Genomic DNA, 72,089 nt, shown 5'->3' with positions numbered 1-72,089 from the left:
GCTTGTTCATGCAAGCTTCTCAACTTATACTGGATTTGAATAATTAACAGTGTATTCATTAAATACCATAAACATTCAAGTTATTTGAGAGCTGTAACTATTATCTTTAAGAGATGGCCAACCAATATCTACAAAGTTTAAACCGATTGAAGAAGAGGTTTGGAGGGGAAAATAAAACAATCTCTAAATGAAAACTCCATTTTGACCACATTATACATCAAGAATTTTGGGGAAAGTAAGTCATACCCCTTGCCATCGGTTATGAGAAAATGCAACACTGGTTTTGAATGGAAGTAAGGGAAGCCATCTTTCTATAATTCATTCATTCTGCAATCCTTTGTTGAATGTCTACCAAATATTTTGCATTATGCTACCTAGTAGAGATTCAAATAAATTAATGAGAGGTCTTCAGGTTGAAAGAGATGTTCCCATTGCTGCTACGAATGGCTCTCCCATTATCAGATGACCCATTGAGAACTATAAAAGGGAAAACAGCCTATGGATGTGGTAGAAGAGAAGAGTGCTCAGGCTAAATCCATAAGCAGAGGACCTGAAGGAGCCTTTTACTCCATGCGTAGATGACATGCATTCTGGGATTTATTGAAGGTTCTAAATTGTGCGGTAATATAGTCTTATCTTTGTTTTAGAGTATTTGGAGAGAGGATTGGGGTCGTGGTCAAACTTGGAAATAAGTGGGTTCATAATGATATGCTGCTGTGATCAAGAGAGAAATGCAAGACAGTTTTGTCTATAACAGGGGTGGTGGAAATATCCAAACATGAAAAGATTTAAGTGATATTTAAGAGCCTCCACTGGACTAAGCGATTGAGTCACCTGGGGACGAAGAGAGGGAGGAGGCAAGGATGATGTTTCACTTCATCTCCCTGAACCCCAATTTTTATCTATACAATGGATTTATTATCATAACAATATTTGTGATGTAGGTTGTTGTAGGCATCAAATGAAAGCAATAAAGTTAGAACCACTCTGTAAACTTTGAAAGGTTTTACATAAATGTTTGTTAAAAACAACAACAACAACAACAAAAGGTGTTGAGGGAAGAAATTCTCTTCTTTGGATCTCAACTTCTTTATCTACAAAAATGGAACAATGAGCTTACCTTCTGGCTCTAACATTCCTTGACTCTATGACATTTGCCTTGACAATGTGGAGTAATTCATCCAATTCCTTGAGATGAGAGGGAAAGACAAGCCAGTACCACCACTACAATCACAAAGATGAGCCTTTAATTCTGTTCTATGCCCAAATAGGTGGCAAGCATCTGTCAATGAAAAGCATCTGTACTGTGCACTTTCTCTTTATGCCAAGTCTGGACATAAGAATATGATTAAGATGTGATTTTTAGGATGAGCTACTTACAGTCTGAGATGACTTTACATTACTTTGATATTCTGCATATCCTAAATAAACTTTCCTTCCTCCACCTTGAAGACCAGCCAGCCTTCCTTACCAGCTTTCAGATAAATGCCCTATTGCTTTCCAGAGAAGTTCCATCCTCTCTCTTTCTAGGCCCCTTCATACCTGCCTTAGTTCCCAATGATGGCACCAGGATCTATTCCTAAATAAACTTCAACAAAATGTATGAAAAACAAAATTCATTTGCTGCGTCCTTAAATAGTCATAGCCATTATAGTTGTATTTCAAGTTTTTCCAATTTATTCTTCATTAATTTATCCAGGAAGGATAAAGAGAAAAAAACAAGTTCACCACGCAAGGACTGTGGCCTTAACTGTTAAATATAAATTGTTCCACAGTAAATCAGGAACCATGAATATTCCAGTTGTTTCCCCACTTCCCTTTTCAACTTTAGGCCAGTCTTGAATCTTGTAGGATCCCTCAAGTTTCCCTGGACTTGCTTTCTTCTCAAGTTTTTATTTAATGAAAACAAAAAAATTATATTTGTTAAGCTTTTCTCTGCAGGGTGTACTACTTGATGCCACTCTGATTAGCAAGAAATACAAGTCTCTACATTTTTTTCTGGCTGAAAATTGTAATTGTCTGCATTCAAATCACTCTTGAAAGCATTAGTTTTACACTTGATTTCACTTAAGTTTAAAAGCCACCAATTATTCTTTCCATTGCAACTATTTCTTCGTTACTAGCTATAGTGAAAAAGTACAGTCTATAGGGGATAAGAAAAAAAAATTCTTATTTCTACTTGGAAAAGCATGAGAAGAGAGAGACTAAAAGATGTCTAATTGTTAATCCAGCCAACCACCGGGATGATTCAGAGATAAATGTTTAAAGATATATATATATATATATATAAAAATCAGAATTCAGGGAAATAACTATTCTAATCTTGTCCTAGTTGTTGTTTTGTTGTTTTTTTTAAAGGATAACATCCGTTCCAATTTTTTCCAAGTGTAGAGTTCCTTATTGTTTCTAGCTCATTAACTTTCCTCCATCTCTCCCAGAACAACACATTTCACCACTGCTTTACATATTCGAGGCATAAACAAAAGCAGGACATTTTAAGGCATGATCCCATGGGGCCTTCAAGAAGTTTATATTTCACTGGAAACTCTGAGCATCTTTTGCCCAGCAAAGAAGAACATCTGCTTCCTCTTAGCAACTTTAAGTACACTTTGATCCTGGCGTCTTTCAATATCACCCACACAGTGTATTTGAGGTTTTCCTGAGTAAAATAGGAGAGTGGAGAGACATTTGAGTTGGGGGCAAACTGCCACTTTTCCAAGAGACATTTAACTAAAGGTTTTGCTCAGGAATCAAAAAGCACAGTTTTAGCACTACTTATTCTTGGTTCTTCCTTAGAAATCTCTTTCTGCAATAACACTTAGCATCTATGTAGCATTTTTAAAACATTAAACAAATTACTCCTCTACTAACTCTTTGTCAGGAAGTCAATTAGGTAGAATATAATTTGTAGATGGAAAACCAAGAAATGAACTGACTTAATTAGAATTCAGATGTATACTCCATCCTTCCCATTATTATTCTCCCCCAACCACCAAGAGTTTTCATGTGTCAGCATGACTTTAGCCAAGATTTTTGTGATCATTATTTATTTCAAATTTAAAATGTTCCACCAACTACTTTTCTTCAGGTTCCTTAATTTACTAGTTCATTCCAAAAGTACCTACTGAGCACATAGTAAGCTTTTAGACACTGTATAATTCATTTTTACCAGATTAAATAATAATCATATTCAAGGGTCAGAAAACTATAGCCCCTGGATCCTATTTCTATAAATAATGCTTTATTGGAACAAAACCATGCCTGTTTGTTTAGATACTCTCTATGGCTGCCTTTGTAATTAAAGCTTGATTCAATGGTTGTGAGAGAGACCATACAACTCCCCCAGACCAAAATGTTTACCATGTGGCTCTTTACAGAATGAGTTTGCCAACCGTGGTCTAGCTCAGTGATTTCTAAACACCTCATGTAGCTGCACAAGGACCTCCTGAGAACCCAGTTAAAGGCAAGATCCCACACCCAAAAGATTCTGATTCAGTAGGTCAATGGAAATGGCACACAGAAGTCTATATTTTTTAAAGCCTCTTTTAGGTGATTGGGTTGAATAATACCATTTGAGGGATGCTGTCCAGGTGATACAATTTAAGAGTATTCAAGAGACAGGTTTGTTTTTCTTTATTTTTTTTGGTGTTTGTTTTTCTGTAGGAGGCATTTCCATGGGATGACATTAAGGAAAGGCTTCAAAGAGATGGTAAGTATCTTCAAGTTTTGATAGATTTGGATTGTTAGAAAATCCAAAGCTTACTTCAGGCAGTAGGGAAAACAGTTATGAGCCAAGACATGGATATGGGAAGGAACAAGAATGAGTGAATGAGTACAGCAGGGAAACAAATCTAACCAAAGATAGAATGTCACTCAGGATTCATGAAAGAAAATACCTCATGTATATGGAGTTGGTGATCAGAGCAATTGATGCCTCTGAAGGCTTATTGAAAACACTTTCAGTTTAAATTAATTGCTCAAGACCTGTGAGTTGCAGTAGAGCTGATCCAGCAAAGCAGTATATCCCAAACTGTCTGATGAACAGTGGAGGTCATTTGTAATATTATAGGTTAAGGTCAGGAAACAGAATTAAATCAGTAGCTACTTCAGAGTTTGAACCGGCAACTCTAACCTCATAAGCAATGTCCCCCAAACTTTAACGTGCAGCAGCAACACAGACAGGGATTGCTAAAACTCAGAAAGTCGGGTTTCCTGTCCAGAGTTTCTGATTCAGTAGGCGGGGGTCATACCTGAGAATCTGCATTTCTAAGAAGCCCCCTGATGATGCTGATGGTGCTGGTCCAGGGACCTCCTCTGAGAACCACCATTCTAATCAAATGATAAAAATGTCTGGAAAAAAGGGTCACATAGTGTGCCTGTAAATAGGCTTGGTCACGCTGAAGCTCATTCAATTTCTATCACTGACAAACTGAGGCAAATGCACTATTGTCCTTTAGGTTTGAACTTTTAGAGGTTCTCACCAGTCTGGAAGGAAAACAAACTGAGATCACTGAATCACAAATAATAATAGAACTAACAATAGAATAAGCCTCGGAGATCCTTTAGTTCAACCTTTTATTTGATAGGCTAGATATAGAAACAAAAATCAAAGAGGTTACATGGTTCAATGGTATCCAGTTCCTACTAGACACCTAAGACTTTAGTTCTTCAGAAGGAACCTGCATAATAAAAAATGGGTGATATTAAACATTAAGAAAATAAACTAGGACTGAGTCCATGCCCCCTTGGTTTACTAAACAGCTGACAGATGGCAACAATATGTGATCTCATTTTAGTAATTATACTAAAAATGAAATCCTCGTTGAAGGAAGGCCCACACTAGCAGAAACAACCACCAGAAAAATTAATCAAGATTAGAAGTCAACTTTGACCCTTGAGTAACTGGGCCAAAATTTATTCATTTATTACCTCATGACTTTAAAAGGCAAACCATCATGTTACTAATATTCACTCTATTTTATTTAGTTCTTGGCTGTTTTGCTAAATTTTGAATGTAAGGAAATTGAAGCTTGATTCAGGTTCAAGTCCTATTTCCTAATTATGGGTAAATGGAAACTCAGGTAACAGCTGCAATTGATTGAGAGTGACATCTAAGCAGAGAAGCTTTAGCTACTCCTGGGCTCCCAGGACATTTAGAAGTAATTCAGATATGGTTTCTTATCAGCTGGGTATTAGCAGCCTATAAATACATGTCCACATTCACATAATGAGTTCTGACAGAGTAAAAGCCACCTGGAAACATTTAAGCATCCTTCTTCAAGAGGTGGTTTAGCTACTTTTTCCTCAAGGGATAACGAATCGACAATACATTGTTTTAGTTTGTTGACATGTGGGATGGGTCAGGCTTTTGTTTTGTCTTGTTTTGTTTTTCATTTGCTTTCATTTGTTTGCTTTTTATGCTCTTTGTTTGTCTTTAATGTAGAACAAAAAGGATCGGTTTCCTTGTCCAGCCACATGTCATATGTAGATAAGAATGAGCTAATCTTTAATGAAGCAGAAAGTGAGCTATATAAAGTCAATTTCTTTCCAGGCTTTATATGATGGCTCTTGTTCATTTTATTGGGTTCATCAACCAAGTGGTTATTTATTCATATACCTATCCATCATATATCAAACACTACTATGTGGAAGCCATTTTGACAGATTTGGGTTCCCCCACAACATTGCTAATTATTTGAAAAGAAGAAGGAACAAAGGAATACTGCTCCCAAATTAGGTGCTTTTTGAGTTCTGATTTCCCTTCTGTTCCCTCATGGTATAATTCCTGCACTCCGGGTTGGTTAATTATTTTACAAACAAGATTACTCTTCCATCATTTTCAAAGTGGTGAAATATAGGATTTGGTGATTTCTTTGCTTGAAAAGTCTAGGTATTATGAAATATTCTATTCTTTACAAGTTAAACACAATTTTCTCAGCCTGGTAATTTGAGATGTTCTTTCCAAACTTAGCCTAATCTTGAGTAAAGCCAGCATCCAAGTCAGACCTGTTTATGCATGAACTCCTACAGAGGAATCAAGGTTTGCCTGCTTTCCTTCAATCTGAATAAACTCCACTTCCACAAAGGCTATGAATTCCTTGAAGACCAACGTGAAGTTCACCTCCTCTGCTGGGCTCCTTTGGGAACCATGACACCACAACAAGATCTTTCTCTGGACTTTCAGGAGGCTGATGTGTCTGTATCACTCATTTGACAGATCCAATTCTGCCTTATATTAGTGATTATTGTTTGAAATTGGTGTACTATAAGCTCTTTGAGGACAAATAATAGGGCACATATTTCTTTGTATACCTCATAGAACTAGTTTTTTCATATACATATTTTCTTTATTAAAAGAAATCAGTATAATAAAAATGAATGTTTGAAGAATATATAATTTAAGGAAATATATGTTAATAGTAGTTGGCTATGTAAGAGTAATTTTTTATATATTTTTTCTTTTTTGTATTCTTTATTTTTATATTGTTGTTAACTGAGGAAATATCTGTTGTTAGTTGCATTTAATAACTTCAGAATTTAAAAGTACATTATATAATATCCTTGAGCAGAACTAGGTTTTTTCTTCACATTCTGTATGTCATATTAGAATCACAATATGTGAAACTAATACAAAATAGTGTTGAATGCAAACTATAATTAAAAATAAAAAATAGAATTACAAAATCGTTGATAGCTTGCAAAGAAATGTAGAATAATGGGAAAATACAGAAAAATAAGAAAATAGTTGTAAAACTTACACAGGAAGAAAGCTCTTGTTTAACATATAAAATATATAAATATATATTCATTAGTGGAAAGACAATATGTAGTACACATTGTATGTGCATATTGCACATATATAGTATAAACATATATGATAAATGTGGATATAACCAGTTAAGCACATAAAACTTTTCTAATAAAATACTGTAAATGCTGTTTTGTGATCTCCTTTTCCACTCTGTATACTGCAATAGTTTTCATGTCCTTAAATAATATTTTAAAGTATGATATATAATGGCCGCCTATTAATCCATCTCCTAACTTAAGTATAATTGAATTACAATACAATACAGGGCTTTTCCAAAGAATTACTTAAAAATGTAGTACTTCAATGAACCTAATAGATAAAATTTATATACAACCATATTCATTTTTTAGAGTAAATTACTAGAAGTAGAATTTCTGTGTTAAAACATAAGCATGGCCCTGGCCAGTGTGGCTCAGTTGGTTGTAGTGTTGTCCCATAACCGAAGAGTTGTGGGTTCAACTCCAGGCCAGGGAACATGTCTGGGTTGCAGGTTCATTCCCTCGTCCAGGTGCATACAATCCCTGGTTCAGGTGCATGCAGGGGATGATCAATCAGTGCTTCTCTCTACAGTTGATGTTTCTCACTCACCTTTCTTCTCTTCCTTCCTCTCTTTCTAAAAGCAATTTTTTAAAAAATGTCCTGGGGTTAGAATAATTTTTTTAAAAAGATAAGCATGCAATGCTTATTACTAACTTGACCTCTAGAAGGCCAGAGTCTTTAATTTCATATTTCTTTTTTTATTTGTTTTTTAATGTATTTTTAATTAAGAGTATTGGGGTGACATTGGTTAGTAACATTACATAGTTGAAAGTGTACAATTCTATAATAATATATCATATGTATATTGCATCCTGTGATCACTACCCAAAGTCTCATATCCCTCCTTCACCATATATTTTGCCCCCTTTACCCTTTGTACCTTCCCCTCTCCTCCTCTGGTAACCATTCTTCTTTTGCCTGTGTCTGAGTTTGTTTGTCACTATCTATTTTATATCCTACATATGAGTGAAGTCACCTGGTTCTTGTTCTTTTCCATCTTGTTTTGCTTAGCATGATACTCTAAAAAATCTATCAATGTTGTTGCAAAGGGCAGTATTTCATCCTTTATTATAGCTGAGTAGTATTCTATTGTGTATATGTACCACATCTTCTTTATCCAGTCATCAAAAAATACCTAGGTTCTTTCTATATGTCTTGGCTACCATGTATAATGCTGCATAGGGGTACAGATGAGGTCTGTCCAGAAAATTTCCAGCCATTGTTAATATAATGAGAATAATTTGAGCAACATTGATGTAAATTGTCAGCCAAGGAGAGTGTACTGGAATGCACATGTGTGAACAATGACAGCTTCCCTGTACTTGTCAGTGGGAATGGTAGATGCCATTGAGTGAGCATGTGTATTGTGTGGCCATTACATTCAAAATGACTGAGAGGGTAGAGCAAAGAATCTGAATCAAATTTTGCATTAAGCTTGAACATTCCTCTGCAGAAACTATTCGGATGATTCAGAAGGCTTTCAGGGACAATACAATGAGTTCAGTGCAAATAAAAGTGTGGCTCAAATACTTCAAAGATCATCAAGAATCTGTTGCAAGTGATCCACCTACTGGAAGGCCTGCAAAAACAGAACACCTGAGAATGTTCAACATGTCGCATGGGCTGCAATCAACAAAGATCAGCAACTGACAGTGCAAGAAGTAGAGGCTGATCCGGGAATTCTAAAATTATTGCATCCGAGATTTTGACACAGGATCTTGGCAGGAAATGTGTCATGACAAAATTCATTCTGCAGCTTCTGCAACCAGAGCTGAAGGAAGACCGTGCTTCAGTTTCTAATGACTTGATTCACACCACTACCAATGAACCAGATTTGGTGCCATGTGACTTCTAGCTTTTCTCAAAACTAAAATCACATTTGAAAGGAAAGAGATTTTAGATTGTTGATGAGATTCAGGAAAATACAGTGGGGCAGCTGAGGGTCATTCCAATGAAGGATTTTGCAGAGCGTTTTGAACAGTAAAAGAGATACTGGGAAAACTGTGTGAGGTCCCAAGGAGCCTACTTTAGAGGCGACTGAGGCATCATTGTCCTGTGTTCAATGCTTCTTGTATCTTGTATCTTCTTCAATGAATGATTTTATTTTTCATAGTACATGGCTGGATACATTTTGGACAGACCTCATATATCCTTCTGAATAAACATTTTCAAAATTTTCAGTAGACAACAAGAAGGGGGTTCCTGGGTCATGTGGTAGCTCTATTCTTTTTTTTCTGTTCTGCTTGTTTATTTTGGTTTTTATATTCAATTGTTAATAAATAGGTATTTATTGCCATTTTATTGGTCATATTTTTTACCTTTTTTCTTCTTCTTCAAGAAAATCCTTTAAAATTTCATATAATACTGTTTTGGTGGTGGTGAACTCCTTTAGCTTTTTCTTGTCTGGGAAGCTCTTTATCTGTCCTTCAATTCTAAATGATAGCCTTACTGGGTAAAGTAATCTTGGTTGTATCCTTTAAATATTTCTTGGCACTCCCTTCTGGCATGCAAAGTTTCTGTTAAGAAATCAGTTCCCTTGTAGGTAACTGCTTTTCTCTTGCTGCTTTTAAGATTCTCTTCATCTTTAACTTTTTGCATTGTAATTATGATGTGTCTTACTGTGGGCCTCTTTGGGCTCCCCTTGTTTGGGACCCTCTGAGCTTTCTGGACTTCTATATCTATTTCTTTCACCAAGTAGGGAAGCTTTCTGTCATTACTTTTTCAAATAGATTTTCAATTTCTTGCTCTCTCTCTTCTCCTTCTGGCACCCCCATGATGCAAATGTTGGTATACTTGATGTTGTCCCAGAGGCTTCTTACACTATCTTCATTTTGGGGGATCCTTTTTGGTGGTGGTGGTGGTGGTGGTGGTGGTGTTCTGATTAGGTGTTCTCTGCTTCCTTATATACCAAATCCCTGCTTGGATTCTCAGCTTCATCTGCTCTCCTGTTGATTCCCTGTAAATTATTCTTCATTTCAGTTAGTCTATCTGTTTTCGACTGGTTCTTTATTATGTTTTCCATGTCCCTTTCTTATACTTACTATCTCTTTGTTGAAGTTCTCACTAAGCTCATTGAGCATCCTTGTAACCAGAGGTTTGAACTCTGCATCAAATAGATTGCTTATCTCCATTTTATTTTTGTCCTTTTTCTGGAGTTTTGTTTTGTTCTTTCATTTAGAACATATTTCTTTGCTCCTTATTTTGGCAGCCTCCCTGTGTCTGCTTCTATGTATTAAGTACAGCTGCTCCATCTCCCGGGCTTGGTAGAGCGGCCTTATGTAGTAGATTTTCTATAGCATCCAGTGGCACAAACTCCCCAGTCACGCAAGCTCGGCACTCCAGCTTCTTCCCCCAATATGGGCTGTGTACACCCTCCTATTGTAGCTGACACTTGATTGCTATTGGCACTTCAATGGGAAGGATTTACCACCAGGTCAATAGACTTCAAGGACTGGCTGAAACCACCAACTACCATGGAGAATAAGCTGTGCAGGGGCCCGCCCCACAGTGCAGGACTTACTGTGGCAGGGCTTAGGTGCCTGCTGAGTCTACCCTTTGAGTGTGTCACCTGTGGCGGTGGCGGGATGATGTTTGGATGTGGTCTGAAGCTGTCTCCTGGGTGTTCTGGCTCTGGGGCTTTCCATGAGGTGCAGGCTCAGGTTAGCCACTATGTGTGTTCTGGCCATGGCAACCTGGCATGAGCTACAAAGTGATCTGCAGATGGCTGCTACTTATAGTGGGCTTGGAGGTGCCCAGAAGAGGACAAGCCGAGAACCAAGGCTGGTTGCTGCTAGTGCCAGGTCTGGGGCCACTCAGTGAGAGCTATGGGACATGCTGAGGCCAGATGCTCCTTGTACGAGAAATTTTAGGAAAGCCTAAGGTATGAGCCAAGACAGCCCATTTTTATTGAAAAACAGCTTGGGTGGACCCACAAGGTGGGGGGTGGGCAGTATCAGGGAATCACCAGGGAGAAGCAAACAGAGTGAGACAGGTTGAGGGAGACTTAGACATGGTGCCTGCTGGCTCAGTCTCAATGTGTCTTCTTCTTTAAATCCCTAATTGTAGGACTTCCATTCAGCTAGATTCTGAATGGTGGTTGTTCTGCACTTTAGTTGTAATTTCTGTGTGGTTGTACTTTAATTATTAAATGGTCAGATCTGTTTGAATGCGATGAGGGCAGTCCCAGGGATGCTCATAGTAATGATCTCTGGTAGAGAAGATGAGGGATTTTCTCCAATAGAAACGTGACCATGGAATCAACTAAAAAGAAAAAAAAAATCAAAACTTTAAAGTGCTAAAAGTGGTTACTAAAAAGGTTAACATTTCTGAAGCCACTACAGTTGAACTTAAAAAGGTTGTTGTTGTTGTTGTCGTTGTTGCTGCTTTGTGTGAAGCTTGGAGAATTAACTAATCTTCCTAATGTTGCATAAGGCTGCCTTGCAGTAAGTAGTATGTTTATTCTAAAGAACTTTAGAAATCTTTCCTGATTAACTCATTAATCACTAGTTAAACCAGCAAACTGAAACAAATCCTGCCAAAAAAAAAAAAAAGTGGTTGTGAAAGTGGCAATCTAAGGACTCAACCACATTTTAGAGAGCTGAGAGAGGGGCTGTTGTTCATTGGGCAATCCGTGGTGGGGGTGGGAGTCATTGTTCGTGTGGGGTATGGAAGGAGTTTATCTGGCTTTAATATTAGACCGTGTCTAGCTGAATACTGCCTGTTCTTACAAAGGGCTCACAATGCCATCATTTACATACTGGATGCTAGGGTTTTTCATTCCATATAGCAGGATGAGAAATATAGTGCCCTTTATGTTGAAGCACAAAAATGTACTTGATGAAACATGTAGGAGGGAGATGGGAGAGGGAGGGGCAGAAGAGATGATGCAAAAGAGCAATTCCCAGTTTTAGTAAATGAATCAAATCCTAGAATTAGAAAGAACATTCTCAAAATGGAAGCTAAAAATGTCTGACAACTTTAAATCTAGGATAATGGCAATTTATAAAATTTAGGCTTTAAAAAAAAATCAACATTCCCCAATTCCTCAGCCTATATTTTGAAGGGCACGTATTCAGGTGGCTTCTAACACTTCTGGTGCTGAGATAAATGAAAAGGGATGTGTGAGTGGGTGTAGAGCAGCCTGGAGGTGATGCACAGTCCCGATTTATTTGACTTCAAAGCAATTTTAAAATCAATTCAGTATTTCCTGGATAGGTTGACGTCACCCCACTCATAATCAGAGTAAGGGACAAAACTGCTTGCTTTGTGCTCATTAAAATTCTGTATACTACACTATGTAGGAGCCAATGTCTATTTTCAGGACAACCGTAAAACAAAGCCATGAATGGTCTTGCCTCTGGGGCCAAGGGGGGGCGAGCAGAGGGGAGTCATGTGGGATGAGGCCCACAGATGGGAGAGGGGAAAGGCAAGTAAGGGATCTGTTCATGTTTATCAAACTCTACTAATAGAATTAAGTGTCTACCGTATATAGTTACTAAAGCATCCAAAATACAGACCAGAATTCCAGGGTACTCCAAGAATTCTAATCCCAGAGTGACCCTGCAGGAAGGTAGTAACAGTCAGTGTCATCTGGGAAAAATGACTTTACATAAGGAAATTGAAAACACCATTCTCAGTCCTTCTTTTATTACTGTCATTATGTACAATCGGTTTTATTCTCACTATTGATTTATAATGGAAAATATCTACAACTCATCTTGGTACTATTTGCAGAAACATGGAACCTAGTTCTTTAATATATTTGTATAAGATATTGTGGATATGCATAGGTTTATCTACATAAGCCTTTGTATGACTGCATATCTGCCAACAGGATGAACCCTGGGCGGTGACTGCCACGGAGAGGGTCTCTCTGAGGCATGGCTTTGCCCTGACCCTGACTTTGAGGGTTGCCTTCAGCACTTCTCTGATGGAGCAGGGCACGGTGGCTACAGAGAGCGTTAGAGTTTTTTAGAACGAAGGCAGCGGTTCATGTCTTTCCTCCAATGTAAGATGCACATTTTGAGCAATTGTGTCTTTTACCGAGGCCTGTAGATACCCTGTGGCCCATCCGCCAGGTAAGGGAGCAAACCTTGCAGAAGGGAGGCGGTCCTGTGGACTGGGAACCCGCCCTCAGGACACGCAGAGAAATGCACATGCTACGCTTGCTCCAGTCCCACCTGATGAGTAGAAGCGGCTGCCCATCGGCTAAGCAGAGGTGACCTTGAATTCAGAACAGGGTATCACTTTGATTTGGAGCAGTCCACGTCAAGTAGCCTTTCCCCCTAGAAAACAGACAGACCCCACTTCAAATACTCTTTTAATGTTTTCTGTGAGGTGCCTGTTTTTTTCTTTTTCTTCCAGCCGCTCTTCACACACACACAAATACACATGCATCCACACAAACACATGCACACACATGCAGATATGTGCACACATACACGTGTGTGTGCATACTCGCACCCCCACACACAAACATGCATGGGCAGACACAGACACAAACACATGCATGCATACATATACACATGCACATACACACACATACAGGTTCACACACACTCGCGTGCTCACACAGCCAACGGGGCTGCGCATAACGTAGGCAACAAGACTTTTATTCTAGGAAAGGCAGGCTGACCTTTCTGAGTTCATTAGAATCACGCCCCAGCATAAATGCTCAGGCTCTCGTCCCTTTAGAATGGGACTCCCTGTTCAAAGGCAATAAAAAACTGCCTGCGGCCCCAGCTTCCCACTCCCTCTGGGTCAAGAAGAAAGGAAGATGGGCAGAGTTCTTTCGAGAGAGTTGGCACTGTGCCTGCTTGGCATGGAAAGGAACCAGCCGCCTCTCTGCCCACGTCCTCTATTTTCAGAGACAGCCCCGTTCCAGTTCTCCTCTGGAAGCTGTCGCCTGGCCCGGAGCAGCCAGGAGGAGGGGGCCCTGCACCATTGGACTGTTTGGGAGTGGAAAGGGCAGCGCTAGACTTCGTGCCACAGAGCGACCTAAATGGGATATGCTCAGTCTTTCGTCTTCCCAGCCGAGGTCACATAGCCCTTTGGAATGGCATGGTGGTGCCACTGCGCAGTGGAAGGACACAGAATAGTTTCCTAAGACTCGGGGAACAAGGGATGGGGCATTATACCTTCTCTCTTTTAGACCAACTAGGTTCAATTCTCAGCTGTGCTGTCACTTCCCAGCTTTGTGACCTGGGGCAAGCCACTGAATCTCTCTCTGCTTCAATTTCCTCATCTACAAATTGGATAGTAACAGTCCCTACCTCACTGGGTACTTATGGAGGTTACATGAAGGCACACTTCCCAAGGGCTAAGAAAAAGTGCCTGGAACACAGTAAACACCTATCCCACCTGACTGCCCATGGACCTGCCCTTGAACTTTGAAAGGAAGAACAAAGGAGAACCAGGCTACTGCGCTCAGGCTCCCGCCTGGGGGCCCTGGTGGTCCGGACTGGCACTGCCTTCAGATTCCCACCCCCCGCTGCCCCTGCATTTCTCTGGGCTGAGTGGAAGCAGAGTTATTGGCTGACTCTGCTGAAAGGCACGGACGGCCTCATTTCCCTAAAATAACCTAATTAAGAGGGTCTATATAAGGAGGCGCTGGCACGGAGGAAGAGCCTGGTCCACTTACTACGTACAGAAGTGTAGGTTCTGGAGAGCTGTTTGAATGGAATGCCGGGATGTATTTATTATTAACAACATGAGGGAGAAAATGGAACCATTGAGACTTTGTTCTTCATTCTATTTTGAGTTTCTATTGCCTACAAATAAAGCACTCACTCCCTAGAGGGATTCACCAATCATCTGCAAACTGCTTGCCATGCACCATGATTGCCAGGCAACTGACCAGGGGACCAGAGGTGTTTGGATCCGAAATTGCAATAAAGTGTGTGTTTTTATAACTAAGACTAAAAACTTCAGTCTAGGGGAGCATGTGTGAAGGCCATTTCTCTACCTTGTGTAGATACAGGGTCCAGCACAAATAACGCCCCTTTTTTATTACAAAATCTCTTATTACAATATCATAAGCATGTAATTCTGTAACATAGCAATATCACCCTCAAGCACACCATGTGACATTTTAGGTGAAATGTTCAAATTAGAACCGTAAGTCATTACACTCACATTATTACCCTACCAACCACACTCAAGCAGGCATTATTTCTGCTGGACCCTGCGCTTTCCAAACCACAAATCAAAACCTAGTATGTCACAGAGGATTTTTGCATGGCTTCTGCAATGGCCCTTAGGCAATCTTAAAGGTAACAGTTTGAATGCCAAAATTTGGCATTCTGGGATGAGGGAAACAGGACAGAACTAACTTGAAAACTTCAGGCACTTACCATATTCATTGATTTGTCAGGAAGTAAAAGGCAGCAAATAGGGAAATACTTTAAAACTGGACACCCATGGTACCATTTATAAGGGGCACCCTGTTGTCCTTACCTTGACCCGAACAGCAAAGAGAAATTAGAACCTGACCCTGGGACTCCAGGTGACTGCCGGGTTGTGAGTAGAATGGCCAACGTCACCACTCCCTGATCCTATCCCTCTTCTGTCCCGCAAAAGAGGCAACCATTCATGTATTGACTATATTCTCTTTCTCATCCCAGGTCACTCAAGGGGACAACATATCCCCTTGAGCACTGTGATCTATTCAGTGTGCTCCTGGGTTAGAAACAAGAGCTAGGAGAAATGATACGCCCCTTGAGAGTCAGGCTAGCATCACAGTAGGTGGTCTGGAGTCCGGCTATCTGGGTCCCAATCTCAACTTCCCCACTTATCATCTGGCTAAGGTCTCTCAGCCTATTTTAGCATCAATAATGTGGACATAATCACCCGCACTTCACTCACTGGAATAATTACGGTGATGTAAGCAAAGAACCAGGTTTATGCTTAGAATTAAAGGAACGTTTACCCTTTTTTTCTACACAAGGAAAATAATGTGGGAACCATCAGCATATCAGCATCAACTCTAAGCACTTAACAGTCTTCTAGTCCTGTCCTATGGACTTGGAGAAGAATAACAATATAGAGTATTTTTCCTAACAGCAATCACTTTAATATCTTAGAACAGGAAATATAGAAACATAAATTTTTAAAATAAGTTAATGGGCTGGTTTTCCATGCGACAGAAGAACAGAGAATGCTGTGGGCGCCCCTCCCGTGATGGAGGCCTTTCATGTACTAACAGCCCCATCCCAAATGGAATCTCCTTGACTCTCGGTTCCAAAATGTGGAGATTTACATTGTTCATTTGTTTTGTGACTAACGAGGAAAGTAAACTAAAATAAAGAGTACCACTTGTGTATCTAGAGTACTATTTTCTCTGTTGGATTCGTAGTACTAATTTTAAATTAAATCTCAAAATCTAAGATGTACACTTTAGTTGTAAAATTATGGTCATTAGTGTTGAATTATGCTTTCTCATTTTTTTGCTTCTTTGCTATGTGTACATTGGGGATTTTTTTAATTTATAAAACAGGGGGCCTGGAAAAACTATACTCTAAAGCCATTACTTAAGTTTTAGCCTTTTATGATTCTATGAATTCTGCAAATATCTAAATCCATGTTCCATTTTTAGCAATTAATGACAGCAATTTTTGAGAAGAGGACATTGTGAGGAGCTATGTCTTTAATACCAAAGTTGTCCATTTCAACTGCAGAAGGAGTCTTTTCATAGTTTTGTGAGCCACAAAATAAGAAACAGTCTCTACTCTTTGTCATTTGCAAATTGGGGACAAGCATGATTTTAAGAAGCCAATGAGGTCAGCAGGAAGATTCCAGAAAGCACAAGATATGGGGCAGAATCCCGGAAGCAGATGGGGGCAGGGGTGGTAGAGTGGAAAACAAGGAAAGAGAGAGGAGGAACTTTTTTCAAATATTTAAAGCAGCCCGGGTTCAGGGTCTAGGTATTTTCTAATCTTCACACCCTGCATCCTGTCAGAAACTGTGGCAGCTTTTCATCTTCCCCAGCCCAGCTTTTTCTCACCTCCTTTCACACATCCTGTGCTTTTCATACATACCACATTCAGATTACCATTTGTAGAATCCACTTCTATGCAGGGCAGTGTAGAAAAAGCAATCAGATTAATGATTACCAATTACAATTCTATTGAATCTGCTTCTCTGCACAGTCAATAAGCAGCCTGATTCTGGTTTCCCTTTGTGCAATCGACTTCATTATCCCTAAAGTTGTATATTAAAAAAAAAAAAAAGTTTTGCTACATTCCACTCAACCATTTGGTAGATCCCTTTTATTTAAAAATGAAAGGAAAAAATATGTATTTAAGACAGCACTGTGAGTGTTTAGAGATTCTTAGCTATCCTATATATGGGATAACTTTCTCGAACTGAAAACAAAAAATGAATTCAATGTATTAGCAAAGACTAATTAGGAGCCTACATTCAAGCTGTTTCCTCTGCCACCATGGAGGATCTGAGAGATTGTTACTGTTCTGTAAAGAGTTTACAACTTAATTGGAAAAGAAATTAAAATTGAAATAATACTTTTTTATTAATAATGTAACAGTGTAAAACTATACAAGGACAACGCAACAAAATATGTTACTTGTAGATAAGTGGTACAGAGTGATAAGAGCTCAGAGGAAGGAAAGCCACTGTGCTGGTGGTGGGCTGGGAAGGCTCTCCAGCAGATGGGAGATTTGCCCGGGGCCTCACACAGCACGGATGGCAGACTTCGTCCGGGCGTCCTGGCGGGGAGGAGGCCAGACTCCCAAGAGGAACGAGATAGAGTGACCTCCAGGGAAATGTCAGAGGTAGCTGCTTGCAAGGCATTTTCATAAGTGGGAGGCTGGCTGACGTTGAAGACAGGAGCAGGAGGCAGTGAGGAAAAAAAGAGCCTGGGTTTAAGATGATTTAAAGAATCCTGAGTCCACCAAATAGCTCTAATTGCATTCTCTCAGCCAATTAAAACTATATATTTGTAAAGCTTCTATTATATAATGAGACACTGTTGGGGGTGGGGAAAGGGAGAGGAACCAAAAGGAAAGATCTAATTTGGGCTCAGGAGGTAGATATAAAAACAGGATATATTAACAATGCAAAATATACTAAACAGAACCAGGAAAAAAAAGGAATGTGAATTGGCAAATAATTACTACATCTGTAGAGGAAACCAATTATTTTGTCTGCTAAGAAACCTTTTCCTTTCTTCTGAGAATAAAAGAGACTTCCTTTACTTCTGAGTATTACTGTTCCTCCCAGCCACCCCCCCCCCCCCCGACAGCTAACTCTGTGGTACCCACAGGAGGTGCCACAGGAGACCCCATTGGCCATAATTAATGGGTAAGGAGTGAGTCCTGGCAGCATGAATATCCCGGCCCCAGTTTCTTTCAGGAACCAGCTACATCCTTGCTTGGTTTTTCAATCTTTTTATAAATAATATGAGCATTCTGCTTATTAAGTCCCCCTTTGATAAGCTAATTGAAATTGGATGCCTGTCACTTGCAACTGGAAGAGTCTTATTAAACTTCTAAGTAATTAAAATCTGCCTTGAATTGTAATTGTTTGCTTTCCTTCCTTTGAACTTCTGGGTTTGCATTGTTTCCTTTAAACTTGCGGATGATCTCCGTGTCACTTCAACTGCCCAGGTATGTAATTTGGACCAGGCAGACAGGATTAGGTGAGTAATACTAGGTGCAGTAACAGACAAACTCCCAACCCTTAGTTGCTTGACACCTTACCAGTTCCCTTATCATTCTCATAAATGGGTATTCCTAAAGGGAAGGTGACTGTCCTCTAGGGGGTGGTTCTGGGACCAGTTCCTTTCATCTTGCGCCTTCATCCCCCAAGGCCATTGTTTCTTGTGCTGAATCCTCTATGGTCAGGAGCAGAAAGCATGAAGAGGCCTCCTACTTCTTAACCGCCTAGGCCAGAAATGACTACAGATCTTCTGCTCTTATTCAACTGGAGCAGCCACATAGGCATGAAGACTGGGAACAGCTCTCCCCTAGGAAAGGCGACCGGGATCTCCGGTGAAAAAGGTGCCATTTCTTCCACAAACACATTCATGTTATGTTGGTTGAATGCACCTTACTACCAATAAGGAGGAAAGCGGGGAGGAGAAGGAGAGAACAAGGGAAGGAGGAAGAAGGAAGGGATGGAGGGAGGGAGATAGGGAGGGAGAAAAGGAAATAGAGTAAAGGAGAAGAGAGAAAAAGAGAGAAACCCTCTAGAGCAAAGTGAAAAAAAATATTTCACTGTGAATTAGATGGGGGCAGATAGCTTCTCAAGGACCAAGGATTGAGCATTTTTCTGAATTGTACAAAACCCACTAGAAAACATAGATCACAAATAAAAATACAGAGTGAATTGACTAACAAAGTGAAATGACAACACCTCTAACATACATTTTTAAATATTCTTCCAAATTATTAACCTTCAGGTCTAAACTGCATAAGTCAAAGATCATGTCTTCAGCAGCTTCATTGTCAAATTCTCTTCGTCGGAATCAGTTACCAGATAAAAGCACAAAACAATCTGCCAAATATCTTTCCTTAAAGGCCAGAATTCCAAGGATGCAGGTATCTTAAAATGGCTGTTTCTCCTATTAAATTGAACCCCACTTCCTTTCCCTATGAGGATGGTAAAGGAAAATGTACAACATTTGGGGGTGGGGGGAAGAAAACAGTCCAAAGCCTTTCTGAAGGGTCTTCAAATATTTTTAAATTAATTTTTTTCTCCCCAAAACATTCTAAGTACAAATCTTATGGTATGAGAGTTGGGTTCTGGTCAAGAAGTGGGTTCTAGAGCAGCTCTGCGTGCTCAGGGGAAGGGAAGAGAGTGGAAGAAGTAGAAGCTTCTTCAGACAAGGCCAGACCCTGGTCATGGAGGGGACCCCCTGGGAACTCCCTGTGCCCCCTGGTATCAAGGCAAGCTCTCTGGTTCTAAAGGGAACTTCTTAAGGACTGAGCCATGTTTAATTTGTTTTGATGTTCTTAGTGCCTGACATGGTATCTGACACCCAGCAAGTATTCAATAAATATTTGGTGACTGAATAAATGAATGGAGCTGGGATCTAGTTATTATATCTTGGAGGCAAAGTGAGCATTTGGCCTTAATAATAACGAAAACATCTAGAACTGCAGTACAAGACTGGACAGAAAAAAGCAAGAGGCATTTGATGCTACGTTTATTTACATGTTTTTAGTTGGAAACCTGGGTGGTCTCCGAGTCAGGAGCAAACGTGAGTCATCGAGCAGAGCCTAAAAGGTTTTAGCTAATTAGGTGGCATTTTGAGTCAGGAAGCCAAGGGAGTTATTACTTTTAAATTATTGTTCAACCTAATTGGCAAAGGTCAAGAGTAGGAAAAGATCTGATTTCTTTCTTCAGAGCTTATCTGTGTTACTCCAAAAGGCAGAGGCAGCCTTGAGCAAAACTGTGGTACAGACCTCCTTTCCCCTTTGCAGTCTTCTATGGTCAGCAAATGCACCATGTATCCAACGGCTTTATATTTATCCCACTCACCCACCCCTTACTTCCCATTCCTCCTGGGACAATGCCTCTTGCTTCAGACTTGCCCACCCCAGCTGTCCTTGTCTTGTGTCTCAGTCACCCAAACTCTGCTGTTGGCTAGTGGCAGCTGCCTAATTTGTTAACCCGCTCTTGTGTTCGGAGAGGTCATTAATGGTAAATTCAGATAAAAATACAGTCTTGTTTATCGGAGCCTTCTGCAAACAAGGGTTTCACCCAACTTTACCCAAAGGATTACCTCTACTCATGAAAAATTTTAAGTGCAGTAAGGCCACCGGCGACAAGATCATGGGCCGGCTGAGCTTCTGCTGCCCTTTAAATCACACCAGGGGAGGCAGCCACTGTTCCTGCCAGAGCTGGAGCCCTGGCTTTCAGACCCTTTAAAACAGCAACTGTCCAGGCTGAGCCAACACTGCAAGGCCTCTACTGGCAAAACCGCAGCCCCAGGCCAGTCAGAAAGATAGTGATTGTATTGGTTGATACTTTTTCAAAAGGGTGCCTGAGTCATTTCCCTTTAGACCTTCTGGCTCCTTTATTTCTGGTTATCTCAGAAATAAATATTACAGCTGAAGACACATAGCAGTGGTCTGTGTGTCTCTTATATACTCCCTTGGAAAAAAATGCTACGTAGTTTAAAGAATCAAATTGAACTTCTCCAATATTATAACTGCGACCCAGCTGCACCAGCTCCTGCGGCTGCTCATGGCCGAAGGAGGGACACCCTGCCACAACCTCATGAACAGTTTGAAGATGGTTATGTCCACAAAGCACTGCATATTATACCAGGCCTTCCGGAAAATAAAAGGTCTTAGTGACTATTATGTAAGCCCAGAGCATTTACCCATTTTTCCTTTCCTGTTGCCACTGCTGCTATTTTAAATCCTTTCAGAAACAATATGGAGTATAAGTGAACTCATAGAACTATATATGCATAATATACACACATACATTTATGTATATGTAAACTCACTATTCCTAGAAATATTCCCAAAGGAAACTGCCTTTTGAATGTCTTCTCTTCAAAATAAAAAAGTAGGTTAGAGTCTTTGTTGCAAATTATAATAGTATCACATATTCCACAGAGAGTTCTCTGGAAACTTAACCAAATACATTTTCTTTTTTGAATTGAGCAACAATGATAACAACAAAAAGACACTAGCCCTGATGAGAGACTTACTTAAACCAAACTCAGGCCCTTTTCAGAGGAAGGAGAATGAGGTCACCCTGGAGCCTAGAGGCCAGAACTAATTAACACATTCAGGGGTTCACCCTGCGAGAGCTGATTAAACTTGCTGACTTGTCTGGTCTCAATGAAACCCGTAGATCAGCCTTAGCCAACAGAACATGAATTAGACAAGCAAAGGGCTGGAGATATGAAGCAAACCCAGGGAAACCAGTGCAAATGATAGGCGGTGGCAGCGGGGAAAACCAGAAGGGAAATCAAGCCAACAGGCACAGCCCCTGGTGAGCTCTGACACCCGAGGGTATGACTGTGCAACCCCACAGTTTACAAATAATTGTCAGTGTGATGGGGCTGAGTCATAAAGGAAAGGATAGATCACATCTCACAGACACTGTTTATTAAGACAAGGAGGTGAATAAAATGCATCCTAGACAATTATTCATTAAAAAATGGTTTTCCAGAAAGCGTCGATACATGAAGCGTATCTTTAAAAATCTAAACATTGAAAGCACTTTATTCCTCAATGTTCACCAACACATGAAGTGTTACTGTGTCAGCCAAGCAAGTTCAAGAATTGAGAATAGAGCAAGAGACTGTCAAAAGGCTACTCTACTATTTTTAACCTACCTTGCTACTTTAAAGTACTTAGAGTATTTTTCATTTTAGGGGACCTGTTTTAAAAAATATTAGATAAGCCAGTTTTCAGATTAGTATATTTATAGTTGAAGAATAATGCTTCTAAAATTCTTTAAGATATTTATTTCAGTCATTTATTCAAGTATACCAGGCATACATACTTCCTGGTTCAGGGATACAGTGGCAACCAAGTTCTCATTTATACAAATGGCACCCCCCTAACCCCCATACAGCTTTGCTTTTGCTAAGGGTCTATATAAAAGGAAAAAAATCTCTTGCTTATCATTCAAACTCTGTAGATCTAAATCAACAATGTTTCTATAAAGTAACAGTTGTGCCAAGCAGAGTCCTGGCCTTAAGAAAAATCCAGACCAACCCAAACCTATTCATGATTACCAGGGCTCAGAGCCTCGCTATGAGGAACCCGGTAAACACATAATCACGTCAGTGGAATAAGTAAACACAATGCTTGTTATAAAAGCAATAACAAAAGAAGTGAGCAGGGCTTAGTATGTGTACTTATGAATGTGCATCTGTGTATGAATGAATGGAGATAGATAGATACATAGATACATGATATGTTTTGACTCTAGTGACAATGAAATAATATTGATGCTCTCCTTCAAGAAAATAAGAACACACCGGAGTAACTTGGGATTACTACTGCCATCCACCGCCAAGAGAATCTGGACTAGAGATCTGATTGCGCCACTAATTAGCTGTGCAGGCTTGAAGAAGTTACTTAACTTCTCTGAGCTTTCATGTTTACCTATAAAATAAAGGTAATTGTAGTACCTAATTTAGAGAGTTATTAAAGTACTTCATAGAAGAGAATGAAAAATCATTTATTATGTTCCTTTATTATTGGTATGTCAATATCCTTTAAAATTGTCCATATTTGCTATTCAGAATAGCCTATTTTTTTTATTTTAAAATTTGGTCTAAAACATTATGATCAAGAATGTAAACAAGGAAGAGGTTGAGCCCTTCAAACACGCAAGCAATCATGCCCCAAACAAGAACAAACAGTCAGGCAAGGGTAAGAGCTCCAGCTTTTTTGGAAGCTCTCCTGAGTACCTAGATATTTTTAGATTATTTTTAAAATGGAAAACAGACACATGCACCAAAAGGCATAGAACAAACACCCAGAAATATTTTGCTTCAATTTTACATGGGTTATTTTTACAGATCTGTCTTGCTGTGTGGATTTCATTGAGAATGAAATGAATCCATGATATCGCTTCCATGGCAACCTGTTTCTCTGTGATTGGCTGAACAGTATCCAGGCACTTCCACAATACCCCAGAAAGTACAAGTACTGTTAATATTTAACAGATGCAGTAAAACCTACCAACCCCATGGCATTTGTTATGCAACTGACTATTAATAAAGAGATTCAGATCCATCCTAACATTTTCTCACCCTCCAAATATCCTTGTGAGGCTTTTTTTCCCCCGTGTTAAAACCTGACATCCAGAGAAACAGGGGTGGGGAGGAAGGCGAATAAAACCTTGAAGGTGCGAGAAGATAAAACCTTATCGTACTTGCAATGGCAATGGCCTCTATTTCATTTGTTTTGTTTCAAGATAGAACTGATTTAAAAAGAGAAATGTGATCTGCCGAAAAGAAATGTAATGCCATTTTACATTTAATCATGATTAAAAGAGAAAGCATCATGCACTTAAGACAATTTATGTAGCCGTGAGCATGCTGGTGTGACTGGCCAAGCCAAATGAGCTGAAGGTGATACAAATTAAATGACCCAGAGGACACAAGGTGTATTTTCCAGCATCCGTGGGAAATTGCGGGTTGCTTTTTTAAGTATATATGATTTGAAACTCCCAGTGTGTCTTGAATTAAGAAAAGCACTTATATTAAAAAAAAAGTATCAACTTGTAAAAGACTTAAATTTCAAGGTAATTATTTTTTCTAAAACCCCTATACTGCCTGGATACTTGACAACTCCCCCTGTGTATTTAGTTTTATTTACACCCTATCATAAGCAAATCCACCACTTAATAGGGGCAACCATGCCGAAAAGCAGACAGAGTTTTTAATATTTGCATATATTATCATCCTGGTGTGGTAGGCAGTTAAAAGACATGAGCAGAGCAGGAACGATAGGCCAGGCACAGAAGGTCACCAGGGCAGAAAGCCCCAGGGGCCTAGCGAGGGAAAAAAATTGGGAACACAAGTATTGTCAGGTGGGACCTCGCCCCCAGGGTGACGTTTCCTCCCCTAGCATATCGCTGGCCATGCAGTTTAGACCCCCGGCCTTCCACATTGCTGCTCAAGCGGTTGGGACCCTCCCCCAACCTTTCCTCCCCAGGCCTGTCCTTAGTCCATGTGGCAGACCCCCTTAGGGGAGGAAAAAGGGGGCTGGAGAGAGGCCCTATATGGCTCCCATACAAGCCCTTGCACAACCACTCCTTTAAACATTAAGCCTCGAAGATGGTGAGGTTCTGGCCCACATCAAGTAATCTTAAGAACAAAGCCTCAGGTCTCCCGACCACAGTCAGAGTTTTGTTCCAACTAGAGATGACATCATGTGTTTCAGCTCCAGGCCTAGGAAAGCAGCAACACCAGATGAGGTGACGCCACTGCTGACGTCAGGACCAGCTGCAATGACTAATGACTAGTGATCCCCCTCCCACCATACTGCCGAGCAATTAGTGGAGACCACCGCTCTAAAAGGACACACCTGGAGAGTAGATGCATCATCTATGGAGATCCTCCCCTGGGACCTCCCCTAAGACCCACCTTGAGGAGGGGATAGAAAGCCTTAGGGCGGAGGACTTGGCACCCCATTCTCTCTCGCCTTCCCCCAGGTGTGTTACCCTTGCCTTCCTTTTCCCTAAGCTCCAAGGGCCCACCTTTTGCTTCTGTAACTTGTTCCCTGAGCCCAGCTGGCTCACTTATTCTACCTTTGTCACTTTCTAAATAAAATTTTTCTTGTATTTGAACTCTTTCTCTCTCTTTTTTAAAAGATTTTATTTACTTTTAGAGAGGAAAATGGAGGGAGAAAGAGAGGAAGAGAAACATCAATGTGTGGTTGCCTCTTGAGTGCCCCCTACTGGGGACCTGGCCCACAACCCAGGCATGTGCCCTGGCTGGGAATCGAACTGATGGCTCTTTAGTTTGCACTCAATCCACTGAGCCACTCCAGCCAGGGCTATTTGAACTTTTTCTCAGACAGAACTCAAGTACTGAGGTTCCTGAACTGAGGTCCATTCACCAGTAATACTCGGGTGCTGTTTCACTGCTACCAATTTCACGTGGGATATTCTTATTTGAATATCTTATTTGAGACTGAGTTTCTCAACTCCCAGTGGAAGATAAGAATTTGAAAATCTGGACATATAAGTTTAGGTTAAAAATCCTAAAAATGATAAGGGGAAATTACTCTGAGCTAATATAAATGAGTGTATAGAGATGTGTTGATTTTGTGTATAAATTCTCTGAAAATCATGTTAGAAAGTGCTGCTGGCAAAATTCTGGGACTGTATCTGAAGCTGATACTTACAGCTAGCCCAGAAAAATATCTGTCCACGGGCTTCCTAAAAATCTTCCAACTAAATAATAGGGTGGGCTTTAAAAATGTATGTGGAGTAGTATCTCAGCTATGATAAATTAATGTAAAATTATAAAATATTTAAATATTATACATCAAAATATTAACCATGATTATCTATGTGGGCTCACAGTTGACTTTCGTGGGTTTTTTATTTTAATTTATACCTCACTCTCCACATTCTTCACTCAACATATGTGTTATTAAAAAGGAAAGATTATTTTTTGAAAGAAACTATTAGTGCTCCTTTAATCTTTCTTTGTAAGAACAATTCACCCTTAAATATATAAAGAGCCTTTCCCATTTTAAAGTGTTGTGCATCCATCATCTCATCCCAGGCACACAATTGCCTGGGAGGAAGGTATTACAGGGAGTGGAGTCTCACTTACAGATAAGGAAAATGGAGGCCAGAGGTCAGCCAACGTTGCAGGATGGCAAAGGACATTAGAGTCGGAGCTGGGAGGATGTATCGGGTGTCCTTGGGCCCTATCTCCTCGCACTTTGATTATATATGAGCTATATTATACTCATGTTTTCGCAGCCTTATAAACTAAGTTGTAAGTCCATTTTCATCTCTTAATTTTTTATATTCTGTTCTTGTGTGTAGCACACTGCTAAGAATGAAGTGTATGCTTATTAAATATTTGTTCATTTATAATAATCCTTTCCTCTTTGTATTTTTTTAAACTCATTTATCTGTGCAGCTAAACATACTTGCTGAAGAACTGATAGATAACACCTCCATCAACTTTTCCTTTAAATCATTTCCCAAATTTTGAAACTCTGGGGTCTTAAAACACATGTACCCTTTTCTAGCCACCCAGGCAGTTTTAGGGGAAAGGACATTAAAAAAAAGAATAACATGAATATTCATCGAAGCAGTTTTTAAAGAGCAAGCTCTAGAAAGGGGCAGAAGCACCACACCAGTGCCAGCTGGCCAGGCCCAGCAGGAATCGGAGAGAAGAAGGGAGAGATGCAGGTGTTTCCCCATCCCGCCTCCTTCCCAGCCTAGTCCCGGAGGGAGGCCGGCAGTCAGGACAAACGGAGTTCCAACGTACAGTCCCCAGACGCATGATAGAGATGGGGGGAAATGAAGAAATGAACATCCCAGGATACCAGGATGGAAGGGAAGTTACCTAGAGTTTCAAAGTTTCTCTGCGGGGTGACCCTTTTGTTGTAAGAAATCTGCATCAGCAGAGTCAAAGCAAAGATACATGAGTAACTTGGATAAAGGTGCCCTTCCTCCCAGCAGCCACAATCTTGCACCAAAGCACGCAGCTCGGTGATGGACTGGGGGCTGGATTGCACCCGCACTCGCCCCCTGACCGGGGACCCTCATGCAGTGAGCGGCCTGCGCAGCTGCACACCGCAGCCCCGTCCAGGACCTGGAAACAGAGCCGAGCTGGGCGTGCCTCTAACTAGAAGGTGTTTTTTACTCCTTGCCAACAAAATATCCTTTGGTTAATAGATTCACATACACACATCTCTGATATATCAGAGACAACGAGATGATTTCTAGAGTCCAGAGATAAATGATTGCCCTAATAAAAAAGAGATGGATACCACCCATGGCGTCCTGTAATGATGGAAAGAGATCATATATGTCAAGCTCAGAGCACAATGCCTAGCAGGAATCATTCAGTAAGTTGTTGGTTCTCTGCCATTTTCCCCTGCAATGCTGAAACTATTTAGATAAAGCTGCTGTTACAGTGGTAATTTTTCTAAAATCCAACTCATTCTTGCCATAAATCCCAAAGCCTTCATATTTCCCCACAGAGGAACAAATGTTATTCCCTCTCTCACCACCATCCTCTACACCAAGTTCATTTACGAGTAGCAGGCAGTATGCTGTAGACACGGAACCCATCTGGGAGAACTTTGCAAATTACTTTCATATGAGACGTTACTGCAACACTCAAAGCCATCTCTGACTTTACATTTTACAATGAAACTAAAATCTGGCCCATGTTTGCAAAAATGTTGCCAGCATCTGCTACAGGCCTGTGATTGTCAGTAACCCACGGATTTGAACCCATCTCAAAGGCGAAAGATTCCAGATCTGTTGAGAGCCAGACAGAAGTCAGGAACATCTCCCAAATATCACTTTTAACACTGGCCCTGAAAAAAAATAAGCAGAAGTTCACACACAAGACTGCGCAGGAAAAATGTGCAGAGTCATGCCTATCCATGAACTTGGGTCACAGCCCTTCCTGCAGTGCCTCTCTCTCCCCCAAGTGAACTCCAGAGACAGATCAGCCGTCTCTGAATGTCCACCATGGCTTCTGAGGAAGCCACGAGTTTCCCCCTTCTCCTATAGCTTTTATAGTTAAAACACTGTAAGTGTGTAGAGCATCTCCCTGCCATATCTTGACCAAACTAAAAGGCGCCCATGCTCTGTAGGATCCCTGATCTTGGCACTGATACCTCCCTGGTATGGAATGATGCTGTTTCCAAAATACCCTGTCTCCCCTCTCTAAAACAGTGGCAGCCTCTCAGAACTTCTGACCCGGGGAATCTCTCAAGGAGGCAGTGCCTCACAAGGTGTTTATATTTTAATAAAATGTCAGGTAGCCATCTTTTCTGACCTGGCATAGCTTTAGTTGGGGACAATTTCTAGACAATGAAACACAAGGCAATGATCTAATATATGGTATCTTAATAATTGGAAAATGGTACAAATCAGAGAATCAGAGAATTTTTATCATCAAGGCAAATTTGAAAACAATGGAGGACATTATACAGAACACAGCTCAAATGCCAAAATGAAGCAACCTAAATCAGAATAAAAACATATACAAGGCAACAGAGAGTACGAGTATTTTTAAAGCTAGGGAAATAAAAATTGATTCTCTTAAAGTTAAGAATAAGGTGTGGGAGAGAAAAGATAGTAGGAGACAAGTTGAGCTTATGTTCTCTTTGGGTTTCCCTTAAGTTACAACAGCTCCCAGCTCAGTGCGCCAGGTGAGACCAGACCCTCCAGGGTGCCAGGCAGAGAGAAAACGGGGCCTTGGCTTGGCCTCCACCCTTTGACTCTCACCCAACACTTGACAGTCCCCGTGTCTGATGGACTGTTCAGTGCTCATGGGGGACACAGTGCCTCTTTGCAAATACCTCCATATACTTGACTCTAACCTTTATTCATGCCCATAAGTAAATTAGTGGTCATTGTCATGATGCTATTTTTAAAAAAACCTCAAAAATAAATATACGAATATTCTGAACTACATCTTATTATTATATATGACTGATCTGCCCTGCCATATACCTTAAGTACTAAATCCAGGTCAAATTATTTATTGCAATCCATAGATCCTAGTTCAGCATGTTGAGCGAAGGTATTTAAATATCTATTCACACTATATTACTATATTTTCATAAATTCAAAATTGTTATTTAGCTCAGAACAAAATGCTAGCCATTTGAAATGCAGTAAAGGTTTCGGCACCATTTGTTTCTCCCTGAATGGACGTCTGCCTTCATTCATGTGATGAGGGGAGGCATGAGAAACCTTGCTAGTTTCTCCAGGATACCAGTAAAGACAACAAGACCTCTGCTCACCAGAGTCCACTTAGGGAGACAACAAAGTGAGCAAATTATTGAGATAATGCAACGATGGGCCATTCTGCCTCTAAAATGGCATGGAAAGAGGGAGATGGTGGTATTCCAAATCAGAAATTATCGACTGGCCACCTCCTGCAGATCCAGGGACCTTTGGGTTCCCAGGAGACAAACAATTACAGGGCTCACCATGGTCAGAGTTTTCACGACTCAGGGATGCTATCTGATACTGAGTCCTCTGTACATGGCAGGTGCTTCATATTTTCTGCACAAAGGAAAGGTGGGCTGATACTATAAGCTCTGTAAGTAGGTTGCAGAAGCATGAATGTGACTGACACCTCCTTTTTAGAGAAGCAAATCTCTTTCCAGCTTTCAGGGGTCAGGGGGACCCCTCCCAAGAGTTGCCATCCAAATTCCCAGAGACACAATCCACTAAAATATAAGCTGCAAGGACAGAGTGCTGTCTAAATTATTTCTGAGCTATTCCCAAGGCCTAGGCAATGTCTGATGCATAGAAAGCCCTTAAGAAAAGTGTGTGGTGAGTGAGTAAATGAACGAATCAGAAAAGGGCCAAAAGCAATGACTCTGAAGAGGAGACACCAAACATAGACCAGAGGCCACACAAAGTGAAAAGAGTCTTCTACTTTCTTTCATCATATTGAAGTTTATACCACCAACATCCTAAGAACAGGACCTTTGTCCAATACACCAGGCCCTTCCCTTGGCCTTGATCCTTCCCTGTGGGGTGAATGAGAGGAGAAATGAGAGTTCTTCCTATGAGATGGGAGCATGTGCAATAAATTTCAAATAAACTTACACTTACAGTATTTCTGAGAATACAATAAAGAACAAGAGAATGCGCTTACTTCATCCAGCCTTAAGGTTAAAGAAGGCTTCTTGGAAGGGGGGCCCTTTGAGCTACTTACATTCTGCATGACCCACAAAGTCTGCTCTTGAGAAGAACTTTGCACTTAGACTCAAAGAGGATGACAATGAGAAAGGTAACTTCCTACTTTCCCCTACAAAAGAAAGAAAAGAGAAAAAAGTAGAAGAAAACAACAAAATTAGCGCAGGTATCAACGACTATCCCTGGTGACATAAACCTTCACTTATTTATCCTGGTAGCTTACTCAACAGTTCAACAGAAAGAAATAAAAAGAAATGAAAAATGGTGGGGAACAGAGATTGAGAACTTAACTCTATCTGTAAATTCATTGTGAAAGAATGAGAGATAGTTTTCCTATATCCACCTGAAGGGGAGAGCAAGGGTTTGTGACCTGGATGCCACCTCAAGGAAGGCAGTTTTCAGAAGTTTACTCTCTCACAGTAAACAGCCAGGTTGTTCAAGAGAAGAAAGCATCTGAAGTTTCTATAAGACGCGACTCGATTCCAGTGGACCTTGATGCCCTATGTGATGTAAGACTGTTAATGAGGTAATATGAAGCCTAGGTCTAAACCCCCGGGCCCTGGTGACCCAGAAAGGGTCACAGGTCCAGTGGCCATGTTGGATATGTGGACTGCAGCACCAAGTCCACATGCTTTTCAAAGAGCCATGTCAATCAGCAAGACCAGAGGCCCTTCCTCGGACTTTCTGGAAGGTATAAGACCCTCATTTTACTTGAATGACCAAAGGAAACTGCAGGGTAAAAATGGGTGAGATTAAATTCCCAAACAACCTTGCAGGGGAAAGAAGGGAACACAGCCAAGTTTATTTGAACAGGAAGAAACATAACACTCCCAGCTCCCAGCATTGAGGAACAAATTCGTACCCATGTTGCAAGTTTGACCAAAGTTCAAAAACAAAATCTACCTTTAAAAAAAAAACCAACCAAGCCCTAGATTTCTGTAAATGAACAGCAGAACTCCAAATGCTCCAGGGTACCCATATTTACCTCAGACACAGCAAGTCAACTGGAAAACCAGCCAAGTTTATTAAGTTCACCCAACTGCTAACCTACCCAGAGTTAGAAGAATGTCTGTCTCAAGCAGTTTCAGTCACTGGCCTGCGATGACCCTTTAATAACCTTTTGAAAAGAGGGGGGAAATCCACACACCAAAATTCCCTTGCGGCCAATCACCCACTTCACAAAATAAATAAAAAGAGAGTGGTTAATGTTTAAAGAGAACTAATGTTACATGTCTATATTAAAACTCATGTTTTCTTTTGCATTTTTCAAAGAATATATTAATGTCTAAGGGTAGCAAAAATTCGACAGGGGCATTTCACTTTTCTAGCTAACAGGCATTCATTGGTTCTTGAATGTTTCCTACAATGCAGAATGTCTGGCTTGTTGTGTTTGACAGAAAGAAAAGCATTTTGGAATCAAAACAAAGAGGAAACTACGAAATGAATTCCAATGAAATATGAGCAAGCAAGCACATCTAAGCAGGTTCTGTTATGACTTAACATTCAAAGGATGGGGAAAAAAATAAAAAGGACAGATCCAATTGTTAAATCAGGACTTCTCAGCTTCCCTGTTCTTCAGCCAGTTTGCCAAATGTCTTTTTTCCCCTCCAATCCCATCTTTCAATATCTCATAACACGAACCTGATTGATCGCTTGGTGACATCAGCCTGAACTCATTAGGCCAATTAAGCTAGAATGATGTGGTGGGGGAGGAGGCCCCCTTAGCTCAAACAGGGTCGCCCCCAAATGGGCTTCTACACGTCCTACTGCGTGGTCTCACTGCAAGTGCTGTGATCTTCCATGGGAGGTTTGAATTTTTGAAGGGGACCCATTGCTACTCAGAAGGACTTACCAAGACATGGTGGGGGTGAAAACTAGTAAAACCCAGAGCGATCTGACAAAAATAGGATGCTCTGTCACCCAAGCCCCGAGGCAGCTCGCACTCATGGTACCGTATTTTAAACATGAAAAAATTAACAGCCGGGTCCTGTTAGAACAGCAGCTCCAGGAAAGCCCTCCTTTCCCGCTGAATGTCAGGGGAGAAACATTGCTCTGAGGAAGTATTTAACTGATTCCTAGGCAAGGTTGCAGCAGGCGCTGTGCTCAGTTCTACGGGGATCCACTGAGGAGCAGGCCAGGGGGCTGAGGTCCCTCCGAGGGCTGGAGGCACAGGGTGTCCTGGTGAGGGGCTGAATCAGTTGCGGGGGGCGGGGGGATTAATTTCCCTAATTAGTGCACAGAGGACCCATATTTATACAATTTGTCTAAAGGGGATACATTTCCTTATCTACAAAAAGTACCATATATGCTAACAGCTTGGAAGCTGGGTCATAATTAGGATGGATAATGATTTGTAGTCCAAAATCCTGACCATGTTGAGACTAGAGGAACTGTTACTTTTAAAAAGTCTCTTGAATTTACTTTGGCCACTAAAGAGTCTCTGCCCCACCCATCTGCAACCCTGGGATGCTGGAGCCGTGGGAGGAACGCCAAGCGGAGACTGGATGCCAGCCTTGGGTTTCCCTTCAGGATAGGGTAGGAATGTAGAGAGGAGGAGGTGGGGGCTGACTCTTTTTTGTCTCAGTTTTAGCAAGTTTTAGTGCAGGGCCTATGTCTTATTCACTATTATATTCTTAGTACCATGAATTCCATAAATCTGTGTGGAAGAAATGCATTCAAATCCATTTTATCCTTGCATCCCGCTTGTGTTTTCAGTAAAAGAGAGATGTTTAAACCTATCTGTATTTTTTATATCCACAAAATCAAATCTTGGCAAATAAAGCATTTTTGTGAACATTTTTCAAAATCTATCAACCCACTTGGCCACGAACGAGACAACAGGGGTCTAGAGAGTTTATTTTTTAAATACGGTTTATTAATTATGCTATGGCAGTTGTTCCAATTTCTCCTCCTTTGCCTCCTTCCCCCTGGTATCCCCTACTCTAGCAAACCCCCCCTTTAGTCCAGAAACCCCCCCCTTTACTCCAGAAACCCCCCCTTTAGTTCACGTCCATGGGTCATGATACGCTGTTTCTTATACTGTTCTTGACATCCATCCCCCTTCCCAATTTGTACTTCTTGACCCCTGTACTTTTCCCCCCATTCTGCCCTGTCCCCCCACAACTGATAACCCTACAAATGCTCTCCATATCTATGATTCTGTTTCTGTTCTGCTTGTTTGCTCAGCTTCTTTAGATTCAATTGTTTTTAGATTCATAGTTGTGAATTTATTGCCATTTTAGTGTTCATGGTTTGATTGTCTTCTTTTTCTTAGATAAGTCCCTTTAACATTTCATATAATAATGGCTTGGTGATGATGAACTCCTTTAGCCTGACCTTCTCCGGGAAGCTCTTTATCTGCCCTTCCATTCTAAATGGTAGCTTTGCTGAACAGAGTGATCTAAGTTGTAGGTCCAGAGAGTTTAAGTGACTTGCAATGGGTCACATGCCCAGCGGGAAGCGAAGCCAGAACCAGAGTTTGGGACATCAGATCCCAAAGCTCAGGCTTTCTCCAATGGTCCCAGGGCTAGGAGAGCAGGCACATGTATCTCTAACACAAGGGTCATCCCTACACGAGGCACTGCCAGCCTCCGATATGCTGGGAAGGTCTTACACCACATTGGTGGCCCTTTGCAAGCACCAGTGCCACTTTTCTAGCGCTGTCTCTGGCACTACCACATCTCTCTACACCATGCTGTTTAGAATAATCGAAAATGTTAAGGGAAAATAAGTATTTTATCCTTAAAAAAAAATGGTTCCCAATTTGAGACACAAAATAAACACAGTAACTATATACTCTTGTACTTGACCACATACTGCTAGGCTCATCAATGTGTACTCAGATATCAGTCCCATAACATTTACATATCTTGGCCCCAAAGAACATACCAACTAGAAGCCGGTTACTTTCAAAGACTCTGTGAAATGAGCCATGGAATAAAAATAAATAAAAGATTATTGCAAGACCACAGAGCAGGTAAATGTGTCATACACCATCCTTGAACCTTGCAAGGGCTGGGTCAGAGCAGCAATACACCAAAAACCCCCTTGGAGTCATAGAAGAGTGTTCTGGCTTCGCAAACATCATACACCGGTCACACTGAGGAGGCCCTGTATACCGCAGCCAGGATGAAACAAGAGTAATAAGAAGAAGTGCTTACTCATCACCTAATTCCTCTCTTGTAGAAAGCGTTCCAGTGATGGCTGCTGGACAAAGTAGAAATGGTTGCTAAGGAACACCGGGTTCAAGTGAGCTAGTGGGCCAGCATTTAAAAGGGCACTTTGTAGAGGGGAGGGGAGTAATTACAGATTTTCTAAGCTCCATTTCTAATGATTGGAATGGCACTTGTAGTAAAGCCCATTATAATAGATGGAGAATTTTAATCAAATAATAAGCCATTCCTTCCTTGGGCAAAAGGAGCCAACTGGTTGAATGTGGTGCAAAAGTGAAAATTCAGAACCTCAATCATATAGAGTCACCCAGGCATTTCTGGCTCAGGGTGAACTTAAAAATATAATAGAGAAAAATATACAATGAACAATAGATTTACGAACTCATAATGTCCCTTTGCCTTCAGAAAGCTTTCTGGAAATAGATTTTTATTATATTTTGGACAACATGATGTCCTATCTTCTATAACTAAGAAGTTCAAAGTAGACAATCAACTATGAAGAAAAAAATTTTATTATACCTTGAAACCTTTGTCTTTCAATTTACTATTTTCTCAACTGAGAACACTTAGTGCCTTGTACTGGTCACTGGTTTACAGTGATCAAGTGCCAATGCTCAATGTGCTACATAGAAGATGTGATGTAAACTATCTACATTGGCAAAGCAGAGTAGAGAGTAGTGCAGGTATCTGGTAAATTCGACAGCTTTCTAAAACTGGAAGCATTTCCACCAGAAGGAAGCACAAATGTCTCAAGATCATGGCAGAAGAAAGAAAGGGAGGATCTGGAAGACACCTTTGTAAATAGCTGTCTAGAATTGAGTAATACGATTTAAACTTCTAAACTGTATTGTTCAGCTTATAATCATCAAGAATGTTAAGGGAAGGGGTAGGAGCTTCAGCTTAAAAATAAAGTTGGTTCCCAACTTGAGCAACAAAATAAAAAACACTAATAGTGGATTATAACCCAAAATATAAAACACATAACCATTAATACATATTAATATTAAATTTTAAAAGATTGAATGAATAAATGAATGGACAATAGACAATGAAGAATAAATGAAGAATAGACAAATTTCTCTTGTGGAAGAATTCTAAATAATTTATGTAGATACTTTGCCCTTAAGGAAGTGGAGCAAATTCCCCACTCACTACCTATGAGCTGTATATAGTACCTTCTTCCCAAAGAGTTCAGTGTAAAAACAGGAAAAAAAATAACTTGATAGTGGAGAGATCTATCAAACACTATCTCTGTCAGTTTATTTAGGCAAACATCAACAGTGGTAAGTCACATGGATAGTATGTACCCTTGATAAGATGTGATGAGTATGGTACTTAACTTCTGTGGCTTTCTTCCCAAAACCCATCACCCTAGTCTACTCCTGAGGAAAATATCAGTTATATCCTCATTTAGGAATCTTCAACAAATACCTGACCAAGACTCCCCAAAACTGTCAAGATCTGAAACTAAGAAAGTCTAAGAAACGGTCACAGCTGAGAGTAGCATAAGGAGACCCGAGTACTAACCGTAATGTGGGGTCCGGATGGGATTCTGGTAAGGAAAAGGGACATGAAGGAAAAAACTAGGGAAATCTGAATAAAGAATGGACATTAGTTGAAAGTAATATATCAACATTTGTTCAAATATGCCATACTAATGTCATATTCTAATATGAGGGGAAACTAGAAGATTTATGGGAACTCTCATACAGCTATATTTTCATTTTTTTCTGTATTTTCTAAAAACTACTCTAAAATTAAAATTTCTTTTAAAAAATAAAACAAAAGTAGGTCATGGCCAGTATGAATAATAGAAGTTAATAATCAAATGTAGAATCTCTCAACCCAGTGGAGCCTGTAGAGTCAGCACTGAGGGAAAAATAAAAGTCAAAATTCATCTCTAAATGCCAGGGAGAACTGTTAGAAACAATGTGCTAAGAATAGCTGGGAGGTATTCATAAGCACAATTAGCACCTTGACTGACTGGGAGCCAAAAATACACAGGCTGTAGGAGAGCAGCAGGCCCGAGTCATAAACAGATCCTGCCCGGCATCTTAAACGAGGCAAGGTGACCAAGGAGAGGAAAGTGTTGGGTACACAGAGTCCGGGTTCCTAACAAGATCTCTTGTGTTATGTGTTCTCCTTGGTGTTTCTAATTGGGAGGGAGAGCTACATTTTTTTCCCTACAAAATTGTCATGTTGATATTTTTCTCACTTTTATAAAGGTTTCTATGTCTCGACACAGGCTGCCCCTGCTTCTTGCTACCTTAAACTTTGCCTAAAATTTTACCTAAAAACACCTCCTCGCAATGCTGGATCTGCCCAGCCTTCTGTTTCAGCAGTGGATTCTTTATTTGGAGAGACTGAATCATCCATTTCTCACCTTTCTCACCAGCCAAGTATTTTTAACTTACTGTCAGCTATGGAATGAACATAGAGTCTATAAGGAAAAAAAGAGTCCATTTTTCACTTTTCTGCTTTTGGCTGCTGAATTCAGAAATGCATTACAGCAATGTAAAAATAATATCGGTTAGTTTAACGTTTTTCTCCATTTTGCGAAATGCCCAGAATGAGTCCCTGCTACCTAAACAGAGACTGACTGCTTCTTACCTGGAGGGACTTCTCTCCGCTGCCCTAAGGACAGAAACTGGGCAGCAGCCTTGAGCTCCCCAGTGGGCTCCGAGGAGAGAGGGTGCTAGGCATGCGTCCGGCTCCCTCTACCAGAAGGACCTGCCCCACAGCTGAGCCTCTGAGGACCTGTGCTGCTAGACCTCAGAGATCTGGGATGGGAAAGAGACAAAGCTTAAACTGCTCTTTTGAGCCACCAGATACCCCTATATTCAAGAAACTAAACTGCGTGAAAATAATTCCTTCTAACACCTGAAAGGCACTGTCAAGGTTCCATTAGGTTCTTAGGTCTAAACTGAGAAAATGGCCAAGTAGGGAGGCCAATGCAATTGATCAAATAAGAGGGGAGTGGCAATTTTTTTTTTTTTTTTAGTTTTTAAATTTTTTTCAATTACAGGTTACATTCAATATTATTTTGTATTAGTTTCAGGTTTACAGCATAGTGGTTAGACAACCATATATGGATAAAGTGTTTCCCCTGGTATTTCCAGTACCCACCTAGCACCACACATAGTTATTACAATATTACTGACTGTGTTTCCTATGCTGTACTTTACGTCCCCATGACTGTTTTGTAACTACCAAGCTGTACTCCTCAGTCCCTTCCCCCTTGTCACCCATCCCCCTGACCCCAACTCCCCAGAATGGCATTTTCTCGTTATCAGTGTCAGTAGGTAAAATGTCAGTTAAAGGCACTTAAGCAAGATTTTGTTTCCCTTTTGTTGTTTGCATGATAGATAAAGAATGAATTTTGTAGATAGGAACAGAAAAGAATATAGCAATGGCTGGATATCACAGAAGGATGAAATTCAGGTACTACAGTTCTGTGTGGCACAGTGAAAAACAGAAGGAGCAAATCATGCCTTAGCATAGGACCACCAGGGGAAATACCAACGCTAATTAAGACAATGATGAACAGATATCTGACTGAGTGTGTATTCCATGCCCAGAACTGTAGGCACAAAGGATAGAAGAGGAAAGTTGTGAGAAAGTTCACCTTAAAAAGTGACCAGTGGGAAGTGCTAAAGGTAGGGAGGCTTGAAGAAAAGCACTAGGGAGGTGGCTGACAAAGGACGCAGTTGATAACCATGGAGAAACGGTTACACCTGAGCTATTCAAGTTTGAAGAAAAGCCCCCAAGTGTGTAATCTGTCCTCAGAGACTTTGGTGACATATTGGACAGCAAAGCCAAACTCAAATCTGTAAACAGAAAGGAAATAATGATAGTAAACACACATAGTGATTGCTATATGCCCGACACATATAAATATATTAGCTCAATGGATAATAATCTCATGAGGTAGGAACTTATCATCCCTATTTTATAGATGAGAAAACTGAGGTGCAAAAAGGCCAAGCGACTTGCCCGATGTTGTTCAGTTAATAGGTGTGCTGTTAGCCATTATGTGCTGATTTCTGTCACACAAAAGCTGCTTGCCACCAAGGGAGAACATGAATATTGAGCTCGGAACTGTGTTGTGATACAAATTATCTTAAACTGTTTAGAACCACTTTGTTTCTTCCTATTTGTTTTTTCTCTCAACCATGCCACAAAAACCTATTGAATACATATTATGTATTCTGTGCTATGCAGGATTTGCACATACAAAAATCCATGTCTTCCTGAGCATATATTATAATGAAGGCAACAGACAAAATAAGAATAATAAATAGTAAATTGTATAGTGATAAGAATGGTGGAGATAAAGCAGGGAAGAGGAATGGGAGTGGCAGCTAAAAATTTCAATAGCATGGTCATAGTTCTCACTGAGGCCTAAAGGAGGTGAGGTGACAAGCCATGCAGATATTTGGGGGAAAGTATTCTAGGCAGAAGGATCAAAAGGCACAAATGCCTCGAGCCAGAACGGGACAAAATGTCCAAGGGGATTTTGTTGTTAGAATGGATTTACTTTTTGTTAAGTCCCTAGGATAAACTTCACAATGTTTTTATTTCATGCGTAAGTGTAGTACAAGCAGTCTCTAAGTTACAGACACTTCACATGCTATTCTTCTACATAGAAGGATTTCTCTTTGAATATCAGCCTTCCAGAAATAACTCAAAGGCCACCAACTCTTTCCAGATTCTTCTTTCATCTCTTGCTAGAAGTAGTACATGCTTCCTCCAAATTCCTTAAGGTATTTGCCATGTCCCAACTTGCTTTTGATTAGACTTACTTTCATGCCTTGTCTCCCTCTAAGTTGTACTTTCATTGATGGCAGGAAATAGACTGTAGAGAATAAACAGTTTATTTATTCTCTTGAGTTTATTCTCTACAGTTTAGCTTTGCTCCCAGTAAGAGTTCACTAAATATTTGTTAAGAAGATTTGACTTTGTACTTTCTATCAAATTAAGCTCCAAATTAGAATATCTTTAATTTTACAACTATTTTATCATAATGAAGAAACTTATTTTTAACTATACTTTCTCAAATATTTGGTTCTTAATACTATAAAAGGTTTTGCCAAAATATTACAACTCATTGATATGTAGTTTCAAGCTAATATTTTGAGTGCCAATGATCGTAAGGAGTAACACATATTTTTCCAATTCAACCATAAATGGAAAGAATAAGATTAGTTTCAACCACTTTGTTATAAATAGGTAAAAATGGAATATTGGAAAGTATCTTTGCTTATGTAATCGAAATATAAAAAAAGAGTAACATTTAAATGTCTTGAGTAGATAAAACATTTAAAAACTGGTCTAAATTTCCATATTTGCCCAATCTGGCATTGACCAGTGGCATATGCTCTGTTATCTCCTGACTGAAAAATTCAAGAAAGTCTGACATAGGATTAACATGTTATAACCAATAAGTCACCACCACACTGCTTTCAAAAACTGAGAACTACAATGTAAGTTAGACTATTTCACAATTTAAATTAATGTGCTCTGAATTTCACCTTATTCTTCCACTATGGAAAGTGACCCTCAGTGTCATGTAACCGATTTGAAATTGACCAGACAGACATTTTTAGCTCCATGGTTATTATGGCCTTTAAAAGACTAGAAGAGAATAGGCAAATCAATTAGAGAAACAAACTCCTTATTTTGGGAAACCTAACTCCTTATTTGGAATCCTTTCCTCCTCCCGTGGCCGTCTCCATGGAGTAACCTTATATGCCATTGCCTGCCTGAAATGTGTGGGTGTCCCCTGTACGAAGGAGGCTCATTTGGAGAGGCTGGTCCTTGGCGTGAGAAAGGCTGTTGTACACTCACCTAGTGTCCATTTTGATGGCCAGTGAACACTGCTGATGTAGGACCAGATCGCTCAGAAAGTCTCTGCTCAGTGATACAGAGATGCATGAGGATGTTGTATCTTCCTGGGAAAGGGCTGAGGCAGGAAGGCAGCAGAAAACTTCTAGATGTGGGAGCCTAGAAACTTCCCATTCCCGATGAAGCACAATTTAATACACTGGACTATCCTAAGTTTCAAAGTATGAGCCTCTCTGAATGAAAACTATCTCCCCCCTCCCCTTCCCTTTCCCGAACCCAGAATTATTCTTTTTTCCAACTCATAATGGCATCACTTCCTCAATTGTTCTGTATACAGTTGTTTGGTTTTTTTAATTGGTTTCTTTTCTTTCTTTTCTTTTTTTTTTTGGCCAAAGCCAATCCTTAGCTGTCATTCTCACCATCCATAGTCATTTATACAACAAAAATGTCCAGAATACCTACCTCGTGACTCACTGTGCTAGGTCTGAAAGACAAAATGGTAAACAAGACAGATATGGTCCTTGTATTCGTTACAGAAAAAAGAAAAGAATGAGTGCCCTGAAGTGTAGGGAACGATGACCCTTGATCAGTTCTTGATACGAGATGACACATTTAAGAAAGTATCACACAACGAAAGACAATTGGTAAACTCTGTTAGAAAGTGAGGCCCACGGGAAGAGGACCTTTGTATACAATTACTGGAAAGCCCTGAGATGTGCCACACTTCAGGTTCAAAGGGCTGAAGAAAGAATATAGGCAGCTTGGGTGGTAGGATCGGTCTCCGGGGAGGAGGGGGGGCGGCGTGCAATAGGCAACCACACATCCATGTTTCTCTTCCTCTCTTTCTCTCTCCCTTCCCCTCTCTCTAAAAATAAATTAATAAAATCTTTTAAAAAAAGAAAAAGAATATACGCAGCAGAGCCCCAGGACAGTCCTCAAAGTAATGGCTCTCACAATGTGGTATCTGGAAAACAGTCAAGAGTTCCTGAGGAGGTACATCCCCTCCCCTACCTCCAGAAAAAAGCAAGTCACAGAAGTGGTTGAGAAGGGAGTCATCACTCACGGTTCTGGGCAGAGGATACAGACTGCATATACCTTTCTTCATTTGTTACAAATGAGTGATCAATACCAATTTCTAAGAGAGTTGGTAATAGCAGTGTTAGAAATTAAATAACAGTTGTGTCCACACCCGAAGAAACAATATCCCATGTCTACTCATGGAAGTTGCCACAGGGAGCTTGTAGAGGGCAGTTCCTTGGGAGACAGAAGAGCAAATAGAAGGACACCGCACCATGCGGATCAGAGAGGTCAGAGCAGGACAGGGAAAGCCATGCCCTTTCCCCACACCCGGCGAACCTGCCAGGGACTTAGGGAAAGCAGAAGGAAAGGGAGGAAAATTCTGATTAGATGGAATTTTAGACCAAAAGAGACTATGGTTTAAACTGAAAATGAAAGTTGTAGAAGTGACAACAAACTTTTTCATGAAAATCAAAAATAGGGACTATAGAGTTAAATTCAAATACAAAGGAAGAAAGTTTCAGGTTTGCATATCCAAGTGTGTGGATGATCGTTCTTATAAAACTCAAACCTTTTTTAACTGGCACCAAAGAACAAATGTATTAACAGCACATGGCAGGATCAGACTAAATTCTAAGAGACACATCATAAATTCAAATTATCTCCTTCTTCAATAGTTCTTTGACAAAATCATGGTAAACTTACATACAAAGATAGTATGGCTAGCAACTCGGGCAGTTCATAACGAGAAACTACAGTGATTAATTATTCGGTTAAAGCCTGTTGCAGGCTTTTCTCATTGCAATTTTTTGTTACAAATGAATAATCTACAGAAACTTGTAATAGAATTAGTAATAGAAGTGTTAGAAACTAAAAAATAGGTGTGTCCACATCAGAAGAGGCAATGTCACAGTCTATCCATTGAACTTGCCACAGAGGGTCTGGAGGTGCAGTGGTTAGAACACCGGCTGTCGGGTCAGGGAGCTGAGCTCCAAGCCCAGTTCTGCACTGATACGCACCGCAGCATGTGTGAGCCTCAGTTGCGTTAATTATAAGTAAAAGAAGCTGGACTCAAAAGACCACATAATATGTGATTCCATTTATATGACATTCTGAAAAAGGCAACTTTTTTTAAGATTTTAATTTTTAGAGAGAGGGTAAAGAAAGGGGAAATAGTGGGAGAGAAACATCAATCAGTGTCCTCTCGCACACCCCCAAACTGGAGACTGAGCCCACAACCCAGACATATGTGCTCTCACCGGGAATCGAACTGGCAACCTTTTGGTTCACCGGCCAGTGCTCAACCCAAAGAGCCACACGAGCCAGGGTGAAAAAAACAAATTTATAGCAGCAAAAACAGACCAGCGGTTGCCCGACCTGCGGGCAAGAACAGGGGTTGACTAGAAAGTGGCCTAGAGAGTTTGCAGGAGGCAGGTGATGGAACTGTTCAGTATTTATTTGTCACTAGTCACTTGTCAAAACTCATAGAAATGTACAGCAAAAACAGTGACTTTTACTGGACATATGCTAAAAAAAAAATCTATTTTTAAAAAAATCCCCATTTTGCCACTTACTGGCTAAATCACCTTGCCCTAATTACTAAATCTTTTCGTGCTTCAGATTCTTTGCCTCGAAGAAATAAAAGCACCATTCCCATAGGAATATTACTTGTATTAAACAAGTTAATGCAAATAAGGCACTTAGAAGAGAGTCTGCCGCACTGCAAGGCCTTAATAAGTAACAGTCATCGTTTGTCACCATCGTCGTCGTCACCACCATCCCCACCGCCCTCATGCCTGGTCTACGCCAGGTGCAGTGGGTTCTGTGATTCTCTGCCCCAACCCCCTCTTCACCCGCGTACCCACCTTCAGACGCCAGGAAGATTAGCTGCTGTGCTTTCCCAACTGCTTTCCTCCCTAGCAACTGCCCTCCAGGCCAGGCCCTTCAGCCAGTCACTGGCTATTGGTGGCCCCTAAGGGTAATCTTGGGTTGATGCAGAGAAAAAAGCCCAGCCCCCCTGTCAAAATTTGGAGCAACCCTGAAGGGTTATTCCGGCTCCAGAACTTCAGGTAAGATTGGTTTTGGGTTCAACTGCAACCACATTGTCCATCAAACACTGCTCACCCATGACGTCTCTGTCACAAGCAGTAAAGAAAATAAGTATGCAGGCGCTCGAGCCAGACCACCTGGGCTCATTTCCTGGCTTGGCGGTGGCCATGGGATTTTGGAAGTCACTTACCTAGTCTGCGGTTAGAAGGCCTCATAGGGTTCTGGCAAGGATAAAATGAGCTAATAAATGTAAAAGCACTTTGAGCAGAACCTGGCATATAGCAAACACTGAATTGTTCATGGCGGTTATTACCCAGCTCACAGTGATCCAGCTTCCACCTGAATTTCTGTGGCCCTCACTGTCTGACCACTCACTTTTGCTTAGCCTACTTCACAATATTATATTCTTAACCTCTTTATATATTTTTCTGTGGCCTTATCTCAACTAGAAGTGAATATTGGTCCTCTTTTTCATTCCGTTTACACAATAGGGATTCAGAAAAATGACAAGATTTGCCCGAGATCACACAGCCAGACAGTGTCATGCAATTTGTTCTCAGAACTTGGGCTTTTCCCATTACATCACACCATTTACACAAAGAGCTGTTGAGAAAGCTGCTCCTTGTACATATTTATTTATTTAAGTTCATGTGTTATGTAAAATACAGGTCTAATAAGGAGACAGTAATTATGTACAGGTCAAAAGAATATTAAAGGGTGACAGTTTCACACCCTCTCCCTAATACTTCCACATTTCCCACAAGTCATTGGTTATCCATCCTCACAGCTTCCTGAAGCAGCCTGGTGTTGTGACGCTCTCTCTATCAGAAGGGAGATACATCAAGCCACCCTTCCTAACTGCTACTTTCTCTTATGGGCCCCAGTTGTGTTTGTGGAGCCACACCAAATAAAATAAATCCTTCATCCATGCGCTAGCCCTCCAAATATTTGAAAAGAATTATTATAGTCCCATCCTTGTTTCCAAGCTGAATAATGCAGCTGTCTTCCACCAACCCTGCCATCTCCAAGCTTTCAGTCACCTGTCCATCCTGTGTGTGTGTTCCTCTGGACGTACTCCAGCTTGCCGGCCTCCCGAAATGTAATACCCGAATCTAAACACAGATTCCCATCTCTGAATTGAGCAAGGCAGGGGAAAAACGACACTAAAGCCCTCATTGATATAAATACCATGCTTCCATTACTTTAGCCACGAAATCCTGCCTTTGTGCAGAAGTCATGTCACCCTGTGAACCCGGATGGAACTTGCTCTCAACTAGACTCACCAATTACCTATTCCAGATCTCCTTTCCCTTTGCCATGCTAACCTACCATTGAGCTGTTTCGTTATGACTATCCATTAAAAACTTTTCTGATTAGATATAACCCATTAGTGCCAATGCCAGGAATATGTTGTAACCTAATTGTCTTAAACATTAACATCTTCCAATTTGGGTCTATTTGAAAATTTGATCCGCCTGCTCCTGGGGTCTACCTCCAAAACCTTCATGAAAATAATGGCCTGCAATGATGGAGACCTCCCTCAAGCATTCTATTGACCTCTCCCTTATGTCCCCCTGAAGTTCTGTGTTCAACCAGTTACCATCTCGTTCAGCACGATAACCCAGGGTGCACGCTTCCATGTCGTTCTCAAAGATGACTGTGAGTGATCTTAAAAGGTGCTGGCCAAAATCTCCATGTGCTGCATTTCTGTGATCCCTGGAACCTCCTAATCTACCAACCCCATTCTGCTCTTTCACATATAGTTCCATCTCAAGGGTAAATGATATTGAATAATGTGCTAATAAGCGTCCAAGAACCTTTGGTTTTTCAGGCCAGCCCTGAGGACTATGAGCTACCCAGAGAGAAGACACAGCCTGTTCACAGAAGCTAATGAGAACAGGACACATTTGAAAAGCTAAAACAAAATCCTACACTGGAAGGAAAAAGTGTAAGGGAAGAAGAGTGGAGAGGTTTGAGACTGCAGAGACTGAGAGGCTAGACCTTGTTGATCATGCCAGGGAAATTTGGACTTCATACTGCAGGCAATGGAGAGCCATGAGTGATGTCATAGAAGAGTGACATGAGTGAATTTGGATTTTACAAAGATCACAGGCAAGCCTGTCCTGGGAACTCCTGCTGTAACAGGGAAATATAAGAGTTGACCTCTGAGGTTCTCTGTTCCATATAGAATCTGTAGCCTATTGCCTAGCTAATCAAGGAGCTCAAAGGGAGGTAGCTTCCTCTGTCCTTTCCCTTTCCTCATAAAATTGACTGGACTCATCACTTTCATTGTTGTGTGTGAGAGAGAAAGAGAAGAGAGAGAGAGAGATGAATGATTTGGGGGCAGTTGGTGTAGCTAACATCACAATATCCTATTACCTTTGCATGTCATGGTAGACTAGGTTCTCACCGTCTCTGACATTCTACCTGCTCAGCGAGCCAGGCTGCTAAGAATGGAAACCATCAGTGAGCCTAATTCATAAGCTGCAAAGTACACAAGCTCCCACTACCAACAATGAAAGAATCAAATAAGTGACAAAGGCTTGATAGAGATTTGATTAAAATTTCATTTTTACCAAGCATCACATTGTCAAAAAAAACAAAAACAAACAAACAAACAAAAAACAACCCATGACTAGGTGGTAAATCTAGGCTTCCTTATGTCACTTAAGAAAGTTATCCATAGCTTATAAACAAGGACAAGAGGATAGGTGCACATTGTTTCAGTGTCACACTGAAACAGGGTTTAACAGGCCCATTCAAGGATTACTTAATTTTCTAAAATAATCTAGGGTGCTAATGCTTGACTTTGCTATTTGAAATCTAAATTAAAGGCTCAGGTTCTGTGAAGTTACATGTTGTCTTAGAGACTTGTGTTTGGTACAGAACCAATATTTTCTGTCCAAGAGAAAAAATAAGCCCAAATGTTATGGTTTATTGTGCTGCTAGAGATTAAACAGTTTGTTTTTAATGTAGCAGTCTACGTTATTACAGTCCTTTATTACATTGCCTATAAATACTCAGCCCTTCAAATGCTCTTTTGAACCAGCTTTACGATGTTAGTTTTCCTCATTAATTAATGAGTTTGATAAAATCTTTGGTATGTGTTTATTCTATATTTGTATGGAAGTCATGCTTTAACTTTTTGTAATTATACTTAGCCATTCTTAGCACTAGATAACTTAGTGTAATTCTTCACTGTACCTTGTCTTGCTGCTGGATTTTAAGATCATTGTTGGGGGGGTAATTTTTTCTTAGTGTATCTTTCCTTGCCTTTCCTCATCTTGTGATGGCACTATCAATTAGAGTAGCACTGGACAGACTTGTACATTCTTACTTCTGGAATCAAAGACGACAACAACAACACATACAAAAGTATATCTATACCTGGTACAGAAAAAAGCAGATAACATACACACATATACACACACACATATCTTTTACTTTTGGCTACTTCATTTTTACAATTGACGATTCTCCCAAAGCAAAAAAAAATTTAAAAATTAAAAGAAATCATAGAAATGTCCTCCAAATTGTGAAGGAATTCCTGTCCGTGTGGACAAATGGAATATATGTTTAAAACCAAATTCAAATCCTCCTCAGAGCCCCGTCAGAGTGGGGTCTGGAATCACCCATCTTGTTGAGTCTCGCAAAGTCCTCACAGTAATCGCTTTCTCACCTTGTGCAATAAACACACATGAAAAGCAGATGCTTGGTACAGGTTCATTTGATCATGGTCCCTGAAAGATACATAGAAACCCATAAGAAAAATAAAAGTCTGAATTATGAAACATTTTCTCAAAACCTAATACCTGAAAGAGCATAAAACTTTTGCTTCATTTCTGGTGGAGGTTTGTTATGCTTTCTAATGAAAATAAATAGTGGTATAGATATTAATGACTATCACCTGAATTTTCCATGCACTTCGAGCCTTTTGTATTTCCCCACGTTAAAAAATAAATAAATAAAATTTTATCCGCTAACCAACATACAAAAAATAGAGAGAGAAAATGAGCAACCTGGTTCATTAACATCATGCTAAATCGCAGTTAAATTGCTCTTTTTATCTAGTGACATTTAGAATCACTTGGTCTTCTTAAAGTCTGTTATTTGAGTTTGTGTAGCTTTTTAAAAATACAATATTGTTTTAATAACCAAGATTTGCAATGGTTTTGATTGTTAGCATAAATTTCATCTCCTTTTATGCCGGAAGCATTTCCTGTTCTAAAGTCATCCAGCCAGCAAGTATTATGCTGTTCTTTATCTGGCTTTTATGGGATTTGACACCTTGAGCCCCTACCATCAAGGTACATTATGGCATACAGTATGATTCTCAAACCGGATGCACAGAGGTTGCCAGTAATATTGCAGTGGGAATCTTTTGCATGAAGTTATTTTCTGAAAGTATCCCTGATAGATGTTGCTGGGCCGAAGAGCCCGCTAAAACTGCAGCTCTAGACAAATCCGGAGTGGATGTTTGTGTCCCCCAACCCCCTCCTCCCCCCGAGCAGTTGTCTGAGTCCCTGTCACAGCGCCCATGTTGGGGTTGCGAGGCTCAGCCTGTGCTCTTGCTGGCAGTGGGGGAGGGGCGGCAGAGATGGGGGATGGGAGACAGTGGAGGGGGTTACAGAGTGAACCATCCTTATGAAGAACATGGGACCGCAGCACCTCCGCCCCACAGCCTGGGGACTGACCCAGGAAAGGGGAAAGAAGTTGAAAAAGGAATAAATGCCTCACATTTCGTAAATAAGCTGTCTGAAAAGAATTTAAATTGTGAGGAGAAGCAGTTTTCTTTCCTCTGGGTTGTCTGTGATTTCATTTATTTACTTAATTACTTCAGCCCCTCCTTGCTTCGAAAACGACTGGGGAGGCTTGGGGTGATTTAAGCGGTCCACTCAACATGCGCCCAGGATCCAATTTGCCGCTCACTGTTCCAGGTGTGTTTTTAGCTCCCATACAATTCAGCAGGAGCACGGAGGCTCTCCCAGGCCGCCGCCTGCACCCACAGCACCCTTCATCTCACAGTGAGAGGGGAGGGAGGAGGGGCACGAAGCCAGTTAACCGTTTGCACGCCCCAGACAACAGCTTTATTCGGCGGAGATCCAAGAGGAGCTAAAAGAAGGAGAGGTTCCCCAGTCCTTCCAAATGCACCCACCTGCCTTGTTCCTCACCTGCTCTCAGCTCATTTGGAAGGAAAGGCTGTGGACCCTAGGACTTTGGAGAACAGAATGTCACTCTCACCAAAGCAAACAGGAGAGGACCAGCTGTGGTCCCAAAGCAGCATGTGCAGCCACACATATCGAAGACCCTGTTTGAAAGGGGTTATTCATTTCCTGTGGGTGAGCCTATGGAAAGCAAATTGCCCTCTCAGAGAGCACAGGGTACAATGCACCAATAAAAGGTAATTTGGGTCAATATTTATCACAAGCCTAAGAGCAGGGTGGGTAGGCAAATGGCTCTTCTGAAGTTGCAATAAAGATGATTTTGTTAATCCAGCCAGTGTTTATTAAGCACTTTTATGTTCTGGGAACACAGAACACACACATGACCGATAACAAGGCCTGGTCCCTGCCTTTCAAGCGCTTGCTCATGGTCAAATGGATAACGTCATGGAGTGGAACTGCATTTAACTTGGGGTCGCAGTCTAGTGTCAGCCCTTATTACAAAATTTGAAAGAAATTTGATGAACATTTTCACTTGAAAGTCCTTTAAGATTTTCCTGGGTTTGCCCCCCATGTGAGAAGTAATTATTCTTTGATTGGGTCCCTAGGAAAGTGGTTGTCTTGCTGCAAAGGACACAAGGTTCGTGTTGTGTTCAGGTTCGTGTTGTGTTCAGGTTCGTGTTATGTTCAGGTTTGTGTTACGTGAAAAAGTAAAATACTTAAACACCAGATTCCTCTTCAGCATGGAGGGACACTTGCCTGAGAAACTGAGATTAGATAACATAGTACAAGATTTACGCCTCGAGCCTCAACCCACTCTTTTTTCAATAAACATATTGCTTTTTCAGTAGCGTTGTCTTCTTTTTTCTTGTTCTTCCTCTTTCTTGGTCTCTTGATCTGCCATTCTTCCTGTCCTTCTCAGCACCTACCCCTTTGTCCTTGGTTTAAGAGGTCAAATTGTATGAGTTGAACACCTATAAGGGGTGACTATTCTTGACCACACTGTAAACAATCTAATGATTGCTATGACAGAATAAAAGTTGAACCAAAATATTGTAGAAGATGATTTTATGGTATATGCAGGAGTTAACCTGCTTTGGATCAATGAGTTGAGATCTCTTAATTCCAAAGGGACACTCTGAGAATGACAATGAGGCTTATTTATTCATGCTTCGCCAAGAAGACAGCCAAGGCCTGGCTGAGCTTCTCCACCCTCTTGTAAAGCTGGGTTTGCACCCCCCATCACCAAGCAGTTACAGAAACCTACAGGATCACCACCACTGTGTGCCGGCAATCCTAGCATAATGAGTCTTCATTATTACAGGGCCATATTTGAAAAAAATCATGTTTATTTTTAAAATCCTTTTGGAATAATTCCAAGATTTAGATGCTTTTGATCTTCTTAAAAAAAAAAAAACTACAGTGCTATTAAAACCACCAAGGAGCCAGCAGAAAATTCTGCCTGGAGGGTAAGAGAAGCCTTCACAGAATATGCAATCTTTGAACTTAGCCTTAAAGGAATGAGTTGCAGAGGATTCAGGTGGGTAGAGGAGAAAATTGTAACTCATGACAGAAAGTCTGGGAAAAAAAACACAAAGATATTCTTCTTTACTTAAAGAGATAAAATCATAAAGTGAAAGAAATCTGCCTTGACCATTGTCTTAGCTCCTTTTTGTCTCCATTTTGCTTGTCCTTAACCCCTTTTATCACCTCCCAGAGCATGTGTGTATCTTCATTCCATGGCCTGTTCCAGGCAGACTCCCAAACTTAGTCTTCAGTACTTCATATTCCTGATTCGCCAAGTAAACAATAAAGCCATGCACATAACTACTTTTGCTAAGGTATTAAGATTGATAAGATCTTAACGCCTTTGCCTTTTCTGTCAAACTTTCCCCAGTCTGTTCTCTGCCAAATTAATATTTTCCCTGTCCATTGCCCACAGCACTTTGATGCTCCATCCTACACTTAAGTTCATACTGTACTTATTCATAATGCATTGACTCCGGTTTGTCTTCCCCACCAGGTACAAGTTTTCTTTGGCAGTAGACACATATTCTTGCTCATATTCAATTGAGCTAAATCAACCTTTTCACAAATAGAATCCATCCGTGAGAAGACAGAGAAGAAGGAACGAGAAGATACATAGTTTTCTTTAATAAGTGATGACATGATGAAAACACTCCTTCAGAACCTACCCTTCCATTAACTTTGTGCTGTCATGTTTTAAATATCCTGTATTTTTAATTTTCATTTGCATTCCAGAGATGTGCTTGGTAAAAATGGGTTTGCTATACCAAATGTAGAACCTGTTCAAAAAGCTTGACTCCACTTTGTTAAACCTCTGGTTCACTAACTCATTTAGCAGAAACTCACAGAAATGAGTTGTTTAAAAAAAAATCCAGAAGCTTCTTTAGACATCAAATAGTGTTTAATGTGCAACATATCACCAATTTAAGTGTAACTGAATTTTTAAAAAATACATATTCATGCATAAGGGTCTGCATGTTACGGTCCTGTATTATTGTACTATGACTTTCCCATTGACAGCTAAGTGGCCAGGCATTGGATAGTAAGGCATTTTGTGCAAGACAAGAGCCACTTGGTCTCACCTACTTTTTTTTTAATTTATTGATTTTTAGAGAGAGAGAAAGAGGAAGGAAGAGAGAGAGGAACATCAATTTATTATCCACTTATTTATTCATTCATTGGTTGATTCTTGTATGTGCCCTGACCAGGGCTCGAACCTGCAACCTTGGTGTATCAGGATGGTGCTCTACCAATTGGCCATGGCTGGTCTTACCTGCTTTTGTCAAAAACATTTTTTACATTCAATCTTTAATAACATAAGTGAGTTGATTATTAAATTTATTGATTTACCCAATTAACCAGTATCAAATGCCTTTCATAAAGCTTTACCATAGGTTACACCTCAGCCTTCTTGTCTCCTAACTAAAAAGGATTAGCCTTTCTTCTTAGCATTCATTTGCCTCTCTTTCATTGTTGTTCTTATTTCTTAATCGGGGTATCCATGTTTAAATTGTACAGCTAAAGTCTGATAACATAATAGTGACCTGACTCCTCTTTTCCAGGAAACCCATTTTTTGAAACCAAGAACTTTCCGAGGATCTATGGAGTTTCCCAGAAATTTATGGTTCCTAATTTGAGATACCAATCTGAGAAATGACTGGCATGGATTCTTAATGTAGAAAAAAGTAAAGTTGTAAACCTCAGTTCTGGCAAAGATGTAATAATCCTGGCCATCTCATTTATTGTTGGCAGCAGTTATAATTGCTTTGGAAAATACATTGGATATCAATAAAAATGTCTAATATAGCTGTATGTTCTGTTTCTCAAATGTAAAATTAAACTGCAAAATTTTTATTAGGATCACTGAAGCCAGATTTTACCATGGTGGACCCTGGCTCTGTCCAGACAACAAAACCTTTTGTTGAATTGTTACAGTATAATTATTTGGAGGAAAATAGAGACTTTGTTCAATAGATTAGGATAAAGCTGTTGAAATATTTCTTAGTAGCATTTATTATTTACATTCAGCCTTACTCTCAAAAGGATCTGAGGTTGCTTTCAGAGAAGTATAAAATACAGAGAGCATTTTTTAAATAAATAAAGAAATCTTATTAATGAAAACTAAAGATGAGAAAGTAAGGTGAAACCAGAATAAGTTGGGGACAACTTAAATTTGGAACAAAGCTTCTTAGCAACCATGTAAAAAGAGAAAATATTCACAATGTCTTTGAGAGAAGCATCGAGAGAAGTTCAACTTTACGAGAAGAACCACAGCCTTTCCTGATACTGAGTCCAGAACAAAACCTGTCCTCCTGCCTCCTAGCAACAGGGACTGGACTGTACCACCAATAGGCACCCCGCTGGCAATATCTGCCCCAGTCACGAAAGGAACAGCAACCGCTCCGGGGCCCAGGAGGCTTGAGAGCGCCCACCTTCACGCAGAGGCTGAGAGAGTGGAGCGATGTCAGACCTTTGTGTTCCTTGGGGGGAAAAAAAGTGACTTGTCGTCTATCTGTCCCGTTGGTATTCCCAAATTTCCAACTTGCTGAGACAAAAAGAACCAATGTATTCTCCAGTCCAGACAACTTAGGAAGCCCTAGGTCAGACCATTGCATACTAAAGTTAAGAAGTTAAATTTTTAACTGATGAGGAATATTCAAGGATTTGTTTATTTTCTGGCTTTAAACGGTAACTGGAAACTACATTACCCCGACTTGAGAAGAAGTTATCAAGGGATGCTGGCAGCTTCAAAAAAAGTAGAGCTAGTTCACTGAGACAAATAGCTTTTGTCATCACCTACCCGTAGTTTCCATCAGAAGGCACTGGCATTGCTTAATCTTTAATGTTGGATCTGTACCATTCTCGTAACCCCTCCTGCATCAGCCAGATCATCATTAAGAAACATGTCCAGTCTGTTGTTCTGCTAAGTGAACTATGGTAAGAAGTAGGAGAACGGTTCACAGGTATGTAGCAAATGTTGTAAGAACTGGCTATGAGGAAAGGGTCTGGCAGGCCTTATCCTGAGGGGAAGTTTGAGTCTAAAAGGACGTGGCATGGAGGGGACTCTTACCCATGGAGGGCTGTGAAGTGGGATGAGAACACCCTATGGATTTAAAGAAACCCAAGCGGAATTTGCAGTTCGGCCACTCTGTAATATGGGGCAACCTTGAACTTCTCACGTCGATTTCCTCATCTGCAAGTTGTGGGCAACAACACTCTATAGGTGCGCTGTAAGAACAAAGCCATGGAATAGGGAAAACACCTAGGAATAAGTGCTTTACTCAGTGATAAATGCTCAGCGATTAGTAAGGTGTTTTCAATTGCAGTGAAAAAGACTTTGGCATGATTAAATGATAACTTTGTAACTAAATGAGGAGAGAATGGATTCTGCCTGCTTAATCACCACTGTATACCAAGTGTCTCACACAGTGTGAAGCACATAGTGGGAGTTCAATACATTTTTTCTTTTTAATTTTCTATTCTCTTCACCAAACTTTCCCTAATGTTAATATCTTAGAGCACCAATAGAATTATCAAACCAAAAGTAAACATTTCTGAGTGAATAATTAAAAACAAAGTTTATTATCTGTAGATCTAGAATGATATCTTTCAGGAAACCAGGAATAGAAAGTCCCTTTGAGTCATACACTCCTAAGTATCAAAACAATTCTAAAACTGTTCTTGAGAGGAAGAACAATTCTCTTAATTAAAGTGGTGGTTTTAATATAGACCCCCTGAGGTGGAACTAACTACCAGATATAAAGTATGGAAGTTTTGCTTCTATTTGATCCTTTTTGGCTCATGCGAGTGTTGGGCTTAAGATTCATGGTGAAGAAATGAACTTCAGTTTATTGAGCAAACCAGGATTTACAACAACAAAATACATAGATGCAAATAATGTACAATGTGAGTTATTCTTTCTATTGTGAGAAAAGGACATTTTTCATATCATAACTTTTTGTTACAAATATCTTTATATACTGCATAGACATTTATCACACCCCCACAAAATTTCACAAAGAGACAGTAAGTCAGGGAGTTACTGAATTAGTGTCAAGAACAAGGAAAAGATGTGTCAACAACACCATTTTTCCCATCCAAGTGATAGGTTAGCATTCCAAATGTTGCTGATCCATTGGAATTTCCTGCTTTCTCTTTCACTGAAATGTATTTTTTAACATTGAAGTAATAAATTGGAATAAGTGGAGCAGGATAGGGCATGACAATTGGTGGCAACAAATGGCATCTAAAATGATTGTCCTTGATACACTACGGATATACGTAGTTAAACCCATCTATCTGCACCCAAAAGAACTAGATCTTTTAAACATCCACAGTAACAACTGGAATTTAAAGTCATAAGACTTTAACCATCACATAAAAATTAAATTATGTTCAGTTTAATTTTAGTATTATGTGATTTTTAAGCAGTTTTTGATAATGAATAAGATGAAGGATTTCTTTCTGTTAACCAAAATAAACATTTCCAAACATCCTAGATAAGTCAACATTTTATCTCTGCGTCTTTTTCTTTCTCCTTCTTTGTTCCTCCTGCTCTTTCATTTGCTTCTCTTTTCTTTTCTTTTTCCCCCTTTTCTGGGATGATTTTCATTGCTTCTGTTGCCCTGAGTCCTTGGCAGAGACACCTTGATTATTGCCGATAACCCTGATAAGCACGGGTCCACAGGTGACACACTCAAGAGAAGAGTGGCAGTGGCATAACTACCCACTGAGTCCAGAATGAGAGAATAAATGCTGCCCTGGGAAAAAGGAGAGTGGGGCGAGCTTCCGTTCTCACCTAGTATAAAATTATGGGCAAGCATTTAAAAGTCTTGAGGTACTTGCAGCTTTTTCTGAAAAACAGGAATGATGACATGTCCTCTGTGTGAAGCTCATTTCTTGAGATCTTTATAGTTATAATTAGAAGAGACTTCCCCACTCTATTTCTTGCACTGATCTTCGGCTCCTGAAACTACTCTGGGAAGACAACCAGTGAGTTGCTGATGTCTAACAGTAACCCAGGATCCCAGGAACCCAACCTTGTGGTCAGGATTCATGTTACCCTCTTCCCTTCTTTTCCCCCATCATTTTGTTTTATGGCTATCATCTTATAAACTTTCTAAAGGATGACCTGGTGCCCAGTTATTATTATGTTTGTCAAGCTTTTGCTACCTCTCTACAAAGTCTTACACACTCCTTCTGTATACGTTATCTTTTTTGACTGCTCTTTTCTTACAAAGAAGTACACTGTAGAAAAAAGATTGAGAACTATAAGATCAGAAAAACGTGTGTTTGAATCCTGGATCCAAAGCAAACTAGTTATGTGCCCTTGTCCAGGTTGCTTAACCTCTCTGAGTCAGTTTCCTTATCTTGAGATCTTCAGAATCCATGTGCAGATTAAACAACGTAACAAATGATGGGGAGGGACTGACTGCCAAGAAAGTTGCTTCTTGGTTTCCTCACTTGAAAATTCGCTGATAATAAAAAATTCCCACAAATACATAATTTAGGAAGTAAATAATGTCTGCCATATTTAATAGCTGGAAAAAAAGTCAGAGGGACTATATTATTCAAAGCAGCCTAACTTCTGTAGTGATCAACCCCCAAATCACAGCATCTTAACACAGTAAAATTTTATTTTTTGCTCACATCACAGCCCAGTGTTCGATAATAGAGAGCCTGAATTCCACAGGGTCAATCATGGACCCACAGACCTTCGATCTTGTGGTTTCGCCATCCTATTGGCCCTTAAAGTTCTCTCTTTCAAGCCAGCTGATGAGGAAAAAAGAAAAGGCAGAGAAAAGAAAGAGGGATGATCACACATGGCAGCTTTTATGAGCCATTCCTAGACGTGGAACATATCACTTCGGTTCCCATTCAATTGGCCAAAACTCCATTGAACAGCCTTACCTAGAAACTGTAGTGCTGCTGTGTGCCCAGGGAGATGAAAACAAAGATGCTGATGAACTTGGGCACACACTTCTGTCGGGAGCCATAAAAATGCACTAGATTCATTTTTTCAAGTTTGTTTGCCCTTAACTGTTAACTTCCCATTGCTTGTGCATGTGCTTTGATCTGTTTTCAGGCCTTTGCCTCTTACTTAAATTCCTAGGATCATGTTTCTCTATGAGCAAAACCTAATAATGGGGAAAGAGGCAGGCCATTGTCCCTTGGTATCTAAAGTAGGAATAAAAGATAGCTGCTAAGCAGGAAGAGGAAAAGATAGTCTCCAAGTACAAAAGAAAATTACGAATTTCTTATTACCCTAAGGAGGTCATCAAAAGTCTATAAATCTATAAGAATCAAGTGTTAGAAATGCTATCTTCTGTGGTGACATTAAGGGCCTAGTAGTCCCTAAATCCTCTGAGCTTATTAAGTTCCACATTGAGAAACACTGGTGCTGACCAAAACCTCACAGAACACCTACAGAAATGTGTCTCTCCGCATGCCGCAAATGCCTATAGTCAGTGATGGCTGTGGTGAAAGTGCTTTTGCTTTCCTGGACTATTTCGGACTCCTAACAGAGGCTGAAGTAGTAACAAACATGAGCCAGATTCTCCAGTCATTTTCTTTTCTTGCTTCTGGATCTTACCCACATTCTGTGTCCATGAAAAAGCCCTGGTCTTCTGTTTGCCGGTCCTAGGTGCTTCACTCCAACCTGTCCAAGCAGAGACGCTTACCTGACGCAAGACCCCCACCTTAGGCACAGAGTGGCAGCACCCACATGACACAACATTGGTCTTGAGATGAATGGAGACCAAAACAACTTCCCCACACTCCTCTTGCTGAACTGTTGGTTTTCTACCTGTATAACTACAGTGCCAGAACATTCCAGTATTAGCCATGCTTTGAGATAAGGCACTGGAGACCTCTGAAAAAATATGGTTGTTATCTGTCAGCACTAACAGTCAATGTGGCTATGTATTAAGTGGTCACTACGTGCTGCCCATTTTATATGTATTATGTGATTAATCCCACCACAACCTTAGCAGTATTATTACCTCCATTTTAAAAATGAAAACTAAATTTTACTGAGGTTAAGCAAACAGCCCTGGGCCACAAAGCTAATAAAGGAACCAGGATGGAAACCTAATTCTGTCCAACTCCTCCTACATGGAGCAATTATAGCTAACATTTGTTGAGAGCTTACTACATGCTGGTCCTTGTTCTATGCACCTCGCCTGTGTTAACTCATTTTACCCCCATTACAGCCCCATAGTAAAAAGCTGATAGTAAAAGCTGATGCTGTTACTATCGCTGTTTTGCCGATGAAGGCATCAGAGCACAGAATGAAGTGGCTTGCCTGAAACCTACAAAAAGTGGGAGAATTGGGACTGGACCCCAGGGCACTCTGACAGAAGACTAATCCGGTTTTTCTAAAACTTTTTTAATTATAAAAAATTTCAAAAATACTAAAAGTAGAAAGAGCATGTACATCTGTATATTTAACAATTATTAGCATTTTGTCATATTTGCTTCAAATTTTTTGTTGAAATATTTTAAGTGAAGTTACAGGCCTCATAATATCTCACTCCCTAATACTTCAGCATGCATCTCTAAATAGGGGTATTTTCTTACATAATTGCAATACCATTATCACATCTGACAAAACTTATTAGTAATTTTCTAATATAACATATTCGAAATACCCCATTTGTTCCACAAATATCTTTCTCATAGCTGTTTTGTTCAAATAAGCATCCTTTGAAGGCTCATGGATGGCATTTTCTAATTATGTAACTCTAAAATAATTCCTTCCCACTGTGTTTTGCACCACGGTATTGATCGTTGAAAAGTACAGACCAGCGCCTTTACAGAATGGTCTGCCCTCTTAAGTTGTCTATTGCCTTGTGGTGCTGGTTGACTAGTTCCTCTAGCTTTTGTATGTCCGGTGAAATAAAAATTATATCTAAATCTTGAATAGCTTCACTGTTGCCAAGAATACTTCACAGATGACATTACTATTTTGTGTCCCTCCTCATCAGGATCTTCACAGTATCCGGCCGTTCCATCAGCAGTGAGGTCGAGGGCGCCCAAGGAGCCAAGGCGATGGCAGCAAAGGACTCCACTGCAAGGCCCTGTTTCTCCCCTGTCAATCAGCAAGTAACCTGAGGAATTGTGTGCTGCTGGTCCCCATCAAATCTTTACTCAGTGGTTTCAGCATCTATTAAAAATTTCGGCTTACATTCTCATCCCATGAGGGCTGCGAAATGGTGACTTTCCAACAATATTATTCCACCTACATTCAGAGCCAACATTCTTCTGTAAGGAAAAGCTTTCCTTCATCAGTTGGGACTGTGTGGTTATGCTGATATATAGTTTCTTCTGGTAAGACATGTTAAATATTTAGTTACGTTTAATTGCCAATTATCACAGTAAGGAATTGATAAAATAATTACCTCCAATGGTGGAAAATTAGTTTTGTTTAAGGAGGTTTTCTCTTTTTTAGTGTAATTATGGACTGTGGAGTTTTATACATTCACAGTCACTTTTTTAATGCTCAAATTTTCTCAAATTTGGCCACTATATATACTCTCAGCTGTAGTACTACTAAATCTGGATTACGGCCTAAATTCAAATCCAGGTGTCCCATATAGTCATAGGGTGGCTTTTTTCTCTTTGTGCCTCCATCTCATCATGAAGAACATTGGAATGAAAAACTATACAGCTTTCAAGGTAGTAATTAAAAGAGACAGGTCAGCCACTGGGCTTAGCAAAGGGTGTGACACACAGAAGGAACGGGAGGCATGCGAACTCTCCCTGTTTTCACACCAGTCACTTCACCATCTAATACTAAGTCTGCCGTGAGGAACGGGCTGGGTATGGGGAAAGGGAAGAGCAAGAATCATGAACTTCCTAGACAGAAGGTTCTTCCCCAGGACAGCGGCACCTTGTAGGGGGGCTGGGTGTGGGAAGATTTGTGGCAGGAAGAAGGCAGAATAAGTCCCTGAAAGAATTTTTTTTTCTTCATGCAGTTTTCCCAGGGGTTACTGTATCCTGAGGTGTCAGAGAGAATGCTGGTGAAATCAAACTGAATGGAGTCTCAGACCCGTCAGAGTGGAAAGGTCAGGGCCGTTTCCAGGCGCCAGGCAGCTTGCCCCCGCGGCCTGCCAGCCCAGGCCCGCGTTCGGTGGTGTGTGGCCGATAGACGAAGCTGCCTGGCTCGCATGAGCCTGTGAGAGAGCTTACAGAAGAAGAGACAGGCTCAAAGTCAGCTTAAAGGACAAAGGTTATAGGAAAATCTGAAAGTATGCATTTTCCTATGAAAACCTCCCACATGGACTGACAAGTGTTTTTAAGTAAAACATATAATTTGAAATTGTGTTAAAGTGAGACAGGTTATTTAAATCAAGTTTCTTTGAATTCTACACTGAGAAGTTCTGGTCTTCCCCTGAACAAAAGTGAAGGGGGGGAAAAAAAAAAAACTTCACTGACTCTGAAGCTTTGAAGGAATATTTTGAAGTTTATATTATTTGCCTTCAATGCCACAATGTACATTTTATTCTGGGGCTGTATTTCTATTACAAATGCATAGTAATCATCAAAAAAAATTAATAGGAGCATTGGAAAGAGGAATTTGCTAAAATTAAGAGCTGTTGTGTCTCCCACCTGGCCTCTACCCTTCAGGACACTTGCTAAGTTACCTGTGCCAGCTTACCAGGCATCCCAGACATGAACAATGGGTTATAACCAAAGAGTCATACAGAGACCACATCCACTACTGAGTATGTGCCTGCATGTGGAGAGAGGAGAAGAGAGAGAGAGGAGAGAGAGAATGTAGCTGATGGGCGTGGAGGCACTGGGATTTATAGAGATGACTGAGGTTATATCACCCATCCAAATTACCCTGCCTCCTCATTATTAGGTGTGGTGCTCATGGCACCCGAAACTCCCAGTCATGTCTCTCTTTAATGCATATTAAACTTTGCTTTATAATCACATTCAGTGACTAGCATGCCTCAGTAGAATGTTGAGTGACTCGAAAAATACTTGGCTCCCACACAAGAAAAGTAAAACAAAGCTAAGCGTGTAACGTTTTCAACAAAGGAACATTCAGAATCTTCCTTCTGGCAGGATCAAATAAAAATCAGGGAAAACATCCTGGGAAATAAATGCCAAGAGCCAAAAGTCAGTTACTATTAAGAAACACAAAGTTTTAAACTATTCACTTTCATGATGTTCTTCTAAACCAAGGCCATTAATAACCTCTGAAAATGTTGACTATCTTCTTTCTGCTTGGTTGGTACTTCTGTACCAAAATGTTCAGATGGGAGGGAAATGAAGGTCTGGCAGCTCAGATTCAAAAACATAGTTTGAACTGAAACTCATTTATTTGTATTTCAGAATTCTGAGGCAGATTACCTGGAAGACATCCAAAACCTCAGAAGCCAAAAGTACTGCCAAACATTTTTCGGCTTGGCAATCGGTAATATAATACAGCCAGATCATTAAAGAAATACTGTTCTGGATTCCCTTGAAGTTCCTAAGGCAAAGTTTAAACAAAAATTATTTCCTCCAGAGACTTGTATGCATCATAAGATTCCATCTGTGCATGAGGAATCAATGTGGTGGATTAGAAGCTTTGACTAAATAAAAACAAACACAACAAAAATAAACCTATATTTCTTTCTAGTTCTAGACATGCATGGTTGTGTGTTCATGAAGGAAAAATCTGTCTCTTATATCTTAGGAAGGAGCTATTACCCCTTTGCTTTGTCATGGTTATATCATTCATTTGTTTTCAAAAATCATCTATTGAGAATATACCACAAAGAAGATGCTTTGTTAGACACCGTGTGAAAAAGCAATGAAGCTAATAGATTCTGCTCTCATGGAGCATAATATATGGTGGTAGGCAGGGAGAAAAGATGTATGCAAATAAATGTTAGGATGGAAACTGTTACTTACCAGAGGAAAGGTAAGATAAAATACTCTGGGCACAATCATGAGGCGAGGGCAGATTTCAGGAAGAAGACGGAATGACAGGTTCATCTAGAAGGGTACATGGGATTTGGACAAAGCAGAGGAGGTTGTTGAATATCATGGTGCTTCATTTAGTGCCTTCTTATCTAAAATGCTCTACCTGCTCATTTCCATCCTGGGTCATATTTAAGCCCATTTGAACCCTTAAACCAAAACTGATTACATGAGAACACATTTCTTGTCCACGTGGTAAAATTGAGTTGAATATAATCTCACGTTTCTTTACAGTCAGTTTACTGTAAATGCTGTAATTAATCATTTCCATCTGAATTGTCTCAAGGAAACTTCTCCTTAAAGTAGCTTTACCAGGAACAGGTTAAATCCATGAAATCTGGTAGCGTAGTAGAGCTATTCACTAATTAAAACCAATGTAGAAAAAAGAATCTGAATTCTTTAGCCTTGTAAACAAATTCCCACTTTGCCTGTGAATGGTGTTTATAAAGAGGAATTGTCTCTTTGCCACTATTGTATTAATCCCATTGCATCAAGATCACAATCCACTTATTTAATTCATTTCATTTAAGTAAGCATTTACTGAGAAATTACTTCTCCAAAGACACTAAGCCAGGTTCTGAGGATAACACAGGATGACTATGTACAGGGACCTCAGAGCTGAGAGGGGAACACACAGGACCCCTAATACAGAGTAAAGTAATAGAAATCATAATCACACAGTCTGCCTGACACACATCCTATTTAAGAAATGAAGTTGGTTTCCTATTTACCTATGTAGATTCATATTCCTATTATCTAGGCTTCTACTTATAAGATAGGCTCAAGATGTTTTTTAAATTTTTCTGGAATCTGCCTTAGGGCCTATTTACATATAGATCACATGTTAAAAGTTAGTATTTTTAAAGTCATTTGCAGACACTGAAAAAATTATTAGCCAAACATATCTTGAAATGATTTCTCATGGTTTCTAATATTCAGATATACCTTTAAATTCAAAGATTTGCCACAATTGAGAATATTAAAAAATGTGCCACATACCTTGAAGGTAAGTTTAAAATATATATTGGAAAGGTGCCCATGAATGTTAGTGATAATAACATCGTTTCAATATACTTTACTACATCCTTTGTCTAGAAAACTCCTACTCAGTTTTCACAATCCAACTCAGATATTGCTTCTTCATTAAAGTACTCCTAGATTTCCTTCTATGCTTTCGTACAATTTTGTTGAAATCTATAACTTCACTGCTCAACCAAGTCTAAGATTCCACTAACTGATACCCTAGTTTCCTCATCTGTGAAACGGAGATTATAACAACTACTATTTATAAAAGTAAAATAAATTAATGCCATGTAAGACCAGCATGTGAACCATGGTATCATAAAAAATATATTATTGATTATACCACCATTATTGTCTCAAGTGGTTGTCATTTATTAGGTCACCAATATAAGACCATTAAGTAAAGCACATACCTGGTTTCATAGATGTATGAGAATTTACGTATCCCAAGGTGTATTAGCCTCTTTGATAACGTGATTTGCAATCATACTTCATATGTTAAAAATAAACATTTATGAAATCTAAAATATTTCTTTATGCATTGAAAACAATGCCAATAACTTATTTACATAGCATTTTATAGCTTTACAACACACACTGACAGCAGAGAAATTAATTTGATTTCCTTTCACACTAAGTAATTCAGTTCCAAGGCCCATCATAAGTGATAAGTACTTAATGTACTTGTCTGTTTTGGCTGCCCCTTCAAAAATATCAAAGTATCTAAGTTATCACTGAAATCTGCAGTGCCTTTTTAATCAATGCGCTTCTATGAGGTCTCCTTATTATGATTATCATAGGCCCATGCAAACATTTCTTCCTCTGACCCTCGCTGCCTCACCTCAGGCTCTCAGTCTCCCAAAAGGGGCAGCTGTGTCTTACTTTTTCTTTCTGCACCAGTACTAAGAGCTCATGGGGAGGTGAGAGAAAAATAAACACACATTTCTAACCTCCCAGCCTACTGACTGGCCTTCCCATTCCTCTGGCCAACATCTCAAAAATATGATAATGAAGTGGTTGGTGTGAAGTGAAAGTGTGGCTCCATTTTCCCCTGGGCTGCAGCCAAGGGAGAAGAAGAGGTATGGAGACACAGTCAATGCCTGGAACTGGGTTCGTGGGACCTGGATGGAGGTCAAATGAGAGAAAAGCAATAGGTTCTCTAGGCCAATTGGTTCTATACGGATCCTGCAAGAAACCTTCAGGCCTATGCTAGAAAACCCCTATCCCTTTGACATAAAATGAGGAGAAATATAGGAATGATCAAAGACAGAACTAATCACATCTCATTATCACAAACTCTCAGGACTTTTAATTCCTTTAACATTTTTACTGCAGTTGATTAGAGTGAACATTAGTTAACATGAGTGGGTGATAAATTAGGGTCTGCATTGTCACTAGTGTTATTTCATGATTTGTTATAAAGAAATAGGTCAAAGCTGGATTTTCACCTAATGGCAGATTGGGAGAAAAAAATGAAAGGATACATTCACTATATTGTCTACCAATCCTATACCATGTATAGGTGCACCGAGGTGGCACTTGTGTTTGGGAATTATACAATAATAGAGATCCCAGTGATCCTCTAATCCAACCCCTTGCTTTAAAGAAAAGCAATCAGAAGCACAAAGCACCTTACTGAGATTAGCTGCCACTTAAAGCTGCCATCTTCAATGGGAAGATTTCTTTCAAGTTCTAGTTGAAATCTTTTAAGATTGGTCCAGCTTTCACTGAGCACCCTGTTTTCTATTTACCTATACCATTTTCATAAGATGTATCACAAACTTCAGGATTTATTTACTGTGTTTTTGGGGGGGGTTTTTTGTTTGTTCGTTTTTTGTTTTACCTATGCCTTCATGCAGGCTAGTCCTCTATTCATATTATCATAAGCTCGTTGAAGGCTCAACAATTCTGAACCCTCTCACTCTACCTCCAACATCTCCAGACATCACCTCTGAAAATGCTACATTTACTGCACTCCTTCCATGTGCAAATAGGCCCAGAGGGGCCAAAATAAATGGGACAGGTTCAACAGAGCTCTTGATCTCCTGAAGTTTAAAATGGAATAAGCAGAGAGAGCTCAACAGCCCTGATACTACCTGCTGGGGTGAAGGTATAGACACAGTACCTTGTGAATGCAGGTAACGAGATGAATTCACCTGAAAGCACCTAAGAAAATGGGCAGCTCAAGGATCAGTGCTGGTTACATGAGATAAATTTAGAAACTGAGAGTAGGCTTGCAGAAAAGTTTATAGCAATTGACAAAGTAAAAATTATGTCTCCTGAGTCTAATAAAAAAAATTACAACTTGTGTTTTTATATGTCTGTCCACAGAGTGGAAATTAAAAAAAGGGAATGGATGGAGAGAGAAGGAAACTGGCCTTTCCTCACAGAGAATTTGAGAAGCATTGTCTTCGATAAAAGAGGCTTGAAATGGGCCTTGCAGACAGGGAGGACTTCCAGGGCCAAGTATGTGGCAAGTGGGAGGATCACGGATGATCAGCCTCAGCTCAGAGGAAAGGGTGCAGGGGACCAATGAGGAAGAATAAAGCAGCGAGTGAGAAGACAGGGCCCTCTCCTGTCAGTGAGTTCTGCTGTAAGAAGAGAGCCCAGAATTAGTGAATGATAGCAAAAGGTCAGCAGATTTCCCTCCAAGCTGAAGAATTTGAACCTTATTGTGTTGGCAACAGAGAGCTATGGAAAGTTTTTGGCTGGAGAGTACCATGCTAGAATCTGCGCGTAGGCAGAGGACACTCAGCAGTCACTGGCTACTGGAGTGCTCCGTATTTGCTTCAGTGACTTGAACTCAGCCGCCTACCCAGGCCAGGCAGTTCCTTAGGCAGGAAGATCCGGGCTTGTCCATCCAGCTAGCGCATGTCTCCTCTAATGGGGCACCTGATATCCAGATCCAGCAAACCATTTTAATTTGGAAATACACACCTCGTGTGCCAGATATCCAATCTTTCAAGAGAAGCTGAAATGCTGAATTTATATGGTAATTTCTAAATGTCAAATGTTACCACTCATTCAAAAACTTGTTAAAAGATACTATTGCGGCCAAACAAAACATGTCTGAAATTGGATTTACCCAGGTCCCCAGTGGGCATTTCTGCTTTCACATATAAAAAGAGGTTTGTTATGTCTGTTAAGGTAATATAGACTGTTCCTCATGTACTTTTTGGTTTTATGAAGATTATTTTTAATACTTATAACATGATTTCTGTACTGTCCCTTGGTCCTCTGTCCACAAAAATGATTGCAGGCATTACTGATTACTGTCCACATGTGCCTATGTACCCAACTCCAGTGCATCACACAAGTTCCCCCTTACTTGGTTGAGCAGTAAAAATTATGTGCAATTACAGCCACCCTTTATAGCTCCTGTCAAAACTGCCATCACTGAGGGCTAGGGCTGTGTGAAATATTTAGTATCTTCATCTCTCAAAACCAGAGCGCTTGAAATCCCTGGACCGAAACTGGGCTGCCTTCATCCCGCCTCCAGTAAAAGAGCAGCACCTCATTCTGCTCAGTGTATTTCAGAGTTCCCTTTTCTCAGGGGATCTTTTCAGCCGAGGTAAAAGCAATAGCAGGGTGCAGCTGGTAGTCCTGCTAGGGCGCTTCCAAATGATGGGGCCCTAGGAAGGGAAAAAGTTTCTATTCCAACAGGTTTCAGAAAAGAAAAAATAAAGCAGCCTGCCAGTAAATTTTAAATGTGTTTGTTGGAAAGGGCGGGGGGGAGGGGTGAAGGGGAGAAGAAAGTGAAAAGAATCAATAAAAGTCTCTTCCCAGCTGTTCCTTCCACAGCCAGCATAAAGAATATACATATCCTTTTGATTAAAGTGCAGCTTGCCTGCCTTTGCCTGGCAGACTGCCAAAAGCCGATTTAAGGTGAGTTCTGCTATTTTTAAGGTGGAATTGTTTGCATTTGACTTGAAAAGACTCATTATTCCACAGTTCATTTTTTTTCACAGTGCCTCAGAGGGGAAGCAGCAATCTAAACCTGAAGAAACAATATGAAGGAAATGACCCGTGACCTCTCAGGGAACTTTTTTTTTTTTAAACAAACAAAAATCTAAATGACCATAATTTCAGATTTCACTATTCCCATGTGGTACTTTTTACTGTTCCAAAAACCTGAATTAGACTCGAGAAGTTTAAAAGTCTGTGGACATTTTTACTTCCACAGTGAAAGATTATCATTCAATTATTTTTTTAAAAATCACTAACGTCTCAGATATACCTAGTTTAGATGGACATTTTTCATTCATTTACCTTATAAATGTATCCATTCAGAAATCCATAAAACTGCTCAGAATTTGAATTGCTTCCAAAGAAGGAAAAATGTTTTGGATTGCTGGCTGAGACCTTGTTGTTGTGAGCCTGGTCATATTTTATATATTATTCCAGGAAAATGTCTTGGTCTTCTAGCCTGGAAGCTATTGGGTCTGTGTCTGAAAAACAAATCGCTGTGCCCATGCACAAAAGCGGGTGAGCTGGGAGGTGAGGCCTCGAGGCGGCTCCCCCACCGCCACCCTCCCCCGCCCTCCGCCCCTTTTCCATCCTAGACCACTTGCTACTTCCCGGCTCCTCTGTCAGCCACACCCACCCCTTCTCAGTGGAGCTGTGCTCAGTGCACCAGGATTGCCTGAACTCCATAGCAGTGTTTCTTAACCAACCCAGTTTATAATGTTTCTGTTTGTCAATCTCGAGTTTTTTCAAAGAAATTATTATTAATTACTGTGTGTCCTTATGTGCCCAGCACTTAATATGATTCTTAACTACCCTCTAACTACAACACTGCTTTTCACAAGTTAAAAAAAAAAAAAAAAAGAATCTTAGCCCTGCCAGGAGACTCAGTTGGCTGGACCATTGTCCTGCACACCAAACGGCTGCTGTTTCAGTCCCCAGTCTGGCGTAGGAGAGGCAACAGTTGATGTTTCTCTCTCACATCGATGTCTCTGCCCCAACCTCTTTCTCTAAAATCACTAAGCATATCCTCAGGTGAAGATTTTTTTAAAAAAAAATTTTAAGTTTCTTTTTTCCTTCTCTTTTGAGTCTCACTGTGCTTTTGTTGTTATCAACACTAGAACTTACATTTAGTTACATTCCAGGATTTCCCTTTAGTGCTATAATAATGGAGAAATACCTGTATATATCTAGTACAAAACAATAATTTTTCTAAGACAAAGAAGATTGACTTGTCCTAAGATGTTAAGAAAATAAAATCATAAATTAAAATGCCTATGCCATTGTTAGTTTCTTAAAGCTATAGAGCAAAATGTCACAGAAATGAAATGGAGTATCTTTCCCCGTCCAGCTTAGAGTTGTTGTTTTTTTAACCCTGTTCTCTCTGGCCTCTTTCTGCCTCTTTTCTCAAATTTACCTTTAACATAACCTCATAACACACTAGTGGGAATCTCTGCATTTGTGGAGACAGTTTTGTAAAATGTTGTGCCAGGTCAATGAAATCATTTACTTCCTTTAAAAGTCTGAATCAAGCCCATTGGACTTTCAAGAGAGTACAGTCTACCTTAGCTAACGGGTGTGGTGATAGAGTCTCTGACAGCTTTAGGCAGAGGCTCTCTTGTCAGTGTCTGTGGAGGGTCCCTCCAGGCCCAGGGGTGGTCTCTCATATTTAACGTAATGTCAGTGGAGCTCCAATTTTCTGTCCTGTCCCCTTTGAGAATTCAAAAAAAAAGAAAATCCATGAGATTTTTTCTTATGTAAATACCCATATGTCTATGTCCCCCACCCTACCTCCCAAAAAATCTTTTCCTGGATCCCAGTTTTTAACTTTGCCCAGAGATGATGTATCTCTGGTGTCAGATTCATGTGAAGTAAACTCAGAGTTTGATTTACTAAACCAGAATGCCAATTAATTAATTTAGATCTGAAGACATGGCTTGGTCCAGGAACTAGGCCAACTGTCTGCACAGTCCCTTCTGGTAGGTAGAGCTATGTAGGAAATCAAATTACAGATCAGGAGCCTTCCTGGAAATTTTAGAAATAGAACCAAGGAGGCGGATGTTATGGTGCCACAGAAGCATGATCAACTTTCCTCCTGTACTCCAGGGATATTTGTCCCCACTCACCATCCTTAGAGTCCCTTCTCCCCTAGTCACTAAGGCATTAGATCCCAGTACACGAAGGGAAGAGGGCTCAGAGAATTAGAGTCGAGTCTGTTACCTACACAGATGCCAAACAAAAATACAACTGATGGTGTTATAGGCTTTAGTTACTCCAATCTTTTTTTTTTTAAATGTATCTTTGTTAGGATCCTCATACCTTTTGAAGATTTAGAAATTACTTTACTTTATTAGTAATGCTCAAACAAAGCATTCAACATCTCTTACAGCCACCTGCAGAAGAAATGGTTTGTATAATCATTACCAATTTAACCTTTGTCTCCAAGTCCTGTGAGAACAGCATGGGGTGGTGGGGAGGGGAATTATCAGCTACTATGCATCAAACTATAGAATCAACTTACCATTTCTTTGCAGTAATGTAGGAAAACCATGGCAGAGATCATCTAACACATGTACCATCTTTGTTTAGAAGCATGTATATTTTCCAAGGATGTTAGCTTCCTTGGGTTTTCTTAGATTATCATTTCATAGTGTCTATACTCATTGAGCCAGACAATTGGGCCCAGAAACATGTTGAGCTAGAAAAAGTGCATCATATTCTCTACTCGTTGCATCACCAAGGTATTCTTGTTCTCTCTCTCTCTCCTAGCTCCCATCCCTCCTCCCTCCTCCCTTCTCTCAGTAATTCCATTTAAAGCTAAGAATCCAGAAATTCTTCAGCATATCAGCTACCACAACAGAAATACCAATCTCTGTTGCCAAAACTCAAATTATCTCCTAAATTAAGCCAATAAAACAGTTTGCACAGTGATTTAAAAAAAGATTTGTCTTATGCTCTTTTCTTAGTGAGGGACCTGGTAGAATAAGACATGGAAGCTTTTCTAACTGCACAGAACAGGATAGCAAACAGGAGAACTATGTCCAAGGCAAAGGCCAAAACTGACCCAGAGAAGTAGACACCACGCGGGTTATAAAAGCACAGAGCCAAATAGGCAAGCAGAAGTCAGAGCGTGGGCTAAGGTCAGAGCAGGCACGGAAACAACAGGAAGATAACTCAAGGTAGGGAGAAAACCTGCCCAGCTGAGGAGGTCATGTTTTTAAGAGGGCTACGATGGCATGAACAAAGTTATACTGTGGTTCACAACAGCAAACAGAAGCTATGCGTGACAGCTGTGTGAGGGCAGTAACACCTCATACAAAGCATGCCAGTGTGCTCCAGGAACCAGTACGACCTGTCCCCCCACAAAGTTGAGTGTAAAGAGGCTGTCTGGCTCCTTTCTCGACCAGTCACTTCAGTTGAGACATCATGAAAAGCAGCCCAAGATACTCCAGGGATAGTCATTGCCTCCCAGCCTCCTGAAGAGTTGGATTTCCTTGGAACAAGTGAATTGGAAATAGGATGTAAGAGAGCCCAGATTTGCAAAGGCTTCACCTTGGCTTGGCAGGACTCCTGGATGGGATAATCTTCCAGGATTTTGACTAGTTTTGCTTCCTTTTGAAACTAAACAGAAGCCTCCAACAGACCTTTCTCTCAACTTCCAGAACATGTTGAAGTTTGCCAAGAGCTTATATTTTGAACAAAGTGGCATCACTTAATGTTCTTTAGTGAATATTAATTAAGAATATGGTCAAGAGAAGATTTGCATTTCTATAATACTAGTGAAAAACATCCTCTGAAGATGAACACACATTCTACAAGGAAGAATTTTCATTAAATCACACTATGGTCCTTAATCTGTAGACACCAAGAGAAGTTAAAGGCTTCCCCACCGTACCCCGCAGTAAGCCAGGGGCCGTGCATCCCACTGTTACAACAGCGAGGCACTCCTAACTATTCAACACTAACAAATACATGTCATGAAATTTCCCCACCAAATGTTATATCAAACATGTTTTCAGCTTTTCATTTAGCTGCATTAAAAAGGAAGCTAATACAACAAATCACATTACCAAGTGTTTAATAACTTGTGAAGAACTTGAGAGATCTTAACATGCTGACACAAAAGCACCATTGAAACTGTAAGTTGTTAGATGTCTCTGAAACCCTTAATCAGTAGCACAGTGTTAGAGAAGAGCCTTTCTTTCACCTTTTTCACTTTATGAATCTGATGATTCCAACCAGAACTTCGAATTCACCGCTGGCAGCTCCCATTTCTTTTAAGGAATTGGACAGTTGCTATTGCTGACACAGAGTTTTCAATAAAAGCAATTGCCTGTCTATAAAGTAGTTCAAGCAACAAGCAACAAATGGATCATTCCTGCTGAACAAAACAGTATATGAAGTGGCTGTAGTGGACACAGAAGTATAAGGAGTACTTTCCTAGTTATTATTTCTGTCCCCCCGTCCCCAAATCCATTCTTCACCTTTCTCTGCCATGCTTGGTTCATGCGGAGGTGACCTCTATAGACTGCATTCCTGGGGCCCTTTACCCCCTGATCCATGGTTGGGTTTGGCCAGTGGAAGGCACTGGCAAGAGGTCAAAGGGATGCCTGAGCAGAAGTCAGGGTCCTTAACTCTAAGTTCCCTGCCTGCCTGGCTGGATTCAGGCGGTAGCTGTAATCCTGTAGGCTACAGTTGCTGTCCAGGGTCCAATTCTCTTCTGTGAGGTTTGAGCTCTCACCAGGACTTCACAAGCACAAGACCCCTCTCCTTCACACCTGGGGCTGGCAATCATTTGCAGCTGTTGCTAGTCTGTAGAGGCTCTCATGATTCCTTCTTGACTCCCAGATTTCTGTTCTGGGCCCTTCGTTAAATTATTTCAGTTGAACCTCTTTGAGTATGCCATCTGCCTCTGCCATGTCCCTGAATGATATGTTATCGCCACCCCTAGAGCTTTTACAATTCACATTGGAGAGCAAATAACAGGAAAATAGAGCTGATACCTTGATAGGGGATGGAAATGGAAATGTTTCTCATCTTCCTCTGGGTATAATCACCCACACTTAAGAATTGAACACATTGCTATGTACAAAGTGGGGCAAATATGGGGTTAGAATTGTTCATGTGGAAAATAATACAATAATTAATACATAATAATACAAGAATAAATCGTGTTTCATGTACACACAACTGTAAAACTATTTTTGCCATACCCTGTATGTATGTAATCAATTAAACAATATGATGGCATAAAAGCTGAGTTCTGGGTGAATACTAAGGATAAAAGAGCTGTAAGTGTTTAGAACAGAAAAACAAGCACATCTGGGGACAATGTAGGAGAAGGTTCTAGAGAAGGGGAGAGCTGAACAGGTATTAAAGGGTGCGTAGCACTTGAACCAGCAGAAAGAGGGGAGATACCACTGCTGAGAGGAGGCGGTTAATGGGCAAAGACATAGGAGTCAATAAATAAGCTAGACAAGACATTGGAAGATATTTCTTTGCCCTCCATCAAAAGATCACTTAATTTATATATTCTTCACTTTTGATAACTCTCCATCCTCCACCAGTCAAAGCTAAACTGGTCAGTATATGACCCTTTTAAGTCAATTATTCTGAAAAAAAAAAATCTTTAATCATATGACCTAAACTTTTTCATAGGATATCAAACAAACAAAAAAAATCTCTAATATCAGGACGATGCCCTCAGAATGTCCATGGAATGACATCATTTCAGATCATCTCTCAGAGTTGAGACTTTGTAGCATTCCTTTTTCAATGAGCCTTAAACAATCATTTATTTTCCACTTAATCGGTTTAGTCCTCGAAGCCTGCACCTCACTAGGGAACCATTTGGGAGAAGGAGAGGTATTCATTCAAAATATCTTGGTTCGTTGAGCCAATAAAGTATCAGGAAAGATAGGAACTTCATCCTTGCTGATGCTTAACAATGTTTGTTTTAGGCAAGTCACACTTGAACAAAATCTCTGGTGCATGATTGCTATCATTGTCTCTGTTCATTCAAACATTGTTTGGAATATTTCTGCATACCAAAACAACTTTTCCAGCTCTATACATGGCTTCTAAGAGAGTATTATCATACCTTTCTTGGGGAATTTTTTGAAAACAAAAATAACATAATGACAGGAA

This window comes from Pteronotus mesoamericanus, unplaced genomic scaffold (assembly GCF_021234165.1).
Source record: "Pteronotus mesoamericanus isolate MK-2021 breed Mesoamerican mustached bat unplaced genomic scaffold, CSHL_Meso_final contig_116, whole genome shotgun sequence".
Classification (NCBI taxonomy): domain Eukaryota; kingdom Metazoa; phylum Chordata; class Mammalia; order Chiroptera; family Mormoopidae; genus Pteronotus; species Pteronotus mesoamericanus.
Note: the sequence above shows the minus strand (reverse complement) of the source record.